The following is a 60,948-nucleotide window of genomic DNA, read 5'->3' as shown; positions in this document are numbered from 1 at the left end:
GGTTTGACTTCATTGTAGTGTTCTCGCTCTCTGAGTCAGAAGGCTGTGCGTTCAAGCCCCAAGTTAGAACTTGAACTCACATAGTCTAAGATGACACTGCAGTGCAATAAGTGTGCGCTGCATTGTTGAAAGCACTGTGCTTTAGATGAGATGTTAAACCAACTTCCTGTCTATCTATCCTAATGGTGCTCTTAAAAAAATGAGAGCTTCTCCTGGTGGCTAAGCCTACAATTCTCGGACGCCAAGGTTAACCACCAGAAAAGTGAAGTGATGTATTTTGGGAATTGGCAAGACTGCAGATGCATGCCATTTGCGGTGAAACCAGAATGCATCAAGGTCCTCAACATCTGGATTGGGGAGTCTGGGGCCAAAATAGCTGGGAGGAGCGTCTAGATACAGTAAAATACTGGTGATGTGGCACCAATGCTCGCTGTGCATCACCGGGAAAAGCCTGGTGATAAAGTGTGAGGTGCTCTCACTTTTACTGTCCGTGGCCCAGATCTGGCCTTTGACCAGGAACAACACCACTGCAGTCACCAGAGCAATTTTCTACCAAATGAATTGTGTCCACAGAGATACGATGCACAAGACCACAGACAAGGGTGGCAAAGGGGTCCCTAGCGAAGCCCTGATCTTCATAGCCATCTTTGTGTGTAGCTGCCTGAGGCTGTGTTGGAGCCCAGCTACTCCAGCAACAAATGCCACCATGTGCTGGGTTTCCTACCTGTACCCAGTGCTGAGAAAGGTGGGTCTGGCAGAACTGCCTTGAAATGTTCTCACAGTTGGAGCATGCCAAAACACTTATCCTATGTAGAGAAATTCCTGAAGAACACCATCTCAGACCCCTGCCCAATCATCGAGTGGTCTGCGCGACAGGTAGTTGGAACAGTTCTTCTGTAACGGTTTGATACTGTATGAGATAAGCGTAAATATATATCAACAAATAAATATATATTTTGTTACAATAAAAATCCCCCAGATAAAATTGGTCATTTCATGACTTTGTGGAATTTTGCTGCGTGCATATTAGCTTCTGTGTTTTGACAACAAAATATGCAGTCACTATTCTTTACAGTAAATTCTGTGTGAAGCACTTTGAAACATCCTGCTGATGTGAAAGGCGCTATATGAAATGCAAGGATTTTAATGATCGAATATATAAATACATACACGTAGATGAGTTTGTGAAAGATACTGTAAAATACTTCTGCTCTGGACATAATTGGACAGGTACTTAAAAAGGAACAATTGACAGGCTTATGGGGTAAAAGCGGGGGAGTGGGACTAGTTGATAGCTCTTTCAAAGAGCCGGCACAGGGAAATTTGCATTAGGAATACTGTATGCATAGTCAGTACTGGTCAGTCTATTCTATATTAATATTGGATACTTTCATTCTGAGCAATAACATTGAAGAGCAGAACCGTGTTTAATTTAAATGGCTAATCATTCAACGTTTACACGGGCAGATTTGACAGACCAAATATTTATAGTTTACCCCCAGTTCTATCATGTTAGGTTCTTTTGCAATGCTAACATTTTCCTTCTATTTGCACACTATTCACATGCAACAAACATTGAGTCATATAGTCTTTAATCAGTGTGGTGACATTAAATAGGAAATTGGGCAATTTCCTGAGTGCCCCGGTGATTGGTTCCCGATGTTTACCACCCCAGACCCTGACATCCAGGTGAGTGAGAGCTCAGACAGGCCAAACATCGCCCAGAGGTCGCCCTTCCAGATAAATAACAGCTACGATAGCCAATCACTGCTCAGATCTTACTCTCCTGTTTTATAATAATTATCCTTGCATTTGATATAGCACTTTATCACGTCATTGAGATGTCTCAAAGCGCTTCACAGGATATACTGTAAAGTGAATTGACAGTATATTTTTGTGGATGAAACACGCCAGCCAATTGCGCACAGCCGTGTCCCACAAACAGTCGTGGATTGAGGGACAAAATTATTTATTTATTTATTTTTGAAGGGATTATTATCCCCGGAAAATGATCCACCAATCGACCCCAGCAACTCAGCTTCCCCCATCCACCCACAAATCGGTGCCTGCATTTTACCTGAAATACCACTGACTGAGCTTAGGAACATAGGAACAGGAAGGAGTAGGCCCATCAGCCCCTCGAGCCCGTTCCATCATTCTATTAGATCTTGGCTGATCTGTGCCTATACATCACATCTACATGTACATTCAACTACAACACAAGGCACCAGGAACCAGCAGGAGAACTGTATGGTGGGAACAGTATTTAACCAAATTGCCCTCTGTGAATGTATTTTGATGTAATGCAGGACCTGAAATCTCTTGGGTGCTAATTCATTGGAAATAGGCTTTGCCCCTTCTACTTAGCTCATACAGAGATCCAGTAGCTCAATCCTTGCTCATGAATCCAATCTACATGGAGATATTAATAATAATCCTTGCATTTGATATAGCGCCTTATCAGATTGTTTAGATGCGCTTCACAGAACATACTGTAAAGTGAATTGACTATATATTTTGTGGGCGAAACGCGGCAGCAGTGTCCCGCAAACAGTCATGGGTTGAAGTGACCAATTTTTTATTATTTTTTTTGAAGGAATTATTACCCCAGGAAAAGTGATCCACCAATTGACTAACAACCGGGTTCCTACTTACTGCTAGGTAAACAGAGGCATGTGGAGTAAGAAAACTTGCCCAATATTTCGCCCTGCCAGGAATCAAACCCTGGTTTCTCACTTGCGAGGCGAGTGCTCTAACCACTGAGCTACAGGACTCCACATAAACCCTCGTCCACCCCTTCATCACTTCTCGGCTGGACTATTCCAATGCCCTCCTCGATGGCCTCCCCAGCTCCACAATACTCAAAATACAACTTATTCAGAACTCCGCCGGCCGGATTCTCACCAGCACAAAACTCCATACCCCATCATACCAATTACAGTGCTGAATGGATCGATTTCAAGATCCTCTCACTCATTTTCAAATCCTTTCATGCCCTCGCACCTCCCTACCTATCCGATTTGCTTACACCCCACTCCCCCACCCACTGCCTCTGGTCCCTTGTCCCTCCACCATCAGTGGCCGTGCCTTCAGCCACTATGCCCCGAACCTCTGGAATTCTCTCCATTCACCTTGCCCCCTCCCTCCCTCCCTGCTTTCAAATCCCGCCTGAAGACCTTCCTATTTGATCATGTTTACGGTCACCTACCACTCCCTCTCACCCTGGCTCGGAGTCAGACTCCGCCACTGTCAAGGGGTCCAGGACACTACCCCATGTGCAGGGTGCTATATAAATGCAAGATGTGTTGTACTTTTTGTGTTTGTACATACAAGGATTATGCTTGGTACAACACTGCTTTTCTTCCAGCACTGCTGCCCAGTGCTAACTAGAAATGCAGCATACCTAGCTTTTGGCACTGACTATAATAATAATAATCCTTGCATTTGATATAGCGCTTTTCACGTCGGGAGGACGTCCCAAAGCGCTTCACAGAACACACTGTAAAGTGAATTGACTGTATATTTGTGGGCGAACGCAGCAGCCAATTGCGCACAGCAATGTCCCACAAACAGTCATGAATTAAAAATGACCAATTTATTATTGTTTTTTATTTTGGAGGGATTATTATTAGGCGTGTGGAGTAAGGAAACTTGCCCAAGGTTTCGCCCTCTGCCTGGAATTGAACTCAGGTCTCTCACTTGCAAAGCGAGTGCTCTAACCACTGAGCTATACAGGGCTCCGAACTAGCTGACTTTCCACACTAAAAATGGACAACTTGTTGGTAGTCATCCACTTCCTGCATGTTGCATGCTTGCCATATACAGGAAGCATTAGTATAGTCACTCCCTATAATAAATAATTATCCTTACATTTGATTTAGCAACTTCCGTGTTAGGAGGGCATCTTAAAGTGCTTCACAATCATGTACAGTATAATGATTGTGTGTTTTATAGTTTAATGGTAGCAAATTTTTGCACAGCAATGTCCCATACACAGCCATGACATCAGTGAACAAATTTTATTTGAGGGATTGTTGGCCAGGAAGCCAGGAGCCACTCCTTTCTCTTTTTGAATAGTGCCATGGGATCCTTAACATCCATTTGAATAGGCACAGGCATCATGCAATTATTTCTTCCAGTTGTTATGCAACTCATCCTTACAGTTATATCATGTCATCTTAATAGACAATTTAAATATTAGATAATTTAAAAATCAGATTTTATCAAAGAAGGAAAACAACCATTTAAGGAATAGGCTTGTACCTTTACAGGATTGTTTTAAAAATCTGATATTGAGGTGAATCATTCATATTTATTGCGCATTAACTGTTAAGTGAAATTAAGGAATTTGGCAAGTTTTACATATTTCTGGATTGTGTGAAGCAAAATTATATTAAAGCAGAAGTTAAAAAGAACAAGATTTTGCTGTTGGATTTTATTGATAACACTTGGTAGTTTACAATAATATTGGATCAGAATTGTGTTATAAATCACACCTGCAAAAACACTGGATAAGGCCGAAATAGAGGAATGTATAATTGGACTATTGTGGTGGGTTGTACAGTAATTATTTTTCATTCCCCAAACTTATTCTATAATCCACATAAAAATGACCAAATGAGAAAACTGAACTGGATAGATGTCTGTCAAAACTGGAAGAGGGTTAAAATTCTAGCCCCTTAGCAAACAGTACATGACTCAAGGGCTTTGATCTAAAATCTCTTGATGTAAAGAAACATTGTTACTGAAACATTGCACTAAAAACCAAGAAAAGATGATAACGATGATGTCTGGGCAAAGAGTGACATGACATCCTCTGGCTGATTGTGACACAGATCACTTTCTGTTTCTGACAATTTTTGTGCAGAGTGATCTGCAAAGCCCCCAAATTCTGAGCCACTCTCTTCGCTGGTTTGAAATAATTTCAACATTTTTTTCATTGGCAAGCTTGGAGATGCAACATTTTCAGTCTCTCTGTTTTTTATGGCAAGTTTCCTTAGCTCCACTTTGTCCTTCAGAGCTTTCTTATTTCTTCCATACACTGATGAAAATGTTACTCTCCTATGTAGCTTCATACAGAATGAAGTGTCTTCAGTGTTAGGATTAGAACTCGCTTCAGTTTGTTTTTGTGGAGTAGATTGTAATGGAGGGGCTATTTCATTTACAAATTCTTCTCTTTGCTCTAGTCGGTTGTCTTTGCCAAAATCTAATTCCATCTGCAAACCAGCGTAAGTATCTTCAATTGGAGCAGATGAGGTAGGATCAATTCTGGAATTCTTTGAAAAATGAAGGGCCGGACTTTCTATCTCCTTATGGTTTTGCGGCAAATAATGTTTTGCTAATGTCTGTAATCTTAATTCGCTTTCACGACTGCCAGAACATATATTAGTATCCTTCTTTAGCATACATCCATGGACATCATCATCAAATGGAAGTTTACGAGATGATTCTTCAGTAAAAGACTGAGACTTTTCCTTTTCTGATAGTGTCCTGATGGAGCACAATTTTCTTGATGTACACAGCTTTGAAATTATAGAACTTCCTTCCGGCCTTTGACATACAGACCAACTGGAGTGTGGAGTTATGTTCTTCCTTGTATTCTCAGAATTTACTGCACCTTCTTCACAAATCTTACTATCAACAGAAAATGATTTAACTTCCAAGTCAGAAATACTGGGTTGCCCTTGTGTGGATAAATGCAGATTTAAGTTGGTTTGACTTGTACGTGAGAATATAGTTTCTTTTTCTTGGACAGTCAAATTACTTGTTTTCTTTTCCCATCCACTTACAAGTTCATTTTTCTTTAGGCTCCAACTTATTCCAGATCTTGTTCCAGCCACGTATTCTTTATAGGATCTTTGAAATTCTTCATGCATTTCTGCAACAGTGAAAACTTGATTGTTTACATCAACACTGCATTTCACTCTAAACAAAGAGAGACATTCATTATGATCATGAGGATTTTCCATTTAGTTCATGAATTATTTACATTAATTTAAAAGTTCATGAAAAAGGGTGCAGTTAATCATATCTAAATCCTCAAAATACAAGTTACTCAAACCATCAATATAGAAAGTCCATTAAAAGTGATGGTGTGAAAAAGTAATGAATGTATTAGTTTGCACAAAAAATAAAGGTCTATAAATGCCACCAGTTACATTGTTTATGAAATACAGAATCATTTCACAAACAAGTTAGGAGTTTTTTTTATTGAAAGTACTTGCAAATAGATAGCTTTTCAGCATTATTAGCAACACATGCTATCTTTGAAATATATTAATTAAGTAGTTAATACAATTAACTGAACTTTAAAACATACAAACGTTCCATTTATAGGGGGCATACAAATGGGGAATTCTGTTCGTTTGGAACCTCTTAAGCAAAGTAAAAACAACAACTTGCATTTATATAGCACCCCTCACGCAGGGTGGCATCCCAGAGGTAGAGGGTTTATGCATGCGCCAGACATCCGGTTAATTAAAAAAAATTAAAAGTGGTTGATTATGTTACGTACCACAGAATTTTAAAAGCCAGACAGTTTTAATGGAATATACTGATACTGCATAAAGTTCTGGTTATCACAACATAAGTGCCTGCCCAGGCTCCAGAGCAGTGGTCAGGCTAATTGGGAGCAATGGCCCCCGACCAGGTTCAGATGCTCCAATGTAGATCATAGTAGAGGAGGGAGTAGACGTACAGACAGTTGGTACTTTTGAGATACTCTGACTATATCTGCACTGGTTATTAATGATGAGCAATTTATCTCTTTTGCAAATTGGTGCAGATATCACCTCCCTAATCCGGAGGCATTAATCTGTTAGGTACTAATCCTAAATCTGTTAAAGAAGCAAAATCATCTCAATCCTATCTTTATTGGTGCCAAAATGCTCTTCTATTTGTATTGGCTGAAGACCCCCACACTGGCAATTCCATGGATGCTGAATATTATCTGCTGGCCATATCTTCATCAAATGAGGTTATGGTCAGATATGTGGTGCATGCTTTATGAGGAGCATCATGTTAAAGATTTGAATTTTGTCACCTAGTTTTTCTTTTCATGTAATATAACAGCAATACCTGCTTAAGGACCGATTTATTTTGACTTTGTGGGGCCAGAGTGACCCTGTTACTTCTCAGCGTATCTTTTCCTCATTTATTTGTTGCAAACATTGCAACAATACTTGCATTTTGATATATTGACTCATGTCAAAATATCTCTAAGCACTTTACACCTGTATCGTTATTCTGTATGACCTCACACTACAACAGTCAGCCATTTTATACACAGCAAAGTATCATATACAGTCATGAATGCCTTTAAGCACTGGAGAACTGAAGAATACCTTAAAGTGTACAATCTTTTCAAGTATTACCTTTTCATTTTAACTTTTGGGAATTCCTCAAAGTCACAGTCAAATTGTGAAGTGATTTGATCCACAACATTAAACTCCGTACTCTGTGAAAACGTTTTATGTTGTTCACTTTTCAGGTGCTAAAAAGACAAAACATGAGAAAATAAAATACTTCACAAGCAAACTCCTAATTCTACTCAAACAAAATCAGATCAAATCAGCCTTGGGAATACAGTATTTCAGAAAACTGAAAAGGGAAGGGAAAATTCTGCTATAGTAATAACCATGAAAGTACTCAGATGGGATGTGCACTTACATTGTCTGTACAAATCACAATTATCCAAATTATTTTCAAATCAAATCGTAAATTTGAGGTTGTACAGAAGACGGTGCAAGGTATATTTTCACACAAAATAAAGTTCATTGATATAATAAAGATTTTATTTTCATCCTTGGCTAGTCTGTCTCATTTAATCTCTCCTGATTCCAACCTCCAACTCAAGTGCAAATCCTTCACTGTCCATTAACTTGCTGTTTTCGGTTTAGATTGAAAGCTATTTTTCTGCATTTCTTAATAATAAATAATTAAATAACCCAAACTTTCCAAATTCTGTAAAATCTTAAATTGCAAGGCAAATGTCTTCTCTTCAGGTCAACACCATGAGAAATTGTGGGCCAACACCATTTGTGTTAATGAACTGTGTCAGACACTACTTGTTCAGAGATGATCAATTTGATTAATTTAGACCAGTCATGCAAATGCTTTTTCAGATTTTTTACCATTTCTGGTAATTTTTTCAAGATACAAGGTGAATATAAACAGATTACTGGCAAGTGCAGCAATGCTATTAACATAAGTTATTCAGAGGTTCTCTACTCAAAATTAGTTGTCAACACTTACAGCTTTTAAGTCGTCGTATTTCACTGTGCAGCATTCACAGTAACCCCTTTTTTTTTTCTCTTTTAAAGTTTCCATGATTTTTCTTTCCATTCTGCGATTCTTTTCACTGCAAGACATTTCATGGTGTTTACTTCTGCTTATGTAGGAAAACAGAAAACTTGCAAATATTAAAACTAAGATAAGAAAACATATGTTATAGAATTATGCATTTATTCTCCACAAGAAATTCTTTGTAAATGAAAATAACAAAATCTACCTAGTTTTTCCTTTATTTTGCTTATCACCACTTTTGTTTTTCTTTTCAACATCAAAAGGGCTGCAAGGATTTGGACCATGGTAGTTGATCTCTGGATAGCAATCAAACTGGTGGTAGAATGGTCTGTAATAGCTGCATAAAACACATTTTAATTGACACTTAATTCAATAAGAATCAAAAGCATCTTGCCATTAGAAATGGCGTGTCAAAGCAAAACCCGTCATACTTCCTTCCCAAGTTAATCTGTATGTTGCAATATGAATCAGATTATGTCAGAGACCCACTGCAATAATGGACATATTAAACAACAACAACTTGCATTTATATTGCACCCATAACGTGGGGTAGTGTCCCGGAGTGCTTGACAGTGGCAGAGACTGACCCCCGAGCCAGGGGGAGAGGGAGGGGGGAAGGAAGTGTAAGCATGATCAAAAAGGAAGGTCTTTAGGTGATTTGATAGTGGGGAGTGAGGAGGCAATTCGGCGGGATTCAGGGAGAGAGTTCCAGAGTTTTGGAGCATAGTGGCTGAAGGCAAGGCACCGATGGTGGAGCGGAGGGACGAGGGACAAACAGGAGGCCGGATTCAGCTGAGCGGAGGCAGCGTGTGGTGGAATGGGGGGAAAACAAATCGGATAGGTAGGGAGGTGTGAGGGCATGAAGGGATTTGAAAACGAGTGAGAGGATCTTGAAATCCATACGTTCGGTAATTGGGAGCCAGTGGAGCCTGGCAAGTACTGATGTGATGGAGGTATGGAGTTTTGTGTGGGTGAATATCCAGGCGGCGGAGTTTTGAATTATTTCAATTACGTGTATGGTGGAGCTGGAGAGACCAGCGAGGAGGGCATTGGAAAAGTCCAGCCAGGAAGTGACGAAGGTGTGGATGAGGGTTACTGCTGCTTCGGTTAAATAACATAAAATGCATCAGTTATTGACCAATGGTACAGAATCGACCAGAGATGATTTTATGGGGCACAGAAAAAACAGAATTTATCAGGCTGAATATTTGCCTTTTTTACATTAAACAAGTATTTTAAATATTATTCTAGTTAGCAAGTATTGTAACCTTAATTATAAAACTAATTTTTAAATTCAATTCACTAAACAAAAACCTTCAACTTTTACTTAGGGATTACACTATCCAAATCAGTTGCTGAGCATAATATTGTGCACCAGACTAGGTCAGCTGGCAGCACACTCACTTCTGAGTCAGAAGATTGGTGGGTTCAAGCCCCACATTGGGTTTGAAACTCATATAGCCTAGGTTGATGCTCCAATGCAGTGATAGGAATGTATTGCATTGGTGGAGATGCTGTCTTTTGGATGAGATGTTAAACCCAGTCCCAGATTAGGTGGACATTAAAGATTCCATGGCGCTATTCGAAAAAAAAAGGGAGTTTCTCTGGTGTCCTGATCAACAATCTCCCAGGTGCAATTGGTCATTCACTTCATGGCTGTTGGTGGGATATGGCTGTTTGTGGAACATTGCTGTGCGCTAATTGGCTGCCATGTTCGCCCACAAAACACCGTTTAGAAAATATCCTCTGAAGCGCTTTGAGAAGTCCTGCTTCACGAAAGACGCTATACCAAATGTAAGGATCATTATTGTACGGTATTGTTATGCAATTAGCTTACCGAGTTATATCTTCAACTTTGATAAAAGGCTTCTTCAGTCTTCCTGCTTTAAAAGAAATACACTTTAGATATTGTAATTTAAAATTACAAACCCAAATAAACAACATTACATCTATAAAAGTTGCACATAGAGCAACAGCAGTAAATGTAGCTAATGAAAACAGATTGTTTTTTGCACAGAAACGGAGTAAAGAGGCCCATGGTATCCGTGCCACTGCTGTTTGTTTTCCTAAATCACTATTTTTTCTATTATTTCCACTTTTCATCCATTTCCTCATATCCCTCAATGTTTATACTACTCGAGTGTTGATCCAGTTCCCATTTAAAAAGTTCTATTGATCTAGCCTTAAATTCCAAACTCGACGACAACAAAATGACACTTGTATAGCGCCTTTCACATCGGAAGGTCGTCCCAAGGCGCTGGACAATCAGTGTTTCAGACCCGAGCTGGGGGTCAGGATCGGGGCAGGTGGAGGGCAGGGAGGAAGGAGATCGACTGAAGGCAAGGTTGAAGAGGAGAGCCTTGAGACATGTCTTGAAGGAGGCAAGGGAGGAGGCAAGGCAGAGGGGCTGCAGGAAGACAGGGGACGTGAAGCAGGCCGAAGCCCACTGAGCGGAGGGAGAGGGCAAGTTGGTAGCGGGTTAGAAGGTTGCAGAGGTAAGGTGGAGTAAGGCCATGGAGGGTTTTGAAGGTGAGGACCAGGATTTGAACTGTATCCTCTGTGTGATGGGGTGGTAGGGTTGCGGAGCGTGGTGCGGGAGAGGACACGGGCTGCAGAGTTCTGGATGATCTGCAGCCTGTGGAGGGAGGAGTTGGAGAGGCTGACAAGCAGGGAGCTTGGATGTTATGAATGCGTGTATGAGCGTCTTGGCAGCCTGCGTCTGAGACAGTGGCGGAACCGGGCGATGTTCCAGAGTGGGGGAAGGCAGAGCGAGATATGGCACTGATGTGGGGTAGAATGGATAGTTGAGGGTCAAACAAGACGCCAAGGTTCCGGACTGGTTCAGTGAGGTGGAGTGTACATCTGTGGATGGTGATCTGTCAGTGCCTGAGGTGAGGAAGCGCTGATGGGAACCAATCAGGAGAGTCTCGGTCTTGTTCACAAACAACTGTAGAAAGTTAGCTCTCATACAGGGCTTTATGTCTGGCAGACATTCTGTCAGGATAGCATTGGTCCTGGAGTCGAGGGTGGAGGCAGAGATAGAGTTGGGTGTCATCCGCATATATGTGGAAGTTGATCCCATTTTGCGGATGATGTCACCAAGAGGGAGCATATAGATATTGAAGAGGAGGGGACCAAGGACAGAGCCCTGAGGAACACCGCATGAGATGGTGCGGGGGCAAGAGGAGAAGCCGTTTGTGGAGATGGTGCGAGAGGTAGGATCTGAACCATTCATGGACAGAATCATGAAGGTTGAGGAGAGGTGGTGGAGGAGGATAGAGTGGTCAACGGTATTGAAGGCAGCAGAGAGATCAAGAAGAACAAGAAGGCAGAGGGAGCCCTGCTTGCAGATGGACAAAATGTGACTTTGACCAAAGCTGTTTCCGTGCTGTGGAGGGGTTCTTGAAGGGAGTGGCAGGAGAGGAAGAAACAAAGCTGGGAAGTAATGACTCATTCCAGGACCTTGGAAAGGAAAGGAAGGTTTGAGATAGGGTGATTGATTGAGAGCAAGGATGGGTCCAAGGAGGGTTCTTTAAGGACAGGAGTGATGACGGCTGTTTTTAGAGGGGTGGGAATGGTACCAGTGGACAGGTTTATGATGTCTGTGAGCAGGAGGGCAAGGATGTGGAGCTGGGAGATAAGGGGAGGGGTAGGGATTGGGTCGAGGGAGCAAGTGGTCGATTTCATGTGAGTTATGGTGGTGATGAGAGAGGAGGGGGAAGACAGATTTGTTTGAAGATGTGGAGGGAGGATGGAGAGGGGCCGGGGTGTGAGGGGGAGATTGGATAGTGGTCATGAGGGCAGAAGCAGCTGAGCAGATCCCCTTGACTTTGGTTTCGAGGAAGTCCAGCATCTCCGTGCAGTTGCCATTGGAGGAGAGCATGGCAAGGCTTGAGAGGGTGAACAGAGCTATCAGTTGGTGATAGAGAAGAGGAGCCTGGGGTTGTCCTTGGCCTCCAAGATTGTCTTGGAGTAGAAGGACGGAAACCGTACCAGAGGGGTTTGTAGAGGGAGTGGCTAGAGAGGAAAGAGCGAAGCTGGGAAGTAACAATTCGTTCCAGGACCTTGAAAAGGAGAGGTTGGAGATGGGGTGGTAATTGGAGAGCAGGGATGGGTCCAGAAAAGCTTTTTTGAGGATGGGGGTGATGACGGTTGTTTTTAAGGGGGTGGGAATGGTGCCAGTAGACAAGGAGAGATTGATGATACCTGTGAGTAGAGGGGCAAGGAGGTGGAGCTGGGAGGTAATGAGAGGGGTTGGGATGGGGTCAAGGGAGCAGGTGGTGGGTTTCATATGTATCACAATGGTGGTGAGAGGAAGGATAGACAAGTTCTAAGGTGTGGAGGGAGGGATGGGTAGGGGCCGGAGTGTGAGGGGAAGGGGGTGGTGGGGAAAGGTTAGCAGTTGGAAGGGTAGAGGCAGCTGAGTGGATCCCTTCGATTTTGGTCTCGAGGAAGTCTAGCATCTCTTTGCAGTTGGAGCTGGAGGAGAGGATGGGCGAGGCTGAGAGGGTGGGCAGAGGAGTCAATTGGTGGTGGAGAAGAGGAACCTGGAGTTGTCAGCCCCCAAGATTGCCTTGGAATAGAAGGATGATTTAGCGAAGGCAAGGGCGGAGAGGTAAGTTGTGGTCCAGCCAGATCTGCCGATGGATCTTTAAATTGGATTTGAGCCAGGTGTGTGCCTTAAGGGAGTGGAGGTGGCTGGTGTATCAGGATGAATTGGGTGAATAGGAGGTGGTGAGGGAGGCGGCAAGGGCATCAAGAGTGGTAGAGAGGACAGTGACTGAGGATACGTTGGTGCAGAAGAAAGCCCAGAGAGGGAGGAGTTCAGATGACTCCAGGGCAACGGAGGGATTGCGGGGAGATTTTTTTCCAGGGGCGGTAGGAAATGGTGGTGGGTTGGGTATTGGGGCGAGAGATTGAGGAGTTAAGGTCAAGAATTAGTGGTCCACGATGGTTTTTGTTGGTGATGGTGAGGTCAGAAACACTGAGGCCCTGAGTAGTCACCAGATCAAGCGGGTAGCCATGGGTAGCAAAGTGGATGTGGAGGGAGAGGTTGTGAGAGGAGAGACGTCAGCGGAGAAAATAATAATAATCCTTCGATTTGATATAGCGCTTTTCACGTCTTCTAGACGTCTCAAACGCTTCACAGAATATACTGTAAAATGAATTGACGTAATATTTTGTGGGCAAAACGCGGCAGCCAATTGCGCACAGCAGTGTCCCACAAACAGTCGTGGATTGAGTGGCCAAATTATTATTGTTTTTTTTCTTTCTTGAGGGATTATTATCAGGTCTGTGAAATAAGGAAACTTGCCCAAGGTCTCATCCTGCCGGGAATCAAACCCAGGTCTCTCGCTTGCGAGGCGAGTGCCCTATCCACTGAACTACAGGACTCCTACAGTGCAGAAGGGGGTGAAGTGCAGGTTGAAGTCGCCTAGGATGAGGAGGTGTTCAGAACAGAGAGAAGCTAGAAGAATGGAGATGTCAGAGAGGAAGTGGGGGAGGGTGTGGGGGGGTGGTAAATAAGGAGAAATTTGAGGGAAAAGTTGGAGGGATGACGAAAGTTAAGGTGCTCAAAGAACGGGAAGGTTCCGGAGGAGTAAGGGGATAGGCCAAGTGGGGACCTGGAGATGAGAGCCATACCATCACCACCATCACATCGGTTAGGTCATGTTAGGTGGGTTCTAACATGCATCAGAATGAAACTTTTCAAATTTACTTTAATAATAAACATAATTGTTGCATTTGATATAGTGCCTTATCACTTTGTCAAAATATCTAAACAACATTACAGGATTTTACTATAGAGTGCAATGACTGTATATTTTTGTAAGCAAACATGCTAACGAATTTGGTACAGCAATATCCCATATAGCCATGGAGTGAAAGACCAATTTTATCGGGAGACACCTCCTTTTGAATCGTATCATGAGATCTTTAACGTCCACCTGAACAGGCAGAGCACCTTAAAGTTTCATCCAAAGGACAGCACTTCTGACAAAGCAGTGCTCCACCACTAACGGAAAAAGAATTGTCTGAAATAATTAGTTTTAAGTATTATAACAAGATCAAAATACAGATGCTTGTTTATTCCAGAACAATAAGATTCCAAATGCAATACTATAACATGCTTACCCTTTGTTCTATATCTGGTAGCTTGGGCAGTTTGATTGCAGTTCTCCTAAGCCAGAGAGAAAATGTTTATTACATTTATTCTCCTAAACAAGGCAACTGTTTAATAGTCTTTCTAAAATTATTTATTACTTGTAGGGCAGTCCAATGCATTGAATCACTAAACTGAAACTATACCCATTATATTAAAAACATAATTTAAAAAAATTACTTACAATATTTAAGAATAGATTACAACCATAATTTGCTATTTTTCAGTTGCTTCAAAATTAACCGTTTAAATAGCATCATTATATGTTCCCGTGGGTGCAATTTTCCAGTATTTCCATTATTGGGTAAACTGATTGAAAACAAGCAAGTACTACATTTTCAATTTTCCACAAGAAGCAGCAGATATTATATTGTATTATTAAACTCCATCCCAATTTTTGGTTGATTGCACCATCGGCAGACGTAAAAAAATGATGTACAATGTTGTCATGTAGTTCAATGAAAAATATTCTTACCCCCTTGACAGCACTGGCAGGTTTTGCTCCAGATGCCACTTTCTTTCTTGCAATGTAAATTTTTACATCTAAAATAACATTAAGATCACATAAAAGCTTGATTGTTCAAATTAATTTGGAATTACAGTAGAAAGATAAACAACATTTACAAAAGTTTCTTAAAAGAAGCAATTTTTAATATGAGACCTCCAACCAAATTTGCATATATATGTTCTACAATTCAAATAACATTTGGAATTGGCATTTAGCAAAGTTTTTCTTCATAAGTATAAATTTGGGAAATAATATACAGTAGTTATTTTTGTTAATACTGGGCAGAGAGGGTAGCCGAAGGCACGGTCGAAGAGGAGGGTCTTGAGGTGTGCACTGAAGGAGGTGAGGGAGGGAGCGAGGTGAAGGGAATGTGGGATAGAGTTCCAGAGAGTGAGGCAGAGAGAATGAAAGCTTGACCGCCGATGGTGGTGGGGGGCCAGGCGGGGGACATGGAGCAGGCCAGAGCCTTTTGAGCGGAGGGAGCAGATTGGTTGATAAGGGAGGAGGGTGCAAGACAAATGGAGGGCCTTGAAGATGAGTATGAGCATTTTTTAAATTGACCCTCTGAGGGATGGGAAGCCAGTAGAGTCGGGCGGGGGTGGGTGTGATGGGGTCACGGAGCCTGGTGTGGGAGAGGACACAAGCTACAGAGTTCTGGACGATCTGTAGCTTGTTGGGGGGAAAGAGTTGGGAAGGCCGAAAAGCAGGCCATTGGCATAGTCGAGCCTGGATGTATTGAAGGCATCTTTGAGGGTTTTGGTGGCCTGAGGGATGAAGCAGTGGTGGAGTCGGGCAATGCTCCACCCTCAACTCCAGGACCACTGCTGTCCTGATAGAATGCCTGTCAGACATCAAGTCCTGGATGAGAGCCAACTTTCTACAGTTGAACGTCAGCAAAGCCGAGGCTCTCCTGATTGGCTCCCGCCAGCGTTTCTGCACCTCAGACACTGGCAGTATCAGCATCCACGGATGCACGCTCCACCTCACCAAGCCAGTCAGGAACCTGGGCGTCTTGTTCGACCCTCAACTCCTTTCTTTCCCACATCTGTGCCATGACCCACTCTGCCTTCCGCTACCTTCGCAACATTATAATAATAATAATAATAATCCTTGCATTTGATATAGCGCTTTTCACGTCGGGAGGACGTCCCAAAGCGCTTCACAGAACACACTCTAAAGTGAATTGACTGTATATTTGTGGGCGAACGCGGCAGCCAATTGCGCACAGCAATGTCCCACAAACAGTCGTAGATTGAAAATGACCAATTTATTATTATTTTTTTTTTTTTGGAGGGATTATTATTAGGCGTGTGGAGTAAGGAAACTTGCCCAAGGTTTCGCCCTCCGCCTGGAATTGAACTCAGGTCTCTCACTTGCAAAGCGAGTGCTCTAACCACTGAGCTACAGGACTCCAAAGCTGATTGTGCAGACAAAGTGGAGCTGGTGTGAGAGATAGGATCTGAACCATTCAAGGATAGAACCTTAAAGGCTGCGGTGAGAGAGGCGGTGGAGGAGAATAGAATGGTCCACAGTGTCGAAAGCAGCAGAAAGGTCAAGGAGGACGAGGAAACAGAGAAAGCCCTGGTCACAGATGGACAGAATGTCAATTGTCACTTTGACAGCATTGATTCTGTGCTGTGGCAGCACGGAAACCCGATTGGAGGGTTTGTAGAGGGAGTGGCCGGAGAGGAAGGAGTGAAGCTGGGAAGCAATAACTTGTTCCAGGACCTTGGAAAGGAAAGGGAGGCTGGAGATGGGGCGGTAGTTTGTAAGCAGTGATGGGTCCAGAGGAGGTTATTTTAGGATAGGGGTGATGACAGCTGTTTGTTGGGGGGGGTGCTTCGAAAGGGTGCAGGTTTACAGGGAGAGCTTGATAAGGCCTGAGAGTAAAGAGGCGAGGAAGTGGAGCTGGGAGGTAAGGAGAGGGTAAGGATGGGGTCGAGGGAGTAGGTGGTGGACTTCGTGCATGTTACAGTGGTGGTGAGATAGGAGGGGGAGACAAGTTTGAAGGTGTGGAGGGAGGCATAGCTGGAGTGTGAGGGAGAGACAGGGAGGGGGTGGCTGTTGGGAGGGCGGAGACGGAGGAATGGATCCCCTCGATTTTGGCCTCGAGGAAAATCCAGCATCTCCTCACAGTTGAAGTTGGAGAGAGGATGGGCGAGGTGTTTGAGGGCGGACAGAGGAGCCGGTTGGTAGTGGAGAAGAGGAGCCTGGGGTTGTCCTTGGCCTCCAAGATTATCTCAGAATAGAAGGATGATTTAGCGGAGGCGAGGAGGGAGCGTTACATTTTTTGATAAGGTCCAGACAGATCCGCCAACGGACCATTAAATCAGATTTGAGCAGGTACGTTCAGTGGAGCATTGAGTGAACAGAGGTGGCTGGAATACCAGGGTGAGTTGCTTGAGTAGGAGGGGTGCGGGAGGTGAAGAGGGTAAGGGCATCGAGAATGGTGCAGAGGGAGTTGTGGAGCAGTGACCGAGGAGGATAAATTGGTACAGAAGGTAGTCCAGGGGGGGGAGGAGTTCAGACGACTCCAAGGCAGCAGAGAGGGAGTGCGGTAGGACATCGAGGTGGGTTGGGTAGTAGTGGGGAAAGGGATTGAGGAGATCAGGGAGATGAAATGGTGATCTGAGATGACTTTATCGGTGACTGTGAGGTCCGAGACACTGAAGCCCCAGGTAATCACCAGGTCGAGTGGGTGACCATGAACGTGGGTGGCAGAGTGGATGTGGAGGGAGAGGTTATGAGAGGAAAGGAGAGAAATCAGTGGAGATAGAGCAAGAGGGGTTGAAGTGCAGGATGAGGTCACCTAGGATGAGGTTCAGAACAGAGGCAGAGGGAAGCTAGGCGGGCGGAGATGTCAGAGATGAAGGTAGGGGAGTTTGGGGTGGGGGGGAGGGAACACGATAAATCATTAGAATTTTGAGGAAAAGATTGGAGGGATGGTAGAGGGTAAGGTGCTCGAAGGAGAGGAATGAGCTAGTGATTTAGGGGGATAGAGCAAGTGAGGACCTGGAGATGAGAACCACACCACCGCTACGGCGATTAGGATGTGGGGCATGGTGGAAGGTATAGTCAGGTGGCGTGGCCTCAATCATGGGGAAGGTATCGCCTGGGTGATCCAGATTTCAGTGAGGGCCAGTATATCGATGTTTTCATCAACGATGATGTTTTTGATGACGAGGGCCTTGTTAGAAAGGGAGCGGACATTTTGTAGGCTGATGCAGAGAGAACAGTTGGCAGAGGAATGTGTGAGATGGGAGGGGCTGGTGGGAGGATTGGCAGGGAGGGTGGAAATGTGGATGAGGGAGGAGAGGTTTGACCACAGGGTCTGGATCTATTGGGGCTTGTGGCGATAATGGGGAATGGGGCAGTCAGTGTGGCTGCTGCTGGACAGCCAATGGCGAGTGTCACGGTGAGCCTGACAGAGGAGTCCCAGAATGGAGCAAAGGTCAAGTGGGTATAGGAGGCGAGGAGGACAGAGAGAGGACAGAGAGGGAGAGTTGCAGGGTAGGGAGCATTTTGGGGGAAAAGCAGCTCGGGTCAGGGGCGGTAGCCAAGATGCACACGCTGACACTTGAGGTAGGCAGTTAGTGGGGCACAGTCAGCCCACAAGTCTGGAGACTGCAGGTGGCTAGAGGCGGCACGGAGGGAGGAGAGGGGTCAAGGCACTCATTGTGTTATCCACCAGGTTGCCCAATCCAGAAGATAACACCAAGCAGTCTGCAGGGAAAAGACAGAGGGAAAGGAGACTATACTATACATGGTTCCAGGAATTCAAACCTGGCAGGCGGAAGCAATGTCACACGGGGTTTTAGGCGGGAGATTGTGAAATGGCAGCTCCGCCTGAACCCAGTAATGGCCGCCTCTCTATCACCGAGACCTCAAGGGGATCGTGACCATAAAATCACTGCATAAAATCGGCCACTTAAAATCACCCACCCGGCTGCTGGACCATGCTGCTTTAGATGATTGTCAAAATGTTGTATATGGAGACTCTATAAAACAGGGTACTAACTATGTGTTTTCATCTTACTCCCACAGAACTACAAAATTAACACAGAATAAGGCTATTCAGCCTTTCTGTCTGTGCCAGTTCTATGAAAGAGCCATCCTCTCAGTCCCATTTAATAATAAAAAAACCTTCAATTTGATATAGCGCCTTATCATGTTGTTGAGAGGTGACAAAGCGCTTCACAGAAAATACTGTGGAGTGATTATGTATTTTGTGGGAGAAACACAGCAGCAAATTGCGTACAGCAGCGTCCCACAAACAGTCGTGGGTTAAGTGACCAATTTTGTTTTAGTGATTTTTTTGAGGGATTATAACCCCCAGAAAGTGAACTGCCAATCGACCTACAACTGGGTTCCTACTTATTTCTAGATAAACAGAGGCGTGTGTGTGGAATCAGGAAACTTGCCTAACGTTTGCCTTGACCTACCGAAAATTAAACCTATTTATTATTTATTATTATGAATTTATCTACCTTTTTCCCCATAACCCTGCAAATTGCTCCTTTTTTTTCTTCTTGAAAGGTGATTTAGATCCTGCCTCAACCACGTTCTCCTGCAATTCATTCCACATCCTAACTACCCTCTGGGTAAACAAATCTCAATTTACAGGTTGCAGCAAAAGTTCCACTACTAATTATATACATACCAGGAAATCTGTTTTGCCAACCTTTCCTGTCCAACATAAAACATATTTAATGTTGCAGAAGTTTGCTTTTCCCATGCATCTGTTTACTACCTCATATATTTTGAATAATAATCAGATTGAAACCTGAGGTTGGAAATGGCAAGGTAAAACTGAAAGGATACCTTCTATGTAAAGTATTCGTACTCCCCATGCCAGAGCATTCGACAGGATGCTATTTCCAGGGATAAGTTCCTAACAGGAAGAGAGAAAGAAGAACATTTGAACAATACACATCAACACTATAAGAGAGCCACAAGAAAAGTAAAAGGAGAACTCAAGAGGAATTTTTTCACCCAGAGAATTGTTGGCATGTGGAATGCCAAGTAGGGTGATGGAGGTGGGAATCCATTGCAGCTTTCAAAAGGAAATAGACAGGCATATGAAACAGAGGGATTAGGGGGTATGGGGATAAAGCAGAGCAGTGGGATTGAAGTGATCTCCTTGCTCTTTGAGCAAGGTGGCTTCCTTCTGCACTATAGGGTTCTGTTTCTAACACTGCAATTATCATTTTAAATCTAAATTGTTAATGAGCAAGGCAGCATTTTTTTTTTAAAATGAGCCTAAATCAAATGGAATTAATGAAATGAGGTTTGCATTCCGTTTCTTTTTGTTTTTTTGAGTACATCACTTACCTGTTCCTTAATAACTTTCTTGACTAAACTCTTTCCTCGACTTATCTGTCAATTAAAACACACTCAGTCAGTATTTTCTGAGACACAAAATGTCTATCACGTTCCACGTAAGAGTCAATATTTTTTTAAATCTACAAATAATAATAAAAGCTTAATTGATGACTTCTCTTATATTTTGATCAAAAAGAAAAACTTTTTTTTAGGAAGACTATAAAGTTTAGTCCAATAATATAGTTGTGTTTATAGAATCTGAAACTTACAGTCGCCAAAGTTTTATGCGTGCTTCCTTCATAGCTATCTCTCCGACTGCTTGGATGAGGAGAAGTGTTCCCAGCATTCTGAACAGAATCAGGACTTGGTACAGGAGAGTTTTTTCCTGCAGCCTGTACAAATTTAGCCTCCTTTCTATTCGAAATTATGTAACTGATATCCTTGCTAAGAAATTTTTCAATTGTCTATAAAAAAAGAAAAAATTGTGATGCAGAACACATAATACAAATTTATACATACATAATAAACATTGTTTCTGCACAACAATGATCCAAGTTTTCAACAACAACAAAATTATATTTATAGAGTGCCTTTCACGTCGGGAGGACGTCCCAAAGCGCTGAACAGGCGCTTCCAGACATCAGAGCAACAGAATACGTAATATGACTTAATATTTGATTGCTGAGTACAGGCTGAGAAAGACTATCATGTTTAGTCCAAAAATGGAAGGTGGCTGATACCTTGGTCAAAAAGATAGGTCTTAAAGCAGGTTTTGAAGCCAGGGAGATGTGGGCAAGGTAAAAGGCTCCTACATGGAGTTCCAGAGGACAAAAGGCTGAAAGTTCACACAACGATGGTGAAACAGACTGGGTATTTGTTTTTTGGTCAGTTGGGTATTTGACACATGCAGAAACACATCACCATACTTGAGAGTATCCAAACCAAATTGAGAATTCCATGCATCCATCTACACGTGGAAATCCCAGAGATAGATTGTTGGAATGGAATGTGCATTCTCTCCCTGGAGGGACACATCATAATTCTGGAAAATATTAGACCAAGTTGGCAAGGGCCAAGGCTTGGGGACCCCAGAATGTGTGTTGGAGTACTGCTGGATTCTGAGCAGCTAAAAACACATAGCTTGCAATTGATATCTCTGTCTGGCAAACTTTCCTGCTGTTTGTCCTGCTCGGATCACTCTACCGTTAGGGTTTTGGCTTGCAGGGTTAGCAGGAGCAGAATGGGATGATTCCATGCCCTTAGTGACTCATTTGCCCTTCCACGTCCTGCCGATGAGCCAGATTAGTTGTGCTGTCATCAACCGTGCCCTGGAATACAGCGGACTGGCCTGGCTCAGAAACCAGACTGCCTAGACCGCCACAGAGGGCTGGCTCAATTCCTTTGCCAAGCATGTCACCTTGGCTCAGCTCAGGTCCAAGGAGACCCCGCTTACCTCCCCCACCACCCCAAAGAAAGATAGTATAAAACAGGGCAGTTTGCTGAATAGAAGGCCAGACAAAATAGCGTTGAAGAAGGTCATAGAGATAAGGGTGGAAAGAGGACGTGAAGAATTTGAAAGCGAGGACAAGGATCTAGAATTTGATCCATTGGGTGGTGGGGAGTCAATGGAGCTGAGCAAGGATGGGGTGAGGGACACACAAAGCATGGTGCGGGAGAGGAAATAGGCTGCAGAATTCTGGACGGTCAATGGCTTGTGTAGGGAGTCGCTGGGGTGTCCAATGAGCAGGGCATTCAATAGTCGAGTCTGGGGTGATGAAAGCATTAAACTGGGCCTCGGAAGAGGTAGTGGCAAAGACGGGGGATGTTACAATGATCAGAAAAAGCTGAGAGAGTGAGAACCTGGTGTGGAAATTAAAGTCAAACGTCTTAAAATGCTTCACAGAGATGATAGAGAACACACAGCAGTGAGAAGGAGGAAGGCAAATTTAAGGTGTAAGCAACATAAATGGCCATACTCGAAGAGATTGCTCTTTTAAAAAGGAATCACTGTGGAATCCGCCACAAATCAACCCCCCTCTGCTACAAACCCGCTATAAATGCAGTTTCTGAGGTGCAGGCCTTAGCGCTGTTTACATGACATCACGGTGGGCAGAGGCAGCTCCAGGTGCAAATGGGCTTCCTTCCACTCGGATGCCCCACTGTTGTGATTGTCTGTGTGAGCATGTCTCTCTTTATGTGTTTGTCTGTGTGTGTCTGTCTCTATGTTTCTGTGAGTGTCAGTGTCGCTCTCTCCCTGTTTGTGAGTGTCTGTGTCTCTGTGTTTCTATGAGTTTGTGAGTGTCTATGTAAGTCTGTGTGTGTGTCTGTGTGTATCTATGTGAGAGTCTGTATGAATGTGTCTCTCTCCTCGTATGTGTTTGTGAGTGTCTCTACGCGAGTGTGTCTCTCTCCTTTGTATGTGTGTGTGTTTGTTAGTGTCTATGTGAGTGGTCTCTCTCCTCTGTGTGTACATGTTTGTTAGTGCATATGTGTGTGTGTCTCTCCTCTGTATGTATGCTTGTGAGTGTGGCTGTGTGTCTCTTGTATATGTATATGTGTTTCAGTGTCTCTGTGTGAATGTGTGCGTATGTCTCTCTGTGTTAGTGCGTGTGTATGCCTCTCTCCGTCTGTGAGTCTCTGTGTCTGGGTGCGGTACTGGGCCCTGAGGGGCAGGAAGTGGTGAGCTCCTCCCTCCAAAAAAAATCTACCCTTTTTTGGTTAAAGAAGCAATTAATAATTGTTTTTGCAACATGTTTTGCTTATAAAGTGAAAAAATGTAGGCTAGCAGTAAAATGTACCTCATTAGCACAAATCAACTCCCCGCAATTTCCTGCAAAATTTCCAAATTTCCTCATAATCGTTGACAAATATTTCTGCACTTTTGTATTGTCCCTTGTCATAAGTTGCTCAAGCTACTATAATCTTTCTAATCTTAGACATAAACCTGGGACTTAAAAAAGTGTTTTGAGAAATATAGGTGATAACACAATACAAAATTAAATATTACTGTAGTATGTTATTACAAAATGCAATAATTTTGGAAGTTTTGAACATACATACCCCTCCCAAATTTTGTAAATCCTTTTCTAAGTTTTCAGTATACTTATTGGAAGGCAGGTCTAGGTAAAACACCTTTCCAGCAAAAGGTTTCAGTTTGCTGTCTCCTTTATTAGTTCCTCTTTGTAATGTCTTCAGCGTAGCTTTAATTTTTCCTTGTTTTCCATGTGCCCCAAATGCTGCAATAAACAAAATGTATAATGAGTCCACTAGGGAAACGAGCAAATTTTATCTGTTAGATTTTTTTAAAAAATAAGATTCAAATAAAATCAGTAGAGCTTAGACAAAGAAAATTGTAATTATTCTTTAGCTTAAGAAGGTCATTAGGGAAGATGTTGAGCCGACAAGACACATCCCACAGGAATCAAGATTTGATTTGAGAAACATCAGTCTTTTGTTCACTTCTCAGTGATCCACTCCAAATTTGAACAGCTCGTCTGCCAGAGTTCTCACTCTGGAAATGTGGTATTGGGAGCTTTTTTTGGTCAGCTAGGTGTCAATCACATGGAGAAACTCATCACCATCTTTGTGAGTATCCAACCCAGATCATGATTTTCACACATTCATGCCATATACATCTAGAATTTTACCTTCACCAGAAATGGAGTGGGCACCCTTTTCCCAAAGGGACACACTCTGCTTACCTTTTCCAGAAAGTATGACAAAAGCCAAGGCTTGGGAACTCCAGAGTTTGTGTTGGGGTATTGCTTGAATTTAACCAACTAAAGCCTATAACTTGCCATTGCAAACACTAACTAGCAAGCTTAATGCTTCTTGTCCAGCTAGGACCATTGAATTAACCATTAGGAAAGGCTTCCTCTGACCCATTTGCAAAGTCCAGGATCAAGCAATAAGGTGGAATTGTGGCAAACACGGGAAGCGGCTGCTCCGACCTACACTGACCTGACACTAAGCACCCTGGAGGTGAAGTGGGCTTCACAGCGGGCACGTCAATTTGCTATTGCCCCTCGCATGAGGACCTGGATTAAGCAGCTGGTGTTGAGTAAAGGCTGGTACACGGAATTGGCTTGGACCTCAAGAACATTAAGGTGATTGGGTAACCTGGTATTTAGTTAACCTGCATTAGGACTTTGCTGTCCTCGAAGACAGACAAAGACGACGAGAGTACCCTTCCCAATGCGGTTCCACAGAACAGTGTCCAAGCAAACGTTGGTATCCACCACTTCCCCCAGATATGAATAAGAATAAATAAGTGGGTCTGAAGCCTCTTATATTTTCTATTCAATATCCTCAATGTCAGAGCCCGCACTTGGGGCACCCGTTATTATGTTCCAATGGTAAGTCCAGTATTCAAAATAGCGAGGATCTCCAGGTAAGTCCGCCAGCAGCATAATACTGTTTGGGAATCCAAATCATTGCAATGCTGTAAGGAATACCTGAAACTGATATCCTCAAACAAAGCCATAGAAGAAACTGAAAACTTTAGTCTATTATCAGATTTGATCCAGACCCTATAGGTCCAAACATTATCTAAAAAGATAGAAGAAGAAAGGAACAATGCTAGAAACTGAAAAAAAGTTTTAATCATGGTTCCAGTGCTGCTGCAAATTCTTGAGGCTTTCTTCAGTTTAAATATCCTTGAACAACAAAAAAAAAGTTTTACACATGAAAGATTGGATTTAAATATTTAATCTATACTTACTATTTGACTGTATTTTGGTTTCTGCAGAGTTACTGCCAGGTTTCATTTTCGGGAAAACTCATATCCTTTCCATAGCATATCATTTCAAATTCATGTTGAAACTGAAAAAGGGAATTAAATATTTAAATATTTGTAAATATAACTCTATATTTTTTATCACAAAACTGCAGATTATTACTCAACACGTTTAAAAGTAATGAATATGTAATGTTAAATAAAACATTCTACCCAATGTTCACCTGTGACATTTATGACCTATTTAATTTGTACAACCAGCAATAGCTATCTTCTTGGTCAATATGATGTGAAAAGGCACGATATCAAATGTAAGGATTATTATTATTATAGAATCCCTGATATCTTGCTCAAGGGGGGCATTCTTAATATGGTGAAGCCCAAGAGCTTGGACAGGTTTTGTTGTGGGGTGAAGACCAAGACTCAAATTTGTAATTAAACAGAAGTTCTTCAAGACACTACAGAGATGTTGGCTACAAAAGTAAACATTACCCCTCCCTTGACTTCAATATCTTAGCACTATTGGATTATTCCAGTGTAAAGCTCCCAATACTTGTGCACTGGTAATGGATTGTATATTTACCTGATCGCTGAATTTTAGTCATGATAAGAAAGTTAGAAATAGTTGTTTTCCATTTAAAAATGGAAAGATAAGAATGAGAAATGCTTAACAATAGAAAAGCATTCCATTGCATGACACAAGATAACAGCAGTATCATCTATCATCCTTATTCACAAAACAATATCTCAACTTTTCTAAGTTGTCTTTTCAATTCAGTAACTCAAAAGGATAATCATCAACATTGCATTTGATAAAGCACTTTATCACATGGAAAAAGCTCATGGAGCTTCACAAAGTTTCTGTAACATGTATAAGACTTGAAATGAAATGCAAGTAATTGGTTTGCCAATTTTTGTTTGCATATCGATTGTTCACATCTTTCCCAAGCACTTGTCGCAATATGGCAACATATGTTCTCAGTGATGAAAATCCCAAAGATTTGCTTCCAAGCTGACATTGGCACAGAAGCACCTGAACTCAGCATAGATGATCAAACCTGACATTGATGATCCTGTAGCAACAGATCATTTCAAAGTATCTCAAATCTCATTCTCTGATGCTTCAACTTTAAATAAGTTATTTTGCTGATGTTCATCTTTTGAAATATGCAATATTTCATTAATAGACTTCAGAATTTAACTGATAAGTGAATTGACTGTATATTTGGGGGCTCCTTGGGACATCCTCCCGACATGAAAGGCGCTATAAAAATATAATCTTGTTGTTGTTGTTCAGAATTTAACATCTGGGGCCTATCTTGGTATTGGTGCAGTTAACAGCATAGATTTCAAAATAAACGAGTTTACCTTGGTTTGTGCTTCATGCCCTATAGACCAAATTAGTTTGAACATCCTTGGCAACAACAACAACAACAACTTGCATTTATATGGGGCTCCTCACGCAGGGTAGCATCTCAGAGCGCTTGACAGTGGTGGAGCAAGACTCCCAGCCGAAGGGAGGGGAAGGTGACCAAAGGGTAGAAGACGTTGACAGGAGCCGATGAGTGTGGCTTCTGTCTTGTCAACAAGCTTTACAGTAAATCCGGTGAAGCACTTTGAGGCATCCACCGACATGAAAAACACTATATCGAAAATGGGCCCAACACAGGGGGAACAAGAAGCATATTTACCCAACACAGGGGGAACAACAAGCATATTTACCCAACACTGGCCTTTGCTGTGTGATTCTTTTGCTGTGGGCTGAGTGTCTCTGGAGTGTCACTGCTCAATGCTGACTGACGTCCTTATGCACTGCTGTGACCCAGAACTGTTCAGGTCCTTCTGTCTCCTCACTATCTGTCTCAAGCTCTTCCCTCCTCTATCTCCTCAGACTCTCACTGTCCCCTCTACTCGTCTGTCTTCCTCCCTCACCCCCTGCCCTTCCTTTATCTTCTCTACCCGACTCTCTCCCCCCCCTCTACTTCCTGCCTCTCCCTCCCTCACCCCCTGCCTCTCCCTCACCCCCTGCCCTGCCTCTTCCTCCTTCACCCCCTGCCTCTCCCTCCCTCACCCCCTGCCCTGCCTCCTCCCTCACCCCCTGCCCTGCCCTCCCTCACCCCCTGCCCTGCCTCCCTCACCCCCTGCCCTGCCTCCCCCTGCCTCCTCCCCTCACCCCCTGCCCTCCCTCCCTCACCCCCTGCCCTGCCTCCTCCCTCACCCCTGCCCTGCCCTCCCTCACCCCCTGCCCTGCCTCCCTCACCCCCTGCCTGCTCTCCCTCACTCCCTGCCCCTCCCTCCCTCACCCCCTGCCCTGTCTCTCCTTCCCTCACCCCCTGCCCTGCCTCCCTCACCCCCTGCCCTGCCTTAATCCCTCACTCCCTGCCCTACCTCTCCCTCACCCCCTGCCCTGCCTCTCCCTCCCTCACCCCCTGCCCCTCCCTCCCTCACCCCCTGCCCTGCCTCAATCCCTCACCCCCTGCCCTGCCTCTTCCTCCCTCACCCCCTGCCCTGCCTCTTCCTCCCTCACCCCCTGCCCTGCCTCTCCCTCTCCCCCTGCCCTCCCTCCCTCAGCCTCTCTCCCCCTCCCTGCCCTCCCTCCCTCTCCCCCTGCCCTCCCTCCCCTCACTCCCTGCCCTCCCCCTCACTCCCTGCCCTCCCTCCCCCTCACTCCCTGCCCTCCCTCCCTGCCTCCCCCTCAGCCTCTCTCCCTCCCTCACCCCTCGGCCCTCTGGTCTCGAGAGCCTCTTCTGTTTTTTTTCCGTTGGTTCCTTTTTCCCGCCGCTCGCGATGCGCGCTACGGGGGGGGGGGGGGGGGAGCGAGTAAACCAACCGCCGGTTCCCAGCGCCGCACTTTCCGCACGGCGCGCGCGCGCCGCTGGATTGCTTCAACGGTATATTTTTGTCCCCCCCCCCCCCCACAAAAAAAAAACACAGACACACACTTACACTTCAAGTCGAGGATTCCCCTTCGAATCAGCCGCGGAGGGTCCCCATCCAACACGGAATTTTAATAAGGGTTTGGAAGGAACGGGGTCCAGTCGCGAATGTGCGGAGCCGAGTGTGAGAGTGACAGAGTGACAGAGAGAGAGAGAGAGAGAGCAGCGGCGGCGGTGTGAAGCAGTGCGGAGCGCTTACACGGGGGCGGGACCGGACGAAGCGGGTTCGGGGGGCGGCAACGTCTCGTCTCTCCTCGGGGCGGGGAGGGGGGGGGGGGTCAATGTCACCGCTCGGCTCGGCGTGGCTCAGAGGGCGACCATGTGCGAGGGGACGGGGAAGGCAGCGGCCTTGAAGAGCGCAGACACGGGCCGCAGCGAGGACACCGGACGGGGCTGGGGTTGGGGGAGCGAGAGGACGTTGTCCCGGAGCCTCCGGCCGCTGTGACCGACTCTCCGGTGGGTGAGGGGCGCGTGGCCTTGTGCGCTCTGACTGACTGACTGACTCGGACTCGGGACTGCACCGCTCCGGCCCCGCGGCCCCGCGCTTCACTTCACGCTGCACAGAGGTCACTCGGCAGTAGGAGAGAAAGCAACGGCTCTCTTTTTCCCCCCCAAAAAAACAACGTGTATTTGCGTGGGAGGGGGTGTGGGGGGGTGGGGAGAGGAATTCATTTCGCTGTTTTAGTCAATGAGCGCTGCCCTGTGTGAGGAGTGTTATATATATATATATATATGCAAGTTGTTGCATGAGGTTGCGACCTTTGCTATTGATTCTGTCTTCCAGTCGTGTTTTTTTTGTTTGCTTTGCCTCCTGCCTGCCTGCCTGCCTGCCTGCCTGCCTGCCTGCCTGCCTGCCTGCTCCTGCCTGCCTGCCTGCCTGCCTGCCTGCCTGCCTGCCTGCCTCCTGCCTGCCTGCCTGCCTGCCTGCCTACCTACCTGCCTGCCTGCCTGCCTGCCTGCCTGCTACCTGCCTGCCTGCCTGCCTGCCTGCCTGCCTGCCTACCTACCTGCCTGCCTACCTACCTGCCTACCTACCTACCTACCTGCCTGCCTACCTGCCTACCTGCCTACCTACCTGCCTACCTACCTGCCTACCTGCCTACCTGCCTGCCTACCTGCCTGCTACCCTACCTACCTCCTACCCTCCTACCTACCTCCCCCCTACCTACCTCCTCCCTACCTCCTCCTCCTCCTCCCTCCCTCCTCCCCCTCCTCCTCCCTACCCTACCTCCTCCCCTCCTACCTCCTCCTCCCCTACTCTACCTACCTACCTACCTCCTACCTACCTCCTCCCCTGCCTCCTACCTACCTACCTACCTACCCTCCTCCTACTCCTACCTACCTCCTACCTACCTACCTTGCCTACCTACCTCCTGCCTGCCCTCCCTGCCTCCGCTGCCTACCTGCCGCCTACCTACCTCCTGCCTGCCTACCTCCTACCCTGCCTGCCTGCCTTGCCTGTCTGCTGCCTTACTGCTCCTGCCTGCCTCCTGCCTGCCTCTCCTGCCTCCTCCACCCCGCCTCCTGCCTCCTCCCTCCTGCCTGACCTCCTGTCCTTGCTCGAAGCACTAAATATGCAGTCAATTAACTTTACAGTCTGTTCTGCGAAGCGCCTTGAGACGTCGAGAAGACGTGAAAAGCGCTATATCGAATGCAAGGGTTATTATTGTTGTATTATGCTTTTGCCAAACATTAACTTCACCGCTGTTTGTAGGACGTTGTGTTTAAATCAGTGGTACTGTTTGCCCACCTACACAGTAACTACACTTTACAGTAACAGCTGTCAAGCACGGAGATGTTCCCCCGATCTGAAAAGTGCGGAAATAAGTTAAACAGAGTTACCCTTCTTGAGACACATTAACTTCACCGCTGTTTGTGAGACATTATGTCCAAATTAATGGCTGCCCTGTATACAGTAACTACACTTCGCAGTACAACCTGTCAAGCACTTTCAGATGATCTTTTGTGGAGCCGTGTAGAGTATTGCTCAGAGCACTCGCCTCACAAGCGAGAGGACCTGGGTTGGATTCCTTAGGTAAACTTCCTTACTTTACATGCCTCAGTTTTCCAAGGAGTAAGTAGGAACCTGGTTGCGAGTCAATTGGTGGGATTCTTTTCAGGGGTAATAATCCCTTCAAAATAAATAAATAATAATTTGGTCTTGACCAGGGCCACTAGCAAATTGCAGAAATATTTGCCAAAAATTGCAGGGAAATTTGACAACTGTTGCAGGGAATTGCGGGCGGTTCATTGGTGCTATTGAGGCATATATTTTACTGCCAACCCACATTTTTTTCACTTTATTGATACAGACTAAACATGAAGAAATAACACACAATCGTTGCAAAAAATATTATTAATACTTTCTTTAACAAACGCTGGTTGGCTCATTTGGGAGGAAGAAACACTAGTGCAGGCCCAAAGGGCTGAATGATCCGTTTCCACCCCACACTACATTTGAAGACCAGTGTCCTGACTGCGGGGCTCCAGGAGGTCACCACCTCCTCTCGGGGTCTGCCACCAGACTCAGACACAGAGAGACACAAAGACACACACATACACTCACAGACAGAGAGACACACACTCAGAGAGAGAGAGAGAGAGTCACAGACACACACTCACAGACACCCTCACAGAGTGACACACGGACCCTCACAGACGCACCCTCATAGACCGAGAGGCACACTCACAGACAGAGGAGGTAGACACTCACAAACACATACAGAGGAGAGAGAAACAAACAGACAATCACAACAGCAGGATCTCGGAGTGAGCGAAGTCCATTTCCCACTTGTGTCGCACCACACATGCGTGTCTGGAGCCCCTCCAGCCACAATAGCGGGTGGTCTCGAGCAAACAGCCAGCAACAGCGCGAGTGGCCCAGGGTTGAGCACAACTGCATTTTTGACAGGTTTGTAGAGGAAGGTGTTTTTAGCGGAAGGGATGTCCTCCTGACGTGAAAGTTGTTATACAACAAAATATACAGTCAATTCACTTTACAATATATTCTGTGAAGCGCTTTGAGACGTCTAGAAGACGTGAAAAGCGCTATGTCAAATGCAAGGATTATTATTATTAATTTTGTTGTTTGTAGCGGAGGTAGATGTTTGTAGTGGATTCCACGGAAAAATTGTGGCTGTCCTTTTCTATTGCCCCAGGTTATGACTGTTTGTGAGATACTGCTGTGCGCAGTTAGCTGTCGAGTTTTGGCCACAAAATATACAGTCCATTCACTTTACAATATGTTCTATGACATGCTTTGAGACATATCAACAACGTGATAACAACTATATCTAATGACTATATCAAATGCAAGGATTATTGTATTATTCTCCCGATCTGAAAAGTTCTACACTAAATACAGCAATAAAAATTAGGAGTATTATGATAAGGTTCTGTATTAGATGCAGGATTATTCATATTAATAAAACAAAAGCATGTCTGACTATGTGTTTCAGATGGACCCAGAACATTTTAATTTCAAAGAGCCAATATTCTTCCCTTCTTCAAATTCAACTCTATAATGTGTTTCAATTTCATCCACCTGTTGCTGACAGAGAGTAGCTGTCTCTTATGCTTAAATAAGCTTATATAACAGTCACAATATTGCAAAGTAACTCCATTTGGAGTGCTTTCAGAAGTTTTGAGCTGCTAGATAAAAACAGAATATCATGTATTATCAATCCTTGCATTTGATATAGAACTTTATTATGTCATCAAAATGTCGCAAAGTGCTTCACAGGATTTCAGTGTCAAATGTGGCAGCCAATTTGCATACAGCAATGTTCCTCAAACAGCCATGAAAAGAATTCCATAGGCTTTGCAGCATGGAAATAGGCTATTTTTCCCAACTACCCTGTGCTGGTGTTTATACCCCCCATGAGCTCTCAACTCTACTATCTCTCTCTTTTCCCCCCCTCCCCCCGACACCCTCCTTTTTCGCTCATTTTCTTCCTATTCCTCTTTTTCCTCCCACCCTCCTAATCCTTTCCCCACCCATCTTTTCCCCTTTCCTCCACCCTTCCTTGGATTCCCCCCTCCCCCCGATTCTTTTTTTAATCCGAGGATTGTTGGCCGACAAACACTAGATTGTTGTTTTTTAATGTCTCCTTCAAAGGATGGCACCTCTAACAATATAACGGCCCTAGACTATGTAACAACCCAGACTATGAGCTCAAAGTCCCGACTTGGGGGTTTGAACCACAATCTTTTGACGTAGTGGCGCGAATGCTACCAACTAGGCTGACGCCAATCAACAGGGACAATTAATTTATGGTAATTTTTATATAGCCTTTGATTCTGTATTCTCTCAATTATTTTGAATAAAGAGAGTCGTAAGTGTCTGTTTATCTTAAGCAATTTTTTTTGTTTTAAAAAAAGCCAGTGAATAAGTTCAATGTTTCTATATCTAAAAGTAAATACTTGAGTTCCCTTGAGTAATTCTGTCAGATAGCATAGCCTTTCTTACAGGATAAAAAGTATTGAAGTTGCTTTGTCATGCTCTGCTAATCTTATGTTCTGTTAATCATTTACACATTTGGCTTACCGTGGTTTAGATATGTAAAATTCTGTAGGATAGCTGTTACATGTGTGCTTTAGATAATGCTGTGGAGTCCTGTAGCTCAGTGGTTAGAGCACTCGCTTTGCAAGCGAGACACCTGGGTTCAATTCCAGGCAGGGCGAAACTCTGGGCAAGTTTCCTTACTCCACACTAATAATAATCCCTCCAAAACAAAAAAAATAAATTGGTCATTTTCAATCCACAACTGTTTGTGGGACACTACTGTGCGCAATTGGCTGCTGCGTTTCGTCCACAAATATACGGTCAATTCACTTTACAGCATATTCTGTGAAACGCTTTGAGACGTCTAGAAGATGGGAAAAGCGCTATATCAAATGCAAGCATTATTATTATAATGCTGGATGATCTAATCTGGAAATCTACACAATTATTTTGGGTTAGCTGAGTGTCTGACATATGCTGAAACCCATCACCATGCTTAAGAGCATCCAATTCAACCAGACTAAGAGCTCCACACATGCTTTCTATACATGAACATTTCCATGTGTCTGGAATGTAAAGCACACTCTCATGCTGCTTACCCAATTCTGAAGGATATTAGGCTTGGAGACACCAGAGTTGGGATACTACTGGAGTTTCACCAGCTAAAACCACATAACTTGCCATTGAGAGCACCGTCTTCCTGCACCATGTCCATGTAGGACCACCCTACCTGTTAGGGTTTGGCTTAAAACAAAGGTTAACATGAACCAAGTGGAAAGAATCCCCATTTCCAGTGACTGGTCTGCCCCTCTAAATCGTGCATCCAGATGAACCAAGCTGGTGGCTTGCCATACTACAGGTCTGCCTGACGCAGGAACAGAACTACTGAGACCGTGTCTGTTGACTGAATTCTGGCATTTGTTTGCCAAGCATGCCACATTGGAGGCAGCAGAGTTTCAAGAAAATCCAGATTACCTCTTTCCTTTCCCCTCCCCTGACTCGGAGGATAATCACTAGTTCGCCAGTTGACATCTGACAAGTGCAGGTTTGAGCTCTTGCTAGGTGACGAGCAGGTGCCAGAAATTCACCAGAAGCTTCCTGGTGAGCAGCACAGTTGAGCATGGAATGATGAGAGCTTGATACCATCCCGATAACATATCTCAACCCATTGAGCAATGGATCTACAGTTTGGAATTTGAAAAGAAATGACTTGCCTCTCTGAGTACTAATCAAGGTGGATATCAAACTCTGGATGTATGAGAGCGAGTTCACAGTCCCAGACTCCAGGTAATCTTTTCCAGCCGCTGTGATCCAAAGCCTCAGTTTCCTCATCAGCTATTTGATGGACATCTGCCTTCGGTGAGGTGGAAGGACCTATACAGGAGAATTTGTGATGTGTCAGCCACTTTTATCTTCAAATTCAGTGCTTCATACTTGTATTACTCAACACCAACTGCTTGTAAATTTGCATTTTTGGTAAAAATTCATTTCAGAAATCTTAAACGTATCTACTTTTGTGTCACATCCAAACAGTTTACTAAAGAACTGTGCTTTGTTTAAAGCCAGAAGTGTCCTTTCTGTTAAGATATCTCCTTCATCTCTAGCTCTCCCAAAGGTGTGAAGAATCTATTGATAAATTCTTTATATAGTGAGGCATATTTTTTTCTCCCAATTACACCATGTGGCAATGATAATGATTTCCATCCCTGATGTGTAGCTGCAACTTTTTTAATAGTATGGTGGTAAACTGAGTAATACATTTAGTAATATGATAGAATAATAGACAACGTGTGTCTGTGAATTGTCTCGTGGATTGATTGATGGATTTTGATTTTGTCTGTAGGTGCTCACCATCCATTTGTTTTGCTTCCATTACAGAACCATCGTGTATGGAAATACAGTACTTTCAAATCTGCCTTCAACACATCCGTGTGCACACTGGTTTGTAAGGTAAAGTGAATAGTTTGAGATTTCATTATGTTGTTGAACCAATGTTTATTTCCTATGCTTATCATTTTTGACTTGAGACTAGCTACCGATACTGCTATCAAATTATTCTTCAGCATACCTATTGAGTCTCTCAACATCACTGAAGTATGCAGGATGTGTGCTGTGCACTGAGGTGTCATGGGATCTTTAATGTCCATCTGAACAAGCAGATGGGACCTTGATTTAACATCTCATCTGAAGGACAGAACCTCCAACAATGCATCATACCCCGAGCAACCCACTGGGGTGTCACTCTGTTCAAGTCATGACATGGAGCATGAACCCATAGCCTTCTAACTTGGAGGCAGGAGTGCTACCAACTGAGCCAGGCTGATGCATCTAGAACGAGTTAATTAAAAAGCACATTTGGGATAAACCAATGGGATGGGTTCACTTTCCATTTGCACAGTGTGCAGTTGACACTGAAATGCATTAGTTATTAGAGATCTAGTTCATTGCCGTTTGTCCCTTTTTTTCTCTATGTAGCAGAACAAGCCAAAATGCCTCAGAATTCAGGAATGAATAATTTAAATGGAATCAAACCTTTACAACAAATGATAGCTTCATGTTCTGGTGCCGTGATAACTTCACTGCTTGGTAAGGAAATGTTTTTTCTTTTTTTGTTTGTTTGTGAAAGTTTTTTTTAAAAAATAATTGTTTGTGTACTTGGGTGATTAATTATCTTGAAGTAAACTAGACAGATATGGGAGGACATTTTTAAAACTATAGATATCCATGTAACTACTGCATGTCCAGACTCAACATGAGTAACTAGGGGCAGCAATGTAAATGCTTAGAACATATCACTACGTTTGACCAGATTTTTTTTTGTATCCTTTAGTATTCAAGATATGTACTCTGTTTTAACCTACCTTTTCAATCCCATCTATGGTCACCTCTCCTTTTTTTCCATGCTCATCATCTAACTCCACTGTATAGAACTCAGAGATGTTATCCTACGTGAAGGGTGCTATATAAATGGAAATTGTTGTAGCAGTGATGTAAATTGATATACAGTAAAACTCACATAAATCTTAAGTTTATAAATCGTATAATCACCTCAATTGTACATTCACCGAGTCCCATTCAGTTTCGTATCAAAACCACTTGGATTTCTTTCCACTACTCATATTAATCACCTCCTAACTCCGTTCCCTTTCCCTCCATTAGTTTTACACGGAAATGATGACCTTACCCATTGACACATGCATTGAATTGTAGGAAACGTAGTCTTGATCCGTCGACGCACATGCAGAAGAACTTCAATTCCTGCAATTCAATGCGTTTCCAATGTTTGCTGGTAAGTGCGCATGCGGCAACGGTTCAAGACTCATTGAATCACATGAAATGTAGTCTTGACCCATCACCGGATGCGCACTTACTGGCTGCATTGTAATTACACATGCACAGTGTAAATTATTGATTCAATCATTTTGTTTATAATACAATTTATACAGTTTGCCTGTAATTCAGACTTTGAGTAAGTCATAAGAACTTAAGAAATGCTAGAAGAAAAAAAGACCAAAGTCCATTTAATTCGCCTTTCACCTTCCTGTGGCATGTATATATAATAATAATAATAATCCTTGCATTTGATATAGCGCTTTTCACGTCGGGAGGACGTCCCAAAGCGCTTCACAGAACACACTGTAAAGTGAATTGACTGTATATTTGTGGGCGAACGCGGCAGCCAATTGCGCGCAGCAATGTCCCACAAACAGTCGTAGATTGAAAATGACCAATTTTATTATTGGTTTTGGAGGGATTATTATTAGGCTCTGTGTGGAGTAAGGAAACTTGCCCAAGGTTTCGCCCTCTGCCTGGAATTGAACTCAGGTCTCTCACTTGCAAAGCGAGTGCTCTAACCACTGAGCCACAGGACTCCAAACTACCTATGTACTATATCCCATAATGTTATTTCCTAAAAGAAAACTATCTAATTTGTGTTTGAAAGAATCAACACTTCCTGCTTCAGCCATCTCTCTGGGGACCCTGTTCCACAGGTTCTTTATTCGCTCACTGAAATGCTGTTTGCATAGATTCGTTCTGAATTTTCCCCTCTAAGTTGAAAGAGTCTGTCATAATCAATATTGTCTTGCCTCTTTAGAATTCCATGTCGCCTCTCAATCTTCTCTTTTCCAGTGTGAACATGCCCAATTTACTGCTCATAGTCCAGTCCTTCCATTCCCTCAATCATTTTGGTTGCCCTCCTCCATATCTTCTCGATGTCACCAATATCCGTTTTGTACTGTGGATTTTTTGCCCCATGTGAAGTACTTTAGATTTCTCCACATTGAATTTCATTTGCCACCGATCTGCCCAATTCCCAAGTATGTTCAACTCCTCCTGTTTGTTCATATTGTTCAGCAATCTATTACCTTCATTAGCTTTGTGTCATTTGCAAACTTAACCAATGTGCTTGTGACTCCTAGTTCCTGATCATTTATAAAAATATTAAACAAAAGAGGTCCCAAAGCAGACCTTTTTGGAATTTCACTGATAACATTTTCTCAGTCTGATGACATTCCCTGTACCACCACCCACTGGGTTCTTCAAGTCAACCAATTGCGTATCCATTGTAATATACCTACACTGATTCCCGCTTTCAGTTAAGTCATATTAAATGTTATGACCTTAACTGATACGAGTTTTACTATACTTGATGATAATGACTAAAGAAATACATTTACAATGTGGGACCCAAATTTAACTTCTGCTTCCTTCTTTGACATCAGCAAGGCAAATATCTATATTTTCCGATTAAGCTTCAGTTTCTGCTCTTTAGGCCTTGTATAGCATGAACTCGAAGAGTGGAAAAGAAAATCTCATCCTACTGTGTTTATTTCTTATTTATTATTAATAGGAGATCAAGAACATGGGAATAGAGTAAGCCATTCAACTCACTGATTCCTGTTCTATCATTTTATTAGCTCATGACAGATCTTTTAATTCCATTCCCCACCCTTTCTCCACATCTAATTTTAAATTGGCTGTCTTGACTTTGGTGATGCTCTTTATACTGCACCTTTGGTGGTGAATCCGGCCTGCTCCACGTTCCCGACCCACCCGCTCCACCGTTGGCAGGAGAGCCTTTAGCCTCTGCCCCGAACCTCTGGAAACATCCCCCAATCACTCCGCCTCGCCCCCTCCTTAGCTTCTTTTAAGTTCCGCCTCAAAACCCTCCATGCCATCGGCCACCCCCCTTCCTCTCCCCTCCCTTCTCCCGCCCTGACCCCAGCTCGGGTCTGAAATGCTGTACACTGTCCAGCACCTTGGGGCGTCCTCCCAACGTGAAAGGCTCTATACAATTGTAATATTATTGTTGTTGAATCAACACACAAACTTGGTGTCATAAGTGATGTAATTTGCACCTGCTAAGTAATGTGTTCCCATGTCATTTATTGATTTAACTACCATGGGTTTCTACTCAATGTATAAGATTGTGGAAAGTTTAATTTATTAAAATAATATTCTATGTAATACTATGCAAAGTGCTAAAAATGAAATAGCTGTTTTACACATTCATGAATCTTAAGAAATTTACAGCACAGAAGGAGGCCATTTTGGCCCATCAATGTACACTGGCTCTCAGAGCAAGCTGCACTTTTAATTTCACTGCCCTGCCCAACCCTCATTTGCCTTCAGGCCTCTATCCTTCATATACCTGTCTACTTCCCCCTTAAAATCTTAAAATCTATAAACCCTAACCCTCTGCTACCTTACTTGCTTGCTTGCTTGCTTACTTACTTAGGGCATTCCACATTCCAACAGCTCTGAGTGAAAAAAAAATCCTAAGCTTTCCTTTTGCTTTTCTTGTGGCTGTCTTAAAACTATGTCACTTAGTCACTGACTCCCTTATCAATAGAAATGGTTTCTTCCTATTCATCCTGTCAAAACCCTTCATAATTTCATACACCTCCATCAGCTCCACTCTCAACCTCCTCAGCTCTTATGAAAACAGACCAACATCTCCAATCTTTCCTCATAACTAAAGGCCCTCATACCTGGCATCATTCTTGTAAACCTCCTCTACACTCCTTCCAAAGTTTTAATGTCCTAAACTGAAATGCCCAAAACTGAACGCACTATTCCAGTTGCAGGCTAACCAATTGAGTCAGTTAATAAAGTGACTACTATAAACTATTTTTATGAAAACGATATGCAGTAATGTGTCTTTCTTTCAGTTACGCCTTTGGATGTTATAAAGATAAGGCTGCAGGCCCAGAAAACTCCATTCTATAAAGGTAGTTGCAAAGAACTTCAAAATATCTTACAAAATCTTCAAAACAAAGTAAATATTTGCATTTTTAAAACAAATATTAAAGTAATATGCTTGTGTGCAGATTTTGTGCTGCCCTGTACCTTTGCTAATACTTAATCTGGGGGACTTTCAAGTATTATCACAATCCTACTGCTACTGTACTAAGGCAATTTATAGCGATGAGGATATACCAAGTAATAATGAAGAACTGCTATACAGTTTAGTGCAATAATTTCAGATGTGTTATTGAGATTGTAATATAGAAATGATTGGATCCATTTTTTTCTTTTATTACGATTTGAGCAATCTGTTGCAAATTTGATTTTCACATTACAATTACTTAGTGCAAGTGCTTTTCATTCCTGTATTTTATATTACCTAATATTTGTGCATGACAGTAATCTGCTACTGCAATTTGGAAAATTGCTTAGTTGGGTCGGAAAATAAAATCTTATTTGTATTAATTCACAGGAAAATGTTTTTTGTACTGCAATGGCCTAATGGATCATCTATGTATTTGTGAGAATGGAAATACCCTTGCTTGGTATAAAACACCCAGGCATTTCAATGGGTCACTGGTAAGTCTTGGATGCTGCATGAAACAAAAATACCTGCTATTGTAACAAACTTCATTTTTATAGCAAAATGACTCTTCAAGTGCTTCACAGTTAATTATGGTTATTGTATCCACCTGAACAAATAAACTTAACCTTGCTTTCTAACATATCTGCCATATCAAGCACTCTGGGACGTTACTGTGGTGAAGGGTGCTGTATAAATGCAGGTTGATGTTCAACATTTCCAAACTAATCAGAACTCTCCCTCTGTTGCACTGGAATGTTAACCGAAATTGTAAACTCAAAAATTTGGATATTTAGCCTGAATATACCATCCTTTGAGCTAAGATGAAACCTTGATAGCTAACTGTGCATCTGCGATTGAAATGGTATCATTTGGCATTTGTGTCAGTAATTAGAGGAAGTACTCTGCATTGCGTGAACAATTTATATTACTACTGTCATGGGCTAAAATGTAAAACTGGACTATGGATAACTAGCATTCAACTCTATCCAAATGACTTAAAAAGGTTTGAAACCATGGAACGTTATACAAAACAGTTAGAGTCGCATTGAGGTTGCCCACAGAAGAAGAATATCCATAAAAATGATTGCTTATTAAAGTGTGAGGTGAATAGACATTTCATGAATAAACAACAAAATTACATTTATAGAGCGCCTTTCACGTCAGGTGGACGTCCCAAGGCGCTGGACAGGCAGCGGTCAGGGCCAGAGCATGGGGTGAGGGAAGGCTGAGAGGTGGGAGGGCGACCGAAGGCACGATCGAAGAGGAGGGCCTTAAGACCAGTCTTGAAGGAGGCAAGAGAGGAAGTGAGGCAAAGGGACTGTAGGATGGAGTTCCAGAGTGTGGGGGCAGAGAGGCTGAAAGCTTGGCCACCAATGGACGGCCGACATGGAGCTGGCCTGAGCCTGCTAAATGGAGGGAGCAGGCAGGTTGGTAGGGAGTCAGCAGGTGAGAGAGGTAGGAGGGGGCAAGGCCATGGATGGCCTTGAAAGTGAGGATGAGGAATCTTGAATTCAATCCTCTGAGTGATGGGGAGCCAGTGGGGCACGGGTGGGAGTGATGGGTCACGGAGTCTGGTGTGTGAGAGTACACGAGCTGCAGAGTTTTGGATGATCTGCAGCCTGCAAAGGGAAGAGTTGGGAAGGCCGATGAGGAGGGAATTTCCATAATCGAGCCTTGATGTGAAGAATGCTTCGGTAAAGGTTTCGTCAGCCTGAGGGGTGAGGCAATGGCGGAGTCTGGCAATGTTGCGGAGGTGGTGGTAGGCAGTGTCGGTCATGGTGCGGATGTGAGGGGAAGAAAGGACAGTTCAGGGTCAAGCAAGACACCCAGGTTCCTGACTGGCTTAGTGAGGTTGAGTGTGCAGCCGTGGATTCTGATGCTGCCAGCGCCCGAGGTGCGGAGACACTGGCGCGAGCCAATCAGGAGGGCCTCGGTCTTGGTGACATTCAGCTGGAGAAAGTTGTCCCTGGTTCAGGACTTGATGTCGAACAGGCAGTCGGTCAGGATGCCAGTAGTCCTGGAGTTGAGGGTGGAGGCAGAGAGATAGAGTTGGGTGTTATTCGCATACATGTGGAAATTTACCCCATGTCTGCAGATGATGTCATCATGGGTGAGCATGTAGAGGGTGAAGAGGAGGGCACCGAGGACAGCCCTGAGGAACGCTGCATGAGGGGCTGGAGGAGAAGCCGTTTGTTGAGACAAAGTGAAAGCGGTGTGAGAGGTAGGACCTGAACCAGTCAAGGACAGAACCTTGAAAATTGAGGTAGGATGAGAGGCAGTGGAGGAGAATTGAATGTTCCACAGTGTCAAAAGCAGAGGAGAGGATGAGGAGGCAGAGGGAGCCCTGATCACACATGGTCAGGATATCATTTGTGACCTTGACCAGAGGGAAACCCGATTGGAGGGGCTCATGGAGGGAATAGGAGGAGAGGAAAGAGCAAACCTGGGAGGCAATAGCTCTCCAGGACCTTGGACAGAAAAAGGTTGGAGATGGGCCGGTAGCTGGATAGCTGTGATGGGTCATGGGAAGGTTTCTTCAAGGTGGGGGTGATAGTGGCTTTTTTGAGGGGGGAAGGAACAGTACCAGATGACAGAGAGAGGTTGATGATATCGGTGAGTAGTGGGGCAAGGAGGTGGGATTTAAGGATGGGGATGGGGTCCAGGGAACAGGTGGTGGGCTTCATGGAGGATATGGTGGTGATGATAGTGGAGGGGTGACAGGTTCAAAGGTGTGGAAGGAGGGATGGGTAGTGGGGTGGGAGGGTGTAGGTGGAAGTTGGGAGGGCAGTGGCAACTGAGCGGATTCCCTCGATTTTGGACTCAAGGAAGTACAGCATTTCCTCGCAGTGGGAGTCGGAGGAAGGAATCTGCAAGGCATGGCGGGGAGGGCGGAGAAGCCTGTTGGTGGTAGAGAACAGGAGCCTCGGGTTGCCCTTGCACCTCCAGGATTAACCTGGAGGAGACGAATGATTTCCCCGAATGATTTCCCCGAGACGAATGATTTCTCCTCCTCTTCCCCCTCCTCGCTCCCTCCCTTCCCTCTCCTCACCCTGACCATTTCCCCCCTCCTTGCTCCCTCCCTTCCCTCACCCTGACCATTTCCCCCCTGCTCGGGTCATGACCCAACTGTGCAGCGCCTTGGGACGTCCTCCTGACGTGAAAGGCGCTTTATAAATGGAATCTTGTTGTTGTTGTTGTTGATTTGGCCGAGGCGAGAGTGAAGCGGTAGGTTTTGATGTGGTCCAGCCAGGTGTGCCGGTGGACCGTTAGGCCCGATTTGAGCCAAGTGCATTTGGCAGACCGCACCTGGCCCTTGAGTGAGCGGAGGTGACTGGTGAACCAGAGTGAGGATCGGGAATAGGAGGCAGTTCGGGAGCTGATGGGGGCAAGGGCATTGAGTGTGGTGGAGAGAGTGTTGTGGAGGAGCGTAAATGTAGAATATTTGTCAACTATAAAACAATAATGATAATCATCTTGCACTGATATAGTGCCATATTACATTGTCCAGCGCCTTGGGACATCCTCCCGACGTGAAAGGTGCTCTATAAATGTAATGTTGTTGTTGTCAGATAGTTTCAAAGCGCCCTGCAGAATTTACTGTAAAGTGAAGTGACTGTATTTGAAAGTAAATTTTTGTTTATTCATTTATTAAATTTATCAAATTTTGTTTAAATTTAAGTTTATTACATTTTATGCATTTTCCCCACAAATATACAGTCAATTCACTTTACAGTATATTCTGTGAAGCGCTTTGAGATGTCTAGATGTGAAAAGCGCTATATCTAATGCAAGTATTATTATCAAGGCGATAGCAGCAGGACATAAGGTTTGGTTATAAGTTCAGACTCTTTCCTGAGTAGAATAAGGCATGTTTTAAGTTGTCTTTGGATGTCTTGGTCACTTCATGTCAAAAATACTTGCAGAGGCCCACGTTTCCATTAATGTCAAAATCTGCTGCATTCATCTACAAAATACAGTTTACAGGATATCATTTGAAGTACTTTAAGATGTTTTCTTAGCGGAAGGGGTCTATATGAAATGCAAGATTTTTTAATGTAAAGATTGTTTAAGGTTCAACAACTTCCAGTTATATAGCGTAGCTCATGCTGGATAGGGTCTCGAAGCTCTGCATTGTGGCAGAATTAGATGCTGGGGGTGGGGTGACCATAGGCCCATGGCAGACAAAAGTGTTGTGAATGTCCTGTTGAATTGATTTCACAATGTACCAGATTTATTTTTGCTAAAACAAATTTTATTAAGCACATTACAAATATCTATCTCAGAATGTTCCTTTTGTACCTCTTTGGCTGTACTTTTGGTCATATCAACCCTAGATCAGGTGCTTAGCCAACCTTATCAAGAGCTTTGAGACATCCTCCCAACATGAAAGGCACTATATAAATTGATATTGTATTGCATTTTTCCTATTTGTAATGTTCTTTATTCACGAAGAATGAATTTATGTGAAAAAAATGTTATTGTCTTGCAGGATGCACTCTTCCAAATTATTCGTTTTGAGGGTATAAAATCACTCTGGAGTGGACTGCCACCAACTCTGTAAGTTTAATTAATGTTTATAAGGGTAGGGAATTATAGATCTGAACTTCAAAACTGCAATTAAAATCATGTTTTATTTCCTAAACTCTTCACGATATAAGCGAGGCTAATTGAGACGCATCAATTTGGGGCACTGAGGTCAGTTTCAAAAGAACAAATGAATGCAAATTAGCCAAAGATTGAATAGGAGCTAATTTTTGGTCGTATCCTCCATCTTGCCCATTCCTTCTACTCTGGCAGAAGGTGACCTGCTCCCATGTTTTTGACAGGACTGTTTTGAAATTAATGATGTGAATAATACAAGAACAATAATTTATCTTTATACAACTCCTTTCACATCAGAAGGACATCTCAAAGGGCTTCACTGGGAGCCCAAGCTAGGGCATGGGGAAGCTAAACAGAAGAGGGGAATGATGGCTGATAGATGGTCCAAAAAATTGGTTGTAAGATGGGGTTTCAAGGCAGAGAGGGAAGGAGCAAGGCAGAAGGACCCCGGGTAGAGTTCCAGAGAACAGATAATTGAAGGCCCACCGACAAATAGTGGGTGGAGCGGTTCGGGGATGTAAAGGCAAGCCAGTGTTTGATGAGCGGAGTGGCCAAGGCAGTAGAATTGCAAGGTGGGGCAAGGCCATAGAGACATTTAAAAGTGGGGACGAGAATCTTGAATCAAATCTGCTAGGGTTTGGAAAGTGGAGTTGAGTGTGGATAAGGGCTTGTGGAACCTGCTGGGGATAAGGACTTCAATTGCAGGTAATTGTGACCATTCCTTTTAGGTTTTCATAATTAATTGCAGAAATTGATGGGTAGAAAAAAAGTCTATTCAAAAAAATTATACAGTTTAGTTCATAGGTAAATGGTGTAACATATAGAGTAAATTAATTTTTAAACATGAATCAAACAAAGACAAGCCTTTTATTAGCTTTTTTTATAAAGGAATCTATTGCCTGAATTTATTTAAATGTGTTTTATTGATGTTATTTCCTCTCAAACCTACATTCGTTATCCCCTCCTCAAGAAACTCTTACCGGACCCTCTATGCTCTCCAGATACCACCCAATTTCTAACATCCTTTTCAAGGTGCTGATAGCTGAGATGACTCGGCTTTATTTCTTCCTCTACCACAACTCACTCTTTTAGTTCTTCCAATCTGGTTTTCAGTCTTCCCTATAGCACAAAGACTGCCCTAGTCAATTTCACCAACAACATTCTCCCCATCTGCAACCAGGGATCCTTGTCCTTATCGATCATCCATTCCATCATTCTTCACCTTCTTTCCATCCTGCTCCACTTTCATGTCTATGTCTGTTCCTGGTTTCACTATTACCATCCCGGTGTCTTCACTTTGTCTCCTCAGATGGCTTCTTTCCTCCTGCCACAGCTCAGTCATGTGTCATTCCTCAGGGCTCTTACTTGGCCCTCCTTTCTTCACCATCTATATGCTCCACCTTGGTGACATCAAACATAAGCATGGAGTCCACTTTCACATGTTTGTGGATGACATCCATCCAAACTATCTCTCTGCTTGTTCGTTTGATTCCAGGGCCACTGTTCTGACAGGTTGCCTGTCAGACATCTGTGTGAGTTTTATCTTTCTGCAGCTCAATGTGGCTAAGACTAAGACTCTCCTGCTGGCTCCAGTCAGTGGGTTCTTACCTTAGGCACTGACCACATCAACCTACACGGGTGATCATTCTATTTCATTGAGCCTCAGTGTCTTCTTTGACTCCGGCTATCCTTTATACATTACATCCAGGCTTTCACTAGCTCTGCTTTCCCTCTACAACACCACTCTCCTCCATTTCTATCTCTCACCCAAGGCTGCTGAGATCCTCAATGCTTTTATCACCTCTTAGGTTCAGCCCCATCCTCATTTGACCCCTGTCCCCTCACAGATCAGATTCAAGATTTTCCTCCTCATTTTGAAATGTCTGGATGGCTTCTCCCTAGCCAATGTCTGCGGCTTCCTGCAGCCCTGCCGCCCCAACCGCTGCCTTCTCGCTTTGCAATCACCAGTCTGTTTCACATTCTCCGCCCCACCATTATTGGTCATGCCTTCAACCATTCTGCCTTGCTCTTTGGAATTCCCTCTGCCTTGACCCCTCTGTCCATCTGGAAAACTCAACTTTAGGCCGAATGTTTGACCTTACTCTCATCCGCGTGTCCCTTTCCCCCACCCCAATGCACTCTTGCACCAGCTTGAGCTCACAGTTGTATGAAGTCATTTGAAATATCCTCCTGATGTGAATAGTGTGATTTTTTTATATACAGTTCTTCATTTTTAATTGTGTTTTTTTATTTTCAGAATAATGGCTGTACCTGCTACAGTTATTTATTTTACTACTTATGATCAATTACGGGTTTTTATAAAGCATAAACTGGGTTACAATGGCATCTATATCCCGCTGATAGCAGGAGCTGTAGCTCGAGGTAAGTTGAATCTCACTGTGCATGTTTCTAAACTTGTACAAATCTCTCTTATTTTTGTTCCTGCTCATTTTGACATCCAGTTTCTCCTTGAAATAGTACCAAAAACCTAGGGTCTGTCTATCTTCAGGTGGACGTTAAAGATCCTATGGCACTATTGGAAAGGAGATGGGAGTTTCTCCCAGTGTCCTGGCCAAGAATCCCCCACATAAAATTGGTTGTTCACTTCATGGCTATTTGTTTGTAGGAAGCTGCACAAATTTGCTGCCTCATTTGCCTACACAATACACATTCGCTACACTTTACAGTAAATTTTGAAAATCACTTTGAAACATCTCACCATTGTAATATGGCATGGAATCATATTCGTTATAATTATTAGTCATCATTTGTAAAATTATAATAATTATTAATAATCAAGTAAATTGAGTAGGTCTGATTCCTGACCTACTGGCAGTAGGATTCCATGTGCTGAACAAGATCAAGGTTGTGCCTTTTTTCCATGGTGGGATGCCAGGTAACGAAACACTGTGAGAGTAATGCAATTTTTAAAAAATCTTAGCCCTGGGTGCTGTCAAATTCCATTCATAATATTTGCAGAATATAGGAACCAGCAATGGCCTAAACCAGTCATTGCATGGAGTCCCGATATCCAGGATATTTGGACAGCAGCAGCAACAACAACATAATTACATTTATAGAGCACCTTTCACGTCGGGAGGACGTCCCAAAGTGCTGAACAGTCAGGTGTCAAGGCCCAAGTATGGGAGAGGGGTAGTGTAGGGGTGAGGGAAGGTAGAGAGGTGGAAGGGCGACCAAAGGCATGATCGAAGAGAAGGATCTTGAGACCGGCTTTGAAGGAGGCGAGGGAGGAAGCGAGGCGAAGGGACCGTGGGATGGAATTCCAGAGTGTGGGGGCAGAGTGGCTGAAAGCCTGGCCACCAATGGTAGGGCAGGCGACATTGAGCAGACCGGAGCCCGCTGAATGGAGGAAGCGGGCATGTTGGTAGGGAGTCAGCAGGTCAGAGAGGTAGTAAGGGGCAAGACCATGGATGGCCTTGAAAGTGAGGACAAGGATCTTGAAATTGATCCTCCGGGGGGAGTGGGGAGTCAGTGGAGTCAGGCGAGGGTGGGAGTGATGGGGTCGTGGAGCCTGGTGTGCGAGAGTACAGCTCAACAATCTGCCCAGTAATAGCATTTACAAAAGAGAAGGTGGCCACGGAAGACTGGAAACCATTCGTCGAGTTCACCTGGAAATTAATATGTAGTGGTTAGTGCGCTCACTTTGCAAGTGAGAGGACCTGGGTTTAATTACCTGGTGATACAAAACCTTAGGTAAGTTTCCTTACTCCACACCCCTCTGTTTACCTAACAGTAAGTCGGAACCTGTTTGTTAGTCGATTGGCGGATTGCTATCCCTCAAAAAAAAATTGGTCACTCAATCCACGATTGTTTGTGGGACACTGCTGTGCGCGATTGGCTGCCCACAAAATAGTCAATTCAGTTTACAGTATATTCTGTGAAGTGGTTTGAGATGTCTTAACCACGGGATAAGGCGCTATATCAAATGCAAGGACTTTTACTGTATATTATGTTAATGACATGTACTGTAAGGCAATGAATTGACACTCTGGTGCCTTCTTGTCCTTCATGCAGCCCCTCCACACCTGTTGACATCTGCGGAATGAATGGTGAAAAGTTACTAAAGCTGTAAATAGAAAGATAGTTGTCTGCTCTTCAATGAGCTTTAATTGGATTGATTCTTAAAGTAAATGTTGTGACGTCAACTATTAATGTTCTCTAGGGGTGATCTGACCTTTATTAATAAAGCCACTACCTAATTAATAGTGCAGGATTAACGTATGACAAGACATCATAATATTGTAGGTCAAAAAATATTCAGTTTGAGTAAATTAAGATAGTACTGATTGGTGGTAGAATTGTCTCAGTGCACAAAAGTCATCAAATCAGCAACTCCTTTGTCACTACACAGCAAAGTAAATGTAGTAAATAAGTTCATGGACAATTATATCTATTGTTTAAAAAAAATCAGCAAAACACAGCAAGAAATAATATATAGAAGCATGGCTCCTTATGTTCAAGCTTTAGTAATGCTTATATTAAATGGAGCTCTTTCTAGCTCCATTTAATATCCTTTTCAACTCCTAGGGGCCCAAAGTGGTGTTGTTCCTTCTCGACCACATCAAAGCCATTATCTTGGCCAAAGTAAAAGGTGCTAATGCATTCATTTGAAGGGCAGCAGATCCATAAACAAGATGGAGGCTTCTGTAATCAGCTACCCACTGGTACCACCAACTACCTCATCTAAGGCAGTGCGTAAGAGCAGGGGGCAAGCTGTCTCCTTCTACCTCAACAAAGCTGCTATTCCTTGATGATGCTCTTCTGGCACAACTGAAGGCTGACAGTGTTGCTTGTTGAGGTAGAAGGAGACAGCTTGCCCCTGCTCTTACTCATTAATAGTGGGCGCTGCCTTAGGTGAGGTGGTTGGTGGTACCAGTGGATAGCTGGCTACAGAAGCTGTCATTTTTTTGTGGATCTGCTGCCCTTGCAAATGGGCCTGGGGCTGCTTTCAGATTACAAAATCAGAGATGCAATCAGATTTATTCCACAGGTCCAAAATGCTGGAAACCACATTTGAATTAATTTAGTTAAAGATTCCATGGACAAGATGTTTGTAGTAGGCTTTTAATGTATAGCCCTAGAATTTTTCTTAACAAATGGACCATTGCAGTGAAGATGTTGCAATTCTGCTCAGATTTGATGGGCTTGTGTGTATGTTCCCTCACTTTCAAACAACTGTGCCAATGTGTTAGAAATAATTTATTTTCAGATTTATATCATACCTCCTTTCTCAAGGTTTTAGAATAGCCCTATTTTGACATTTCAAACTATTTCAAAGGTCAGTTTTATGTCTGCTGCATTATTTACTTATTACAAACTGTTTTCTTAGAATTTGTAGTGGGTTGTCATAATTAGTTACCAACATTGGCTGCTGATAAGATATGCAGTTAGCCATTTATTGTTTCTAAGACTTCAAGGGCCATTTCCACTACATAAGCTTCCACTGATTGCGTTTAAAGTATTTGTACCCGCTTTGGTATTTCCATGTGTCTTATAATTCTGCTGTAAAATGCACAGCATTCCCTGCTTTAAAAACATTGAAGTTGGGGAGATAACTATTAATTAGGTATATTTGACGTTTGAACAGTTTTAAAATATGCTTATTTAATTTCAGGAGTAAGTTTGCATAGTGGCAAAAATATTCTCCAAATTATATTGATTACTCTACCAGCCAAATAATGTTTAGGCCTTTAGTGGGTTATAGTGTTCGTGCTTAGCCAGTGCTTGCTTACGTTTTTGACAAAGGCAGCACTTCTGAACAGGGTCTTGCTTCATTCACCACACAGTAACTTCTTGATTTCAATGATACCCATGTGGAGAGTTGCCTCATATAGTCTAGGTATCAAATCAAATCATGTCTAACAAACCTGATAGAGTTTTTTGATGAAGTAACGGAGAGGGTGGTTGAAGGTAGTGCAGTTGATGTTGTTTATATGGATTTTCAAAAAGGCGTTTGATAAAGTGCCACATAAGAGACTTCTAAGCAAAATGGAAGCTCATGGTATTAAAGGGACAGTGGCAGCATAGATACCGAACTGGCTGGGAGACAGAAAGCAGAGAGTGGTGGTGAACAGTTGTTTTTCTGACTGGAGGGAAGTGTGCAGTGATGTCCCCTACGGGTCAGTATTGGGACAACTGCTGTTTTTGATCTATATAAATGACCTGGATGTGGGTATAGGGAGTACAATTTCCAAGTTTGCAGATGATTCTAAGCTAGGAAAAGTAGTAAACAGTGAGGAGGATGGTAGCAGACTGTAAATGAACATAGACAGACTGGTAAAATGGGCAGACAGGTGGCAGATGAAGTTTAATGTGGAGAAATGCAAAGTGATGCATTTTGGAGGAAGAATGAGGAGAGGCAATATAAGCCGATGGTACAATCTTAAAGGGGGTGAAGGAACAGAGAGATCTGGGGGTCATATAAGTAAATCTTTGAAGATGGCAGGACAGGTAGATAAAGCTGTTTTTTTTAATAAAAAAGCTTATGGGATACTAGGCTTTATAAATAGGAACATAGAATATAAAAGTCAGGAAATTATGAAGAATCTTTAGGAGATTTAGGAGTAAAGGAGATTTCCAGGATGATACCGGGAATGAGGGACTTCAGCTATCAGGAGAGACTAGAGAAGCTAGGATTATTCTCTTTGGAGAAGAGAGGGTTAAGAGGAGACTCAATAGAAGTTTTCAAAATTATGAGGGGATTTGATAGGATGAACAAGGAGAAATTATTTCCACCGGTAGGTTGGTAACCCAAGGACACTGATTTAAATAGTTGTTGAAAGAAACAGGGGAGGTGAGGAGAAATTATTTCACACGGAGAGTTGTTCAGATCTGGAATGCATTGCCTGAAAGGGGGTGGAAGCCAATTCGATAACAACTTTTAAGAGAGAAGTAGATAATTATTTTGGGAGAACAAGTTTGCCGGGCTATGGGGAGAGCACGGGGTGTGGGATTGAATTGGATAGCTCTTTTCAAAGAGTCGACACAGGCACGATGGGCCGAATGGCCTCCTTCTGTGCTGTATAATTCTATGATTATTATTACCCTATAGGAAACAGGATCTACAGATGTCACAATTCATTAGATTTCTTCCTGTTTTTAATATAATTGATTCAATTGCTATGTGAGTGATGGGATAAACTAACCTATACTTTCTCAATTACATTCCCTAACTTTCTCTTCCCAAGAGGGGTAAAGTGTTAAATATTAACTCAAGCAACAAGCCATGACTCAGTGAATAGAGAAGTGACCTGCACAATAATTATACATCATACAATACAACATGTAATAGGGTAAAAAGGTGGTAGGCAATTAAGATGTGTTTACTTGTTAAACTAGGTAATTGTTCATAACAAGTTTTTAATCAAAACCAAGGTTTTTTGGGGTCAGTTTTATGTCTGCTGCATGCACAAACCCAGCAACAACAACAACGACTTGAACTTACATAGCACCCTTCTAGGAGTGCTGAGATGAGTTGTTAAGCCAAGATCCTGTCTGCCTGTTAAGTGGATGTTAAAGATGCCATTGCACTATTTGAAAAGAGAGGGAGTTCCTTCCTATATCCTGGCCAACAATCCCCCAATAAAATTGGTCATTTATTATATGGCTGATTGTGGGATATTGCTGTGCACAATTGAGCTGTCGTGTTTGTCTATAAAAATGTAGTCATTCGATTCCTGTGAAGTACTTTGGGACTTCTGACATGAATGGCACTATACCAAATGCAAGCATTATTATTATGTTTCTACTTTCCTGATGCTGAATTTCAATTCTGTGGAATTTCCAGCCTTATAGAGATTTGGCTTCCCAAAAGGGAGATTTCCTTACCCCCTTTCCTATATACTTCATATTGGCGACTCAGAGAACCATTGGCAGAGGATTGTGAGAGTCACCCAGTTAGTGTATAGTTCAGGATAATAGGAATTTAGCAAAGGAAATGCCACAAGGTGGCACCATTGGAAAGGTTAGGAAACTATAAGAAGTCTGCTGCAGAGAAGATTTTACTGCTTTTACATTTATTTTGAGAACTTCAGAAAGCTAGAACAGAATTAACTGAGCAGGTTGGTAAGGTTGTAAACCTCCACCTCCTTGCCACCCTGCTTGCAGACATCGTAACTCTTTTTGTCCACCAGCCAATTCCCATCCCTTCAAAACAGCCCTCTTCCGCAAAATTTTTTCCCTTGACCTATCCCTTTACCCTGATTGTGCCACCTCCAACCTCCCTTTCCTCTCCAAGGAACAAGACTGGATGAGTAACTGCTTCCCGGCTTCGCTCTTTCCTCTTCCTGTATGAACTCCTCCTCTCTGCCCCCTTCAATATTGTTGACCATTCTATTCTTCTCCATCATCTTCTCAATTCCACCTTCACGTTTTTATCCTTGCCTGTTTCATTATTACCCCTGCGACGTCCTCCCAACGTCACTTGTGACGTGCCTCAGGGCTCTGTCCTCTTTAATATCTACATACTTCCCCCCCCATCAGGAGGATAGTCAGTAGTTGGTCATTTGGCATCTGACAAGCACGGTTTTGAGCCCTCACTAAGAGGATGGTAACTACCAGGAACTCACTCCAAATTTTCTGGTTGGCAACACACCCCAGCGTGATATGCATGAGAGGATTGCCACCATCTTCCTGTCCGCAGCTCGGACAGATATGGTACTGCTTTAAGAACTGAACACATTTTGTTTCTTATGTTTCAGGGCATTGGGACATCCTCCTGACATGAAAGATGCTATAATAAATGCAATTTGTTGTTGTTTGTTTCAGTGGGTGCAGTGTCTGTTATAAGTCCATTGGAGCTGATGAGGACAAAATTGCAATCTCGTAAACTGACATATAAGCAACTAGGTACTGTTGTTCGGATTGCTGTACGGCAGGATGGCTGGCTCTCCCTCTGGAGGGGGTGGGGTCCCACAGTACTTCGAGATGTGCCTTTCTCAGGTCAGTCATGTGTTTTAATAGAACATCTGTGCGCTTTACCAGCAAAGGTCTGCACAGTAATGATAAAATTAGCAACTTAACTTTATTTTTTGTTTAAAGTATCTTGGAATACAAAAAAGTCTAATTCTAATAGATACTCGCGTATTAACTGAATGGGTCAGTTGTGCTAAAATAAGTGGCTCCATAATACTGAAAATCCACAAAATTTAAATTTTCATTTTACCTTTAATCCATTTCACTGGATCTAGACTATTAAAAGAAATAGTTAGTTGGCTGGTCTTAATGTAAAGATCCTGTTGAGCAGGATCTGAACCACTGCTGACTGTCAGCTTCAGACCAGGGGATGGTAGAAACTCGAAGGCCTGCTTTATTCACAAATTGAACTTGAAGATAATGACACGATTTACTGCAAAAGTACAAAAATGTTGAATTTAAATATTTTCAGGCCAATGTATGTACAGTTCAATCCCATTCATTCATTCTGAAGGTTATTGGAATGATTCCATCTCAAAAATGCTGTTGCTACCGAGTAATTTTTAAATCCACACTTTAAAATTTCCCTCCAGTCTGATCAGTTGACATTGTTCCATTTCTCATGTTTATTGAGAATTCCTGTTCAGATTTATAATTTTAAAAAGAAGTATTGTATTAATATATGGAGCAATGGATTTTTTTTATATTAGTGGGATTTTAGAATAACTTGAAATCAGAAAATATGAAACCTTGCAAACAAATTTACTCTATAAAATGTGAAAGGTTACAATGCAGAAACGGATTATCACCTGTGTGCTGGTGTTTTTTCTCCACATGAGTCATCCAGCCTAGTCCTACTCTTCCACTCGCTCCCCAACTATTTAATATTCTTCTGATAGTTAATATTCTCTTTGAAAACAAATAATAATAATCATTGCATTTTTACAGAAATGCAAAGGTTTAAATAAAATAAGTATTGGGGCGTTTTTGAAGCCGTTCAATTAATGTAATACAATGGATTCTCATTATAACACAGATTATCGTTTAATCGGTAATATATGCAAGGTTAACATTTCAATACAAATGTTTCCCATTCAGCTATTTTCCCCAAACTGCTGAAATCTTGTAACAAAATAAATTCCTGATAACACGACTCTGGTTTAATTTGTCATTGTGCTGTCAGCATCCCGGCTGCATTTATTTATGTTTTTATACATACGCTTAACTCACCACTCCTCATAACTCATCACTGAGCAGTTTACCCTCGGAATGATGAGTTATTAGGAGTTTACTGTTCAACGTTTGATACGCAACTGCAGTTAACTGATTACTTGTACTTCTGAAATGTAAATTATTTTCAATTTAAAATAGCACAATTAATGTGTGCCAAATTTTGTTTGAATATTTGTACTAAATTTAGCAGAACCCGTGAGCTACTGGGAAAAATGTAAGAATTGTAAGAAAGACCTGTCTATTCACTCCAAAACTAGAACAACCCCAGAACCATCTTACAATTATTATCTATTGGAACAGTCCTGTTTAAAAAGCTGCAAACGAGTGTGTATCCTCACACTCATTACAAATCCCTTCACACCCTGGCACCTCTCTACCTTTTTGACCTTCTTTTTCCCCACTCCACCACCCACCACCTCCACTCGGCTGGCTCTGGCCTCCTGATTATCCCTCCCCTCTCCACCATTGTTGGCTGTGCTTTCACCCAGTACGCCCCAAAACTTTGGAGCTCTCTCCTTCAATGCCTCTGCTTTGCCCCGTCCTATCCTCTTTTTAGATTACACCTGAAGACCTTCCTGTTCGATTGTGCTTAGGACCACCTCTTCTCTCCCCCGCTTGGCATCAGGTTCTGCCTTTGTTAAATGCTCCAAGACGCTACCCCATGGGAAGGGCGCTGTGTACATGCAAGTTGGCATTGTTATCATCTGTGTTTGCTCAAAACGTATTCTTTCATCTTGCCTGAAAATTTACTGTTTTTAAAACTGCAGTTACTGAAACAAAATTAACCCTTCCCCTTGCACTCTATCTTTCGGGTCTTGTTGAAGCATTATTGGTTAGTAATGAGAAGCTGTACTGCTGCAAATGGAAAGCCATGCGGCAGACTTTTACTTCCACTGTCTGTCCCCACAGCAACTTACTGGTTTAACTATGAACTGATGAAGAATGCGTTGTGCAAGAAGCGCAATCTAAGTGAGCCAACCTTCATGATAAGTTTTGCTTCTGGAGCAGCATCAGGCTCTGTAAGTTTCTAGTAACGGAACCTTCTGCTGTTAGGTGATTTTAAGTAGTTCATTTGAACCAGAAATTCATAAAAATCACATTTGTATAGCGCCTTTCACGTCGGGAGGACATCCCAAGGCACTGAATCATAATAATTATTAATGTTATTTTATTGTAGAATAATTGTAATCAATATTTAATAATAAAAATGATCCTTGTATTTGATATAGCACCTTAACACGTTGTTGCGACATCTCAGAGAGGTTCACAGGATATATTGTAAAGTGTTTTATGGGCACATTTTAATATATTAATGCTAGTAGTACAATAAAATAAAGATTTACATTTATATTGTACCTTTCACATCAGGAGGACATCTTAATTGTATAAATGTAAATTGTTTTTTGCTCATATTTGTGTACAAGTTAAAATTGTTTGATGGCTCCAGTGTATTATAATAATGACTTTTCCTTAAACATTCAGGTTTTTCTAAATTTCAATTGAATTACAGCTTTTTTTAGAAACAAATGCACCTCTGGCTCAAGATGATTTATTAGTGCAGTAGGACTTAATAAGAAAGTCAAGTTTGATTTTTAAAGTGCCTGTTATAAATCAGAATGGCTCAATTGGCAGCATTTTTTCCTCTGGGTCAAAAGGTTATGAATTCAAGCCCCATGTTAGGACTTGCCACCCAAATTGTCTGTTTCCGCTCCAATGGAATGCTGGGTGGGGGGGGAAGATGCTGCATTGTTGGGAGATACCATCCTTTGGATGAGATGTTAAATCCAGGCCCTCTGTGCCTGTTCAGGCGTATGTTAAAATGTAGCACTATTCGAAAGAGAAGGGACTTTCTCCCAGTGTCCTCGTCAACAATCCCCAAATAAAATGTGGTCATTCACTTCATGGCTGTTTGTAGGACTTTATGTGTACAAATTAGCTGCTGCATTTACCCTCAAATCATAGTCACTCCAATACAGTATATCCTATGAAGCGCTTTAGGACATCCTCCTGACATGAAAAGCACTATACGAAATGTAAATCTTATTAGATAAAATGTTACATAAGAAAAACTAGAATGAGGAAAAGCATGCTTTTTGTGGAGGCTTTATACAATTTGCCTCATCATGGGTTTTACCTAGCTTATCTCTTGAAGGTAAAGCCGTGGAGACCTGTAGCTCAGTGGTTAGAGCATTCGCTTTGCAAGTGAGAGACCTGAGTTCAATTCCAGGCAGGGCGAAACCTTGTGCAAGTTTCCTTACTCCACACGCCTAATAATAATCCCTCCAAAACCAAAAACAATAATAAATTGGTCATTTTCAATCTACGACTATTTGTGGGACATTGCTGTGCGCAATTGGCTGCCACGTTCACCCACAAATATACAGTCAATTCACTTTACAGTGTGTTCTGTGAAGCGCTTTGGGACGTCCTCCCGACGTGAAAAGCGCTATATCAAATGCAAGGATTATTATTATAATTTTTTTTCTCCTAGTTCTATTGTGAAATTCCAGAATATCTTGTCTAACATTATNAAAAAAACAATGTTCACCACTTTCCACACTAGATCATTCCATCCTCCCAACCATAAAGAAATTGCTGTGTTTAATAGAGTATGAGACCATGCTAATCAAATTAAAATTCAATTATTGCCTTCTGTCGTAACCTCTTGTACATCAGCTTTTTTTAATAAAGCACTTTCCTACACAAGTTGCAAACCGACCAGAACTGTAGGCCATGTCCTCTCCCACATCAGACGCTTTCATCCTATCGTGCCCTTGCCCTCATGCAGCTCCACTGTCTTCCCATCCTGTAAACAGTTTGAATTTAAGATCCTTGTCTTCGCATTTAAATCCCCTCCATGGATTCACCCCTAACTTTGCAATCTCATACACCCCCTCATCTAACAATAGCTTGATTTGTATTCCTCACCCAATCCGCTCACCATTGGTGGGCGAGCTTTCAGCGATCCCAGCTCTGCTCGCTGGAACTCCATCCCAGATTCCCTGTGTCTTGCCCATTTCCCCAATTTAAATTTCACCTTGCGACCTATCTTTTCAACCGAGCTTTTGGTTTGGTCATTTTCAGTCTTTACCCCCAAACCCTCCTCGGTTCCCTTTCTTCTCCTCTCCCCCTCCCAAGCTCAGGTGCCCAGATGTGAAATGTTTTGAGATGACTTATTGACATGACAGTGGCTACGTAAATGTAAATTGTAATCTCTTTTCAGATTGCAGCTACCATCACCCTACCATTTGATGTCGTGAAAACACGACGGCAGATTGCACTTGGAGAGCTGGAAGCATTAACTCGTATGTTCTCTGTTTTTGAAATTTGACTTTCACAGGCACGATGGGCCGAATGGCCTCCTTCTGTGCTGTATAATTCTGTGATTCTATGACTTGTAATTTCTTAAATGTTTCTTTTGAAACTCATTATTTAGAACTATATGTGGTGTGAAATTTATACAGATTTCTAAAATCTTACTTAAAATAATTAGCTCTGAAAGATAATCAAAGAAAAATTAGATTTTTTAAATTATTTAGTTTTAGCTAAAATTACATTTAATAAAGTTATTTAAAAATGTATAGCTTTTCACAGTATGTATATTTGTATTTTTATATATTAAACATATATAGCTTTTTAAAGATATTTATAGCTAATATTTAGCATTTAGCTATACATATAACAAACGGGCTATTCATTTATTCAAACAAATGTAACTTGAGCAAGTAGCCCCTTTGGCTCTTTCCCCCCCGCCCACCCGCCTAGTGCAAAGCCTGGACTGTCCAGTACCTTGTGAAAGGCGCTAGATAAAAGTAAAGTTGTTGTTATAAATGGGTGTTAGTCGTCCGTAGGACCATGGGGGGAAGAGGGTTACTACAAGCATGCTCTTGTACTTGTCAACATCTACACACATGGACATTCTCACTTTGGCTACTCTTGTTCTTACTGCTGTTCCATTTGAGACTTTACCAATTGAGCGTTCAGTTTGTGAAGTACTGTACTCGCTTTGTGTGCATTTCTCTTGTCTCACAAATGAGAAACATTTATCTTTAAAGAACAGAACTTTACTGTAATAATCATTATGTACATTGATAAAAATTATCAATTGTTGGTATAGAATTGTAGGAAGAAATAATTGTCAAGTCCAATGCTGTGCAATCATCTAGAAGTTTTGTAATGATTGATTTTCTTTTTAAGAACCAAAAACATCTATGTCTACCTGGGTAATAATGAGTCAAATCGTTAAGGAATCTGGATATTCAGGTTTATTTGTTGGTGAGTCCAATCATGAGCTTCCTGAAGCACTCGCTGAGCATTTTCAACTACGTACAGAATGAATACATTAGCTAACGAATAAAGTTCCTGAAGCAAAGTTTATATTGAGCTCTTGCAGAAAAGTTGGGAGTTATTTATTACAATTTCTTCTTTTAAAACATTTTATTAACAGCTAGTTTAAATTGTGGATATTTGATCCTCCAGTAAGTTGCTCATGGAGCGGCCATTTCCAATTTTGGTGCTGCTTCAGTGTACTAACATGGGGTTAAAATAATGTTGATGCCGGTGGATATGTGAATGCAGACTGCTGTATGTTTTAAATCAGCAGAGCCAAACCCATTAACCCATTTGAGCCAAACCCATTAACATCAATCTAGACACGTGCTGTGACTGATCCATCATTAGAATAGCACCTGGATACGTGGATTGTTTTGTGTATAGAAATTATGCTCTCTTCAGAAGCCTTCTGTTGTACTCAAAGTCACCCTAACTGCCTTTATACTATGGCTTCAGTATAAATTAAACATGTACCATATGGCTTCTGAGTACAACAGGGTACATTTTATTTATTTCACTCTTAAGATCCATTTTCTCCTCTGAGTGCCTTGTTCACTACCCAAGCAGTTATTAAAATCAAAGAAGTGATCTAAAATGCAAATGTTGGTCCAGTCTCTGGTCACAGTGTTTCCCAATCATCTGCATTCAATGACAATCAGGAAAGTTAGTTGAAATTAAGTAGTTAAACTATTTTTTGCCAAAGTAAAACCATTTCAAAGCACATGTCTAGAATGCTGTTTCCAGGTTTGGGTTTAATCTAAAGTGATAGATATGTGCTTCATAGATTGTAAAATTAAAGGTGTAAGCGATTTCTCATTGAGAGAGCATTGTTTGTCTTGGGGCTAAATTGTTTTCCTACTTTATTCTTCTTCAGGTTTCTTCCCTCGATTAATGAAGGTAGCCCCAGCCTGTGCAATAATGATCAGTTCCTATGAATTTGGCAAGTCCTTTTTCCGTAAAGTGAACAAAGAGCGAGAGCTGGAAAAGGTTAAAACCTGAAGAAATCCATACTGGATGACTCTTAAAGGAAAACAAGCCCTTGAAAACTAGGTTCTTGCCATAATATTCTTTCAAATGCAGAAGAAAATCTTGGTAGATGATTTATCCATTGAAATAAAAGGAATTATGGCATTGGAAGTCTAAAGAGCTGGCACAAATATTGCTATTAAGAAATCTGTTTAAGCTCTGTTTCCAGAGCATGTTCGTACTGCAAAATGTCGCAGTTGTAATTCAGATTGAAAGGATGTCGAAGCTATAGAAATGTAAAAACTTATCTGATAGACAAATGAAAGAGATAACATTTACCTCTAGTACCAGTTTGTACTGTTGTTATTGTCTTGGTTTAGAAGATCACTTCTTACGTTGATTTTGTAAAGTTATGAATCCACATCAAGAAAAGGTTTGCATTGATGTTGTTGGGAGTACATCTAAAAAGGAGCAGGTGATCAAAATGGAGCTCTAGCAATTTAAAGTGTTATAAGAACGACAAATTCTACCACTGGTACAGAGAAAACATAAAAATTGTAGACATAAAATGGAGTTGTCAAATTGTTGAACAGTTTTGAATCCTTTATTTGAACATTTCATCTACTAATTTCTAAAACAAATAATTTGTTGCACTTTTGCAGTTTATGTTGAAATGTTGTGACTTGTTGGGTGTCCAGTAAAATAGCTGCTTTTATTATTTTTAAAATAAATGTCTTTTTAATATCACACTGGTTGAACTATCTTGGGAGAAAGATGCATCTGTGAGGGGTGATTTTGTTTGCTTTGCTTTCAATGATTTTCTCATACCTTCCACTCTGTCCTTGGCTAAATTTTGCAGATTATTATAATAAATATTATAGCTATTTATCCATAAGATGTGTACCTTTGGTGGGAAGGAATTGAGGTACTGGAGGTTTTAGGTCAGTCGTGTTCTCTTGATGCAGAATAGAGCCATGGAGAGCAAACTATTGTTTAGGTGGCATTTCAACTGAGTTAGTGCAAGCACTGTTTCAGAAGATGGAGAGTACTCTGGAGGTGAGAGAATTGACTGACATCTTCAAGTGGATAAGAGAACTATTGTACTTTATTTGCAATTATCAGAGCAACAGGACAGTAAAACAGGTGCTGTAAAGTGGAAACCTTGGCAAGCACAATTTCTGAAGCTGGATGTGGAAGCTATTGTGTAAAAGCAAGTATTGTGGGAACACAGAACGAGTTTTATGTTGCAAACTGCATTCAGCTGCTTGTGTAAATTTTATGTAAACAAAATACACCTATGTCATAGAACAAGCTTCTGTGGAGGAAACAGACTGACATGTAGATCCTAGGCCTCCTTTGTTAAGCCTCGATTGTACCTTGTAGTAGACCACGTCGTATTCACGTAAATGTACCTCTTCTGATATTTAGCAAAGAAGATTTTAAAAATCTTCCACTGAAAAAGATCAATGGGTAGAAAAGTGTAAAACAATTCATTCTAGTAATATTTCATTCAGAAAAGTAAAATTACCGTGATAATTTTGAAGTTTGGAAGCCACAAGGATAACTGCTATTAGAAGTGGAGATGTCATATTAGCATAAAGAGAGTGTGCAATATACTTATATAAAACGATGTACTTAAGGAGTAAACCGTAGACCGTTGTTATGTCCTTCTAAATCAAGAGTCTGGAGGAAAACGAATTGCAGAGATCCCACCCTCTTGTTTCCCATCCTATCCGTCTACTCCTACTCACCCTTTCGAAATCAAAGCAGAAATAAATCAAGCTATTGATGGCGTGCTGAGCCCTGGGGAGGATTTCAATATTAGCCATACGTAACCCTGCTTATAATTCAGATGACTTTATAAAATATTGTACTTTGGTTACAAACAGAAATAATGTGTGTCTGAGCCATTTTACACCTACATTAAGGGGTATGGGCTCTCCTGTACTCTGTCTTTAATAATACTAATTCTCTGCTACTGTTTTAATTCATGCTAGGTATTGTATTTTTTGGGAAGGGCTTTGTAATAATATTTTTAAAAATTATAATTTGGTCACTCAATCCACCACTGCTTG

General features: G+C 42.5%; 2 protein-coding genes across 5 annotated transcripts; one reads left to right on the top strand and one right to left on the bottom strand.

Annotated features, from left to right (window-relative positions):
* Window positions 1-4,420: 4,420 nt before the first annotated feature.
* On the bottom strand, window positions 4,421-27,004 carry dbf4 (DBF4 zinc finger). Of its 3 annotated transcripts, none has more exons than XM_007898155.2 (13): window positions 26,755-27,004; window positions 25,018-25,118; window positions 23,358-23,533; window positions 20,567-20,761; window positions 20,307-20,351; window positions 19,797-19,866; window positions 14,943-15,010; window positions 14,440-14,485; window positions 10,142-10,187; window positions 8,510-8,641; window positions 8,254-8,389; window positions 7,374-7,492; window positions 4,421-5,925 (listed from the first exon to the last, which is right to left on the bottom strand). In XM_007898155.2, the coding sequence occupies exons 2-13, from the start codon at window positions 25,061-25,063 to the stop codon at window positions 4,758-4,760; spliced, it is 2,247 nt and encodes a 748-aa protein (XP_007896346.1). In that variant the 5' UTR covers window positions 25,064-25,118; window positions 26,755-27,004; the 3' UTR covers window positions 4,421-4,757. The 3 variants fall into 3 exon arrangements, with proteins under 3 accessions (XP_007896346.1, XP_007896350.1, XP_007896351.1); XM_007898159.2 differs by having other exon boundaries at window positions 8,254-8,386; XM_007898160.2 differs by having other exon boundaries at window positions 10,142-10,184.
* Window positions 27,005-28,210: 1,206 nt separating this feature from the next.
* slc25a40 (solute carrier family 25 member 40) lies at window positions 28,211-59,620 on the top strand. 2 transcript variants are annotated; one of them, XM_042332033.1, is made up of 12 exons: window positions 28,211-28,424; window positions 34,351-34,422; window positions 34,951-35,058; window positions 38,646-38,705; window positions 39,194-39,300; window positions 43,296-43,363; window positions 45,666-45,790; window positions 52,196-52,369; window positions 54,485-54,594; window positions 56,799-56,880; window positions 57,773-57,850; window positions 58,782-59,620. In XM_042332033.1, the coding sequence occupies exons 3-12, from the start codon at window positions 34,962-34,964 to the stop codon at window positions 58,904-58,906; spliced, it is 1,026 nt and encodes a 341-aa protein (XP_042187967.1). In that variant the 5' UTR covers window positions 28,211-28,424; window positions 34,351-34,422; window positions 34,951-34,961; the 3' UTR covers window positions 58,907-59,620. The 2 variants fall into 2 exon arrangements, with proteins under 2 accessions (XP_042187967.1, XP_042187966.1); XM_042332032.1 differs by having other exon boundaries at window positions 34,948-35,058.
* Window positions 59,621-60,948: the final 1,328 nt, after the last annotated feature.

The sequence above is a fragment of the Callorhinchus milii genome, unplaced genomic scaffold (assembly GCF_018977255.1).
Source record: "Callorhinchus milii isolate IMCB2004 unplaced genomic scaffold, IMCB_Cmil_1.0 Scaffold2, whole genome shotgun sequence".
NCBI lineage: Eukaryota > Metazoa > Chordata > Chondrichthyes > Chimaeriformes > Callorhinchidae > Callorhinchus > Callorhinchus milii.
The sequence above is the reverse complement of the archived record's forward strand: the minus strand, read 5'-3'. Positions and strand labels throughout refer to the sequence as shown.

Bases quoted from the DNA above. Each gene is read 5' to 3' on its own strand.
- dbf4 (XM_007898155.2), bottom strand. From the start codon at position 25,063: ATGAAACCTGGCAGTAACTCTGCAGAAACCAAAATACAGTCAAATA. The intron at 20,352-20,566 runs GTAAGTTTCAGA...TTTAATTGACAG, and splicing joins CGCATAAAACTTTGGCGACT to ATAAGTCGAGGAAAGAGTTT. The intron at 10,188-14,439 runs GTAAGCATGTTA...TTTCTTTTAAAG, and splicing joins TACCAGATATAGAACAAAGG to CAGGAAGACTGAAGAAGCCT.
- slc25a40 (XM_042332033.1), top strand. From the start codon at position 34,962: ATGCCTCAGAATTCAGGAATGAATAATTTAAATGGAATCAAACCTTTA. The intron at 43,364-45,665 runs GTAAGTTTAATT...TTTTATTTTCAG, and splicing joins AGTGGACTGCCACCAACTCT to AATAATGGCTGTACCTGCTA. The intron at 54,595-56,798 runs GTAAGTTTCTAG...ATCTCTTTTCAG, and splicing joins CTGGAGCAGCATCAGGCTCT to ATTGCAGCTACCATCACCCT.